The 71,336-nt window shown below is 44.9% G+C and overlaps 4 protein-coding genes across 4 annotated transcripts; all 4 read left to right on the plus strand.

The window, feature by feature from the left end:
* The first annotated feature begins 594 nt into the window (after positions 1-594).
* On the plus strand, positions 595-4,877 carry LOC120840185. The gene is made up of 4 exons (XM_042290790.1): positions 595-653; positions 2,714-2,778; positions 3,020-3,112; positions 4,592-4,877. Exons 1-4 carry the CDS (start codon positions 623-625, stop codon positions 4,766-4,768), a joined length of 366 nt encoding a protein of 121 aa, XP_042146724.1. The 5' UTR covers positions 595-622; the 3' UTR covers positions 4,769-4,877.
* A 21,637-nt stretch (positions 4,878-26,514) lies between these two features.
* On the plus strand, positions 26,515-31,102 carry LOC120840184. The gene is made up of 4 exons (XM_042290787.1): positions 26,515-26,545; positions 28,836-28,945; positions 29,185-29,277; positions 30,880-31,102. The coding sequence occupies exons 1-4, from the start codon at positions 26,515-26,517 to the stop codon at positions 31,054-31,056; spliced, it is 411 nt and encodes a 136-aa protein (XP_042146721.1). The 3' UTR covers positions 31,057-31,102.
* Positions 31,103-37,700: 6,598 nt separating this feature from the next.
* On the plus strand, positions 37,701-42,051 carry LOC121836086. The gene is made up of 4 exons (XM_042290792.1): positions 37,701-37,762; positions 39,829-39,893; positions 40,133-40,225; positions 41,810-42,051. Exons 1-4 carry the CDS (start codon positions 37,732-37,734, stop codon positions 42,002-42,004), a joined length of 384 nt encoding a protein of 127 aa, XP_042146726.1. The 5' UTR covers positions 37,701-37,731; the 3' UTR covers positions 42,005-42,051.
* Positions 42,052-56,923: 14,872 nt separating this feature from the next.
* LOC120840183 lies at positions 56,924-61,284 on the plus strand. The gene is made up of 4 exons (XM_040210583.2): positions 56,924-56,985; positions 59,061-59,125; positions 59,365-59,457; positions 61,043-61,284. Exons 1-4 carry the CDS (start codon positions 56,955-56,957, stop codon positions 61,235-61,237), a joined length of 384 nt encoding a protein of 127 aa, XP_040066517.2. The 5' UTR covers positions 56,924-56,954; the 3' UTR covers positions 61,238-61,284.
* The last annotated feature ends 10,052 nt before the right edge of the window (positions 61,285-71,336 follow it).

The raw sequence follows: 71,336 nt of genomic DNA on the forward strand, positions 1-71,336 counted from the left end.
AAAACAGTTTCTCGGTACCACCGCTGGGGCTTTTTTTCGGCCTCTGTATGGCGAAATCGGTCCTCACATAGCTGAATTACGTTTGTATAAATAACATACCAGACAAGTTGGTATATTTTCTTTTTTTTCATGAAACGCAATCCTTTCAAAGCAGTAAATTTTATGTATTCGGATGCCATACAGACTTGTGTTTTGTTTATTTCGGATGAACTGTAATCAATAGATACGCTGATCAGATTTTCATGAAGATATAGCAAGAAGACGATTTTCATCAGTCCCATGGCAGACTTAAAGTTGCAGCGCAAGCTTAAAAGGTCGGAGCATTTTCCCCAGAGAGCGTTGACGTCCGTTCTGACGGTGTATTTAACATGTAGATGCGTCATCGTGGAAATGTCGTTCCAGACTCTTGACAGGTATATGTCAAACTGCGTGTGCTAAGAACAAAGAAACAGCTACGCAATCCAGCATGAGAAAGCTATTTATTTGGTAGAACAGTCTTAGCTCCAAGTGGAAAAAAGTTAAACAATTAAAAAAGTAAAGGCCGCTACTTTTGCGACTATATAAAATTCGACTCTAGTCGCCATAGGCATTCACATCGTCGTTGAGAACTTGTACGCCGAATATGGGGTTGACCGGAACCACGCTGGTGTTGGGTGAGGTTTTACATTTTTGGAGGATCTGATGACATATTCTAATAAGGCATATGGTTCTATATATAAAGCTCAAAATATTTTCTATAAATATTTTCGAACTAAGCAATGCACTAGTGATTCTGTTCAGTGAAGTATCTATTTTTATTATTTTTCATAAGTAACAACATCACTGACTTTGTTACGTACATTCGAGGAAATAGGTTTAGAAAATTGATTTGTGGTAAATGAAAGTTCAGAATGCATAACTCTCAGATATAATAATGTATTTTTTGGACACCGCTACCTTTTCCCCAGCTGTCGGTGTCGTTCAGAATCTACAACATGTGACCCCTGCCCTCTTATGGAGATAACATTCAGGCTGTAAACAAAAACGCGCCAAAAAATACCTACCGCGAAAACTATTCCTTTCCTAATTATTTATGCTATACGTTTGCTAAAAATTAATGATATATTTTTAAATAGGCTGAAGGGATTATTTCTGTTATTTTTTTTTTAACACGGATAGGCCTGGCTTGAATAGAATGTGTTCCGATCAAAGAGACTTCCTTCCGCATTTCACCTAGCATTTCAAGACACTAGCGATCTTATATCTTTTTTTTTTTGTTTATCCTGACGCCATAAAAATGTTAATCGCGCAGTATATTTTGAAAATACATTTCGTGAAACTCCTTCGGGGATAGCAACCAGCCCATAGGTTTCTTTTATTTACCTGCGAGATCTTAACATAGACTCCGTGTGATGTTAGCTAAACTTACGAATTGTGTCTTTTGACATGTGTAGACATTTTCTCGTGCAAATCTTTATACCAATAGATACCGAGTTCAGGAATGGTGTTCTTCCCTCAACTTGGTCATAATTTAAGGCTTTATTCCATATTAAATTTAAACAACCGTATTCTTAATACAAACTATGTTTAAGATGTCATCTTTATAACATGAGACGTGGATCTGGTAACTAAGAACATCCAACAGCTTCGCAGTGGCGGTAATCGGTTACTGCGTTTTCCCATCGACCGTATCCCTGCTCCTAAATGTTACACTCTACGTTGTTTGTTTTTTCTTATAAAAAAACGTTTCCATATTATGTGTGGGTTTCCCGACGCACAAAAATAACCAAATATTTCATCAACGTCTTTTGTTTATTTATTATTACATTAATATATGACTTACGTTCGTTGAGCTGAAATACAGGTTAAAACAAACTGTTAAGGGTGACTTCACATGTATTGATTTCTGTGGGCATTATTTCCTGCAGTGTCTCTTGCGCTCTTCGGAAGCGCTGGTGCCCACAATCTTTTTTTTTTCAAGGACAAGTTGTTTTTTGTTTTTTTTTAGGGATAGACTCGGTGTGCACAAAATGTTTTCCGAGAAAAAGGTTTCCCCCCGAATTTCAACCAGCCTTTAAAAACGACACCGATCTTTTTTTTTTCTACTCTTTCCCAAGCACTAGAAAATCAATCGCACCGTAGATTTTGCATATACATTTTGTGAAACTGCTCGAAGACACCAGACAGCACTGGGGTCCTCCTTAGTCCCTTCGAGATCGGCTTAGCATCGGGTGAGTGTGCTGGGTTAAAGAGACACGTGCACAACTTTGAGGATTAACTTACGAATTGTACCTTTTGACAAGCGCAGACATTTTCTTTTCCATATCTTCATGTCAGTAAATACCGAGTTGAGGAAAGATGTTCTTGCCACCACTTGATCATAATTTAAGTTGTTGCACCAGATAAAAGTTATACACTTTATAACACCCGTGGATGCAGGAACTAAGAACATGCAACAGTTTCGCAGTGGTAGAAATCGGTTAATGCGCTAGCCCAATGACTGCATTACTCCCCCTTGATATGAAACTGTATGGTTATTTCTAAAAAAAACACGCTTCTTCTACTGCATAGGCATCTCGACGCGCACATCAATGAGCGAATAATTTATGAATGCCTTTTTTTATTTCATTTTTACACTAATAGATACAAAACAAACGCTGAAGGCAAACGGTTAAATAAACCTTTTAAGCTTGGCTTCAGTTGAATTGAATTTTGTGTGCTTCATTGCCTGCAGTGTGTGTGGCCTTCTTCGGCAGCGCTGCAGCCCACAATTGCCAGAACGGAACGAGACCCGCATCGGTAAACGTTCTTTCATTACACGTTTGGAAGCATTTTGAGGGGTTATTTATAAATGAAAGCAACGATTATGTGAGGTCCACTTTTGCTTTTGTAAATTTTTATGAAGCATTAAAATGAACGGAAATTCGTCCACGAATTAATACTTAATTTTGTAAATTAATAACACGCTATTCACACTGTGTAAGCAAGTTCCTGCGAATATTTGTTCCACTTTTTCTTACACTGCTTGTGATTTCTACAGGAGGTAAACCGAGAAGGCTGCGACTATTACTGCTGGAACTCTGGCACCAACTCATGGGACCAATTTTTCTTTGGGGACGGAGAAAAGTGCTTTGTGAGTAGCAAGCCTAATCTAGTTAGCACACTCACGTGCTGCCGCACCTGCAGGTCATAGGTTTTTCGTGTATGCCTTTCCGGTAAATAGTATAATTCCTTTCAATTTGCAAACATTTTCACTAAAGCGGTTTTAGGAAATTGCAAATGAGGAGGCACGTACGTGCTGCTCTCTTTCTTTAGTTTGTTTACTGCCAAGTTTAGGCCGAAATTTCAAATTTTTTGTATGATTTCCCGACCATAATAAACCTAAAGATGATATGGCAGTATTATATATATTGTTGCCCTGTGTGCCCTCTCCTGCCTTGGCTGCCAAATGGCAGCCGGCAGTATGTCTAAATAATATATAGGTTTAACACTTAATCTGAGGGTGGTGACTTTTCAATAACAAGAGACGCAAAGAAGTTACACATGACGAAAGTCTTATCTTCATCCACTAAGCCGAAACAAATTCATGGTAACTAGTCGTGTCCTAGAAATTAATTGAGATCACAGGCGGTGCGCTGCACGCCCCGCTGCGGAGGGTCGGTGCACAATCACTATGCAGCGAAACTAATCAATCCAGAAAGGTTCAGATATCACGCGGCAAAGTAATACTGTCAAGAAACGTGGAACTATGACATCCCATGTCTGATCTCACATAAACAAGTAACGCCATTAGGCGTCGTAGTGTTACGTGTTTTTACGTGATCTCAGAGTATCCCGCCCTCTGTAGCGGTTAAGGCTTCCCCCAAAATCTAGCAGGGAACCGTTTTATGTGACGCCGAAGCATAAGGTGAGGTTAGTTTCTCCGGTATATATATCAGCAAACATTCTGAGATAGCAGGAGAACGCTTTACACGACAGACCTGACGTCAAATGGCGACGCTAGTTTTCGTCGCTTAATTTAAGTGACTCAGTGTGTTTACGTAAAAGTATCACGTGACGTCACAGTGCCATATGATACCGTCATTTCCCGTGAAATCTTGCCAAGAGCGCTTACTGCTCTAATTTTCCGGGTAACGTCCCTCCATTAGTTTATTCATAAAAAACACAAGAGGGATCCGCTTCAAAACTTCGCGAATTAGGGATGTAACCGTAAAAAGACATGTTTCGAAAGGAGACGGACAACATTCTCGTGTCTCTTTTTGGAAATATCTTATTTTCTTAATCAACACCGCATAATCCTTTTCAACTACGCTTACATTGTGTTTTATTTATTTTTATGAATGACGTATGCCACCTAAATGATTTTGATAAAATTGGCAGGAAAAATCCAACACCATATGAAGTCGCATTAAAATCATGTCTCGTGGAGCGTTTTTACTACTAACTCTAATGCGTTATTTGTACCGTTAAGCGTAGCGGTTAATTTTGGGGTACATTCGGTTGAACAGTCTTAAAATAATGTGCTCTCATACTTTAAACTGTTCCGTTACCGAAAATTACTTCTCATGAATATTTTAAACTAATATGCACTTTTTTACTTTGTCATTTTCAGTACAACACTGGCGAAAAGGGAATTTGTCAAAACGGAGAATGTCATTTGACAAATAATTCAGGTGGGCCCAACGAGACTGATGACAATACTCCTGCGCCCACTGAAAAGCCCAAGCAAAAAAAGAAGAAAACTAAGAAGACTAAGAAACCTAAGCGCAAGTCAAGGAAAGATCAGTAGGAGAAATTCTCACTAGAAGGACTAAACCTAAACCAGGCTAAATAAAGTTGAGCACACTGACTTTTCGTACTGTGTACACTAGTGGTGCAAATAAATCAGTAGTTCCATGGATGCTATCCATTCTTGAAGCCGAACCAACTATCGATAGTGAGAAAATTACCGATAGTGATATCTATATATTTATCTATCGTATGTTGATTGCAGATAAGATCAACCGAAGGGTGGCTGGTCGAGATTTTATAAATAACTTATGTTGTTATATACTATTGCCTAGTGTCTTGTATAGACAAACCCACACTTAGTTTTGACCAGAAAAAAAGTTTCGGAGAGGAAAAACCGGAAAGCATGAAGAGGTGGACAGTTGCATTAACGCGCACTGATGGAGGGGGCACGTTTAAAGAAAAATAACTAAAACGATAAAATTAGAAGAGTTGTAATACTTTTTAAAAACACACTTTGGGTACAGCTTGCTTGTAGTATATGGAAGAATATTTATTTAAATTATATTCATTTTTCTAAGAGTTGCCAAACATGCCTGCTCGAAGGACAAATGGCAAAATTTGGAGACCTGTATCTCATGAAATAATTTAATCGTAATCATATACTCTTCAGATTGTATTTTACTTTGTGGACGCTATAGGGGCGCCACTGTGTGTAAAGAGCGCGGGGGGCGTTACCCCCTGTGAAAGAAAGCATAAAAGCAGCAGCGGGGACGCCGACCAAAGGAGAGAGAAGCGGGGCCTGGAGCGAAAGGTACACGCTGCGGCGGTGTCGACCAACGACCTTGTTAATACTAACTTCATGTTTACAATTTACTAATAAATGTAGCTTCACGTTTTCCGAAATCCTGGCTCCGTGTTGTTCCGCCGGGTTGGGCACGCAGCAAGGCAACTTTCCCACATGGCGCCCAACGTGTTTTGCTGCCCTCCTGTCAAAATGACGCGGGTCTGGGGTTTCATCGCTAGGTAAGATTTTTCAACCGTGGCGTTTCTCTTCGAAGTAGTGCACCGTGTCGGCGTTGCGTGTATTCACGACAGCGCGATTGCCCGTTGAATTGGAGCCGCAAAGCATTGCTTAATCACGCCAGCGACGCTTTGGGGGCGTGTTAATCTTGCGTTAGTCGAGTTACCGTCTGTTGCCGCACACCCTTTTTCTTGTCTGCTTTGCGTTTGTTTTTTTCCGCCATGTCTCCCACAGTACGGTCCGAGACGAAGGATGGCGAAAAGCCCGAAGCAAGCGGGAATCCCGGAACGAGCTCGGCGGATGCGCAAGCCGAACTGCTTTTGAAGGTGGCAGCCATGTGTGATGTGGTCACACAGCGCCTCGCCGTCCAGCATTCACGTGAGCCGGAGCTACACCCCCAGCTGACGGTGCCGGTCTACACTGGCTACGGCGACACCAAGTCAGTCGCTGACTTCTTGGGTGAGTTGGACACCTACAAAGCCGCCTCGGGCGCCTCGCAATCTCTCATTATTAAGAGAATACTTCCGCTTGCGCTACAGTCAAGTGCTGCGTGTTGGTTAAGGCTGCAAACCACATTCACGAGCATAGCGGAGTTTGAGCGGAGATTCCGAGATGAGTTCCTGCCCCCTGGTTACGAGTATCAAATTCTGAGAGAACTCGAGTCCCGAACGCAACATCCGAACGAAAACCTGGTTCAATATGTTCGCGCAATACAGGAACTCACAAGAAGGGCGAAACCTGATGCCCTCGAGTCGGAGAGTATAGCTCGGGTCATAAGGCAATGTCACCCAAAATACCACGCCTACTTACACGGCCGCACCTTTGGGACCCTTGAAGAGCTGGCCCGGCATGCCCGCGGCACAGAGGAGATCTTCCTCGCTAAGCAGAATTATCTGCCCCCGCCACTGCCAGAAAACTCTCTTGAACCCGCATGTGCTTGGACAGGCGCCGAGGCATACCCGACACAAAGACCTCCACGGGACGGGCATAAAATGGCCCATGAAAGCAGCCGGAGGCACTCCAGTACTGGTTCAATGCGGGGCCACTGGAGGATGTCCGAAGAGCGCCCTGGTGCAGGTGGCTCAGACAGGTATTCGGACCGCTGCCACAATTGTGGACAGCGCGGTCACTTCCAAAGAGAGTGCCCAAATGCATCGTCAATGCAGAATCAAACAAATGGCGGAAGGGCTGGAAGTGGCGAGAGGGATTATCAAGTCCCGGCCAACCCTCGAGAAGTAAGAGGCCGTGAAAATCCGGGCAGTAACAGAGAAACTCAGTCGGGAAACTATTACGGCCGGCGTCGCTGAATCCCAGATTACAGCCGACGACGGCAAATACGACAGCTTGGAACACACAAAGGGTTACGCTTGCTCCATCCGTATGTCGATTGCAGCCTATCGCAAAAATAATCGAACCGCGCATGACGATTACCTTGCTTGGTTTTTCTTTTGCCGCGCTTTTGGATACGGGGGCCGCTATCTCGCTTATTGGTGACGACGCACATGAGCTATGCAAATCTAAAAAAATAACGCTCCGTCCATCTGACACTCTTTTGCAGCTAGCTTCTGGTTTCGCAAAACCAGCGGGTGGAGCCGTTAGGCTCAAAATTTCGTTCCACGAAAAGACACGGCGTCAGCGCTTTCTTTATCTACCGGGGCTCGCCGTACCCGTAATCTTGGGCCGAGATTTTATTGCAGGCGAGAACATGACGCTTGATTTCCCTGGTGGAGGCTACCGACTAGGAAGCCAGACGGAGCTCACTCCGTTTACCAGGCGAGAGGACTGCATTACCGGCCCAACCCTCCCGACCCACTTCACAGCGACCCCAGCTTTCCTGCCTGCAGGCATTAACGCTGCACTACAGAAGTGCCCGGCCAATAACCTTCAAAAGATTAAGCTGGAGGACGTCCTGCGGCCGTTCTCTCCGATGTTCACGGAGCGCCCAGCAAAGACAGACATCCTGCTGCATCGGATTTAAACCGGTGACGCTCCGCCCTGGAGGTGCAATCCGCGCCCCATCAGCGTGCACAAAAGGGAACTCCTGGACACGGCACTCGAGGAGATGATTGACACCGGTGCAGTACGTGAGTCAAAGAGCCCTTGGGCGTTTCCTGTGGTCCTTGCTCCAAAAAAGGATGGAACCGCCAGGCTTTGTGTAGACTACAGACGCCTTAACGACGTGTCTGTACGGGACAGTTACCCTTTCCCTAGTATTTCCTCTGTAATGTACGCGCTCGGTAACGCGACTGTGTTTACAACGCTCGATTGCAGCCGCGGGTTCCTTCAGATCCAGATTCACCCGTTGGACGTGCAGAAAACGGCGTTCATCTGCCACAGAGGATTATTCGAGTTCACCCGTTTGCCGTTCGGTTTGTCAAACTCGCCAGCGAGTTTTCAACGTTTGATGGACGTTGTACTTGGCGACGCAAAGTACAACTTTGCAATGGCATACATGGATGACGTAGTTGTCTTCTCGCGCACGTTCGAAGAACACGTCGAGCACTTGAGAATAATACTCGAGCGAATGCGTAGCGCGGGTCTCACAATTCACCCGGGAAAGGTGCAGTTGGCCGCGCCAAAGATTAATCTCTCACGATCTTTCTCGAACGTGGACGAAGGGGCCGAAGCACCCGCCGAGGAGAGACGACACGCAGCCTGGTTGAGGGTGGACGATGACTGACCGGAGCAGTGTGTGCTCGACGGCGTTTATTGGGGAGGTGAACAATGTTGCCCGCCGAGGCTGGCGGCCACAGGCGGGCAGACCGGAGGGGGGCGCTACATACTTGTCACATCCCTCCCCCCCAGTTTGTTTCTCAAAAAACAAAATAACTAAATACACGACGCGCACGGCCGACACCAACTCGGCGTCTGGTCGTGCAAAGTCCTGGCCGGTCAATGATGAAGATCACCCAGGCGAGTAGCGGTCAGGTGGTCTCCGCTGCCGCGTACTCCGCCTGGGCACGGGAGTTGACGGGCCAGGTGTGGCAACGCCGGGCGCTGCCTGTCCCGGTCGCGCTCCACCCGGTGGAGCTGCAGGGACCGGATTGGGAGCGGCACCGGTCCAACTGGTGCCACAGGAGTGGCGACGCTTGTCGCCTCCGGGGTGGGTGGCGCTCCGCTGGCCACGACTGGTGCTGTTGGGCCCCCTGCAGGCTGGTCCTCTGAAGCGACGACCGAGGGTGGAAGCCAGGTCCCGAGGCGAGGCCTGACATGGTCGGCGTGCCGGTGCCAGGTGGTCCCGTCGGGCATGCGGACGAGCAGCGACGAGGCACTCGCTGGTGAAACCACACGCCCGGCAGACCAGGGTGGGCCAGGACGGAAGTTCCTGGCGTACACCGACGCTCCCGGCTCCGGCAAAGGCCCGGGACGGCACCCTCGGTCAGCAGCCAGCTTCTGCTTCTGCTTCAGCTGCTTCAGGAGCGCCGTGGACCGGAGGTCTGGATGCAAGACGTCCAGGGGGGTCTTGACCATCCGGCCCAGCAGAAGCTCGCAGGGGGCACGGCCAGTGACCTCATGCGGTGTGGTCCGGTACTGGAACAGTACCCGGGCCACCTGCGTCCGGAAATCCCCGGGCTGGCTCCTCTTGAGCTTGTTCTTGAGGGTCTGTACCACCCGCTCTGCTGCACCATTTGAAGCGGGGTGGTACGGCGGAACCAGCATCCGGCGGATCCCATTCCTCTGCAGCCAGTCGAGGTACTCGGCGCTAGCGAAAGCGGGACCATTGTCGGACACAATGATGTCCGGCAATCCCTGCGCCGCGAAGACCTGCCGCAGAGCCGCAATGGTCGCGCTTGCCGAGGGACTGGTGACTGGCAGTGCCTCCACCCACTTGGAGAAGGCGTCCACTACCACCAGGAAGTAGTGGCCCTTGAAGGGTCCCGCATAGTCCACATGCAAGCGGGACCACGGCCTCTGTGGGAACGGCCAGGGGGTGATTTCCACGTGGCGCGAGGCTCGCTGGTTCTCCTGGCAGACCTGGCAGCCTTGCACCTGGTGCACGATGTCCCGGTCCAAGCCAGGCCACCAAACGTGCGACCGTGCCACCATTTTTGTCTTTTCAATGCCAGGATGCCCCGCGTGCAGCAGCTGCAGCACCTTGGCCCGCAGACTTTGTGGAATCATCACCCTGGAACCCTACAGGAGGCAGCCTTGCTCCAAGCTCAGCTCGGCGGTCTTGTGGCTGAACGCCTGGTGACGCAGCTCCTCCCCTCGGGCAACCGCCTTGACCACCTGGGACAGCACCGGGTCCCGGCTGGTCGCCTGCGCCACCGCAGTCCTGGTGAGCACCCCCGGGTAGGCCCGCTCCAGCAGGAAAACGTCAGCTGGCTCAGGAACGGCAGCAGGCACCTCCGGCAGGGGCAGGCGGCTCAGGGCGTCGGCAGGTCCCAGGTCCTTCCCAGGGCGGTAGACCAGCTTGTACCTGTTGGCTGCCAGCGTCAAGGCCCAGCGTACCACACGAGGCGAGGCTTGCACTGGGACCGCCTTGTCAGGTCCCAGCAGCCCCAGCAGCGGCTTGTGGTCCGTGACTGCCTCGAACTGCCGGCCCCACAGGTACTGATGGAAGCGCTGGACCCCGAAGAGGAGGGCCAAGCCTTCCTTGTCGAGCTGGCTGTAGCGTTGCTCCGCCGCATGTAGTCGACGAGAAGCAAACGCCACAGGGCGTTCCTGACCATCCTGACCCCGGTGCGACAGGACGGCTCCTACCCCGTACGGCGACGCATCCACGGTGAGGACTACAGGCTTGGCCGGGTCGAAGTGCACCAGCACTGGAGCCTTAACGACCAGCTCCTTGCTGCGCTGGAAGGCCAAGTCCTGCTCCTTCTTCCTGGCCCACTGCTGCCCATCACGAAGCAGGCGATGCAGCGGCTCCAGATGCGTCGACAGGTTGGGCAGGAACCTCCTGTAGAAGTTGATGAGGCCGAGGTAGCTCTGAAGCTCCTTCTTGCTCTTGGGCTTCGGCGCCTTAAGCACGGCCTCAATCTTGCGGGGTGCCGGGGCCAGGCCAGCCTGGGAGATGATGTGTCCCAGATACTCCACGCTGGGGGTCAGGAACACGCACTTGTCCAGCCTCAGCTTGAGACCGGCGTCCTGCAATCGTGCTAGGACCTTGCGCAGGTTCTGCAGGTGGTCCCCGTCGTCGGTACCGGTAACCAGGATGTCGTCCAAGTACACCGCCACGTGCCTCATGCCCCTGAAGAGGTTGTCCATCTCTCTCTGGAAGATGGCTGGGGCTGAGGCCACGCCGAACGGTAGGCGCGTGTACTGGAAGAGTCCCATAGTAGTCGAAATGGTGACATACTTCCGGGCGGCATCCTGGAGCACCAGCTGCTGGTAGGCATCTCGGAGGTCGAGCTTGGTGAACTTCTGTCCCCCGGACAGAGCTGACCAGAGATCTTCTACCCGTGGCAGCGGGTACTTTTCGACGGTAGCGACGGGGTTGATGGTGACCTTGAAGTCCCCGCAGATCCTGACGCGGCCGTCTCGCTTGAGGACTGGAACAATCGGTGCAGCCCACTCGGAAGACTTGACGGGCACCAGGATTCCCTCTCGCTGCAGCCGTTGCAGCTCCTGGGTGACCCCGTCCTTCAGGGCGAACGGCAGCGGACGCGGCTTGAAGAACCGAGGCCGGGCTCCCTCGGGAACATGGATGCCGACCGTCGTGCCGGCGAAGGTGCCCACCCCTGGCTGGAACAGGGACTGGAAGTCGGTCAGGAGGCTTGGGACGTCTTGCACCACGTGCAGCGCAGCTTCTTGGTACTCCGGCAGCCGAACACCCAGCGAGTGAATCCAGTTCCGGCCCAGCAGCGTCGGCGACGACCCCTTGGTTAAGTAAAGGGGAAGGATTGCCTCCCTGTCGCCAAGGCGAACGCTGACTTGGGCCCGACCCTGGACCTGGGAAAGCTGCCCGGAGTAGCTGCGCAGCATGACGTCCGACGCCTCTATGGACACGCCGGGGAAGGTCCGCTTGAACAGCTTCCCGGGCATGACCGACACGCTGGCCCCCGTGTCCAGCTCCATGGTGATGGGGTGACCGCAGATTTCGACGGACACCAAGTATGGTGGCACAGATGATGGAAGTCTGTTGGTGTGCCACACGTCGAAAATCTGCGGGTCCTCGGCCACTACGTGGACCCTGGCTGACGACGAACCCGGGCCTGGTGCCGCTCGTCCCCGCCGCGTTTTCTTGCGACGGCCACCCTGGCCGCGGGCTTGGCTGGAACCCGGGCTTGAACCAGGCTGCTGCTGCTGCTGCTGGCCGCCGCTCGTCCTCCCCCCTCGGCAGACACGTGCGAGGTGCCCAGTTCTCCCGCACGTGAAGCATTGTGCTTGGACGAACTGGCACTGTGAGGGGGAGTGGGCAGCACCGCAGCGGCTGCAGGCACCGCTCCTCGCCGCCATCTTGTTCACCGCCGCTTCCGTCGACGGTGAGCCGGCCGCACGCGCTATCTCGCTGGCGTCTTTCGCTGCTGCCTCCATCGCCAGCGCTGCCTTCACCGCGTCGTCCAGCGAGGGGTCGGGGAGCTCCAGGAGTCTCGTCTGCATGGCGGAGTTGTTGATGCCGCAGACGAACCGGTCCCGGAGTAGCGAGTCCAACTGGTCGCCGAAGTCGCAGGTACTCGCTAACCCTCGTAGCGCAGCGACGAACTGCCCGAGGGTCTCCCCGTCCTGGCGGCTCCGGTTGTTGAAGCGGAACCGCTCCATCAGCGTGGACGGCGCCGGGCTGAAGTGCGAGCGCAGCGTGGCGAGCAGCTCACCCAGCGTTTTGACGTGCGGCGTGGCCGGCTTGAGGAGGTCGAGCAGGAGGCTGAAGACGCGGGTCCCGCAGCTGGCCAGGAAGATGTCCCGTTGTTTCCCCTCGGGCGTGTCGTTCGCCCGGAAGAACACGTGGACCTGTTCTTCGTAGACCGGCCAGGCGGACCCATCTCCCTCGAACGGCTCGAGCCTCCCGTACAGCGGCATGGCGACAGGAGCGGGGCGCGGTGTTCCGACTCTCTCGGCGGCGTGGGCCGAACCGTGCACGTTGTTAGCCTCCAGTGCCACGGTTCCTCGTCGCCAGTCTCACGATCTTTCTCGAACGTGGACGAAGGGGCCGAAGCACCCGCCGAGGAGAGACGACACGCAGCCTGGTTGAGGGTGGACGATGACTGATCGGAGCAGTGTGTGCTCGACGGCGTTTATTGGGGAGGTGAACAATGTTGCCCGCCGAGGCTGGCGGCCACAGGCGGGCAGACCGGAGGGGGGCGCTACATACTTGTCACATAATCTTCTTGGTTTCGTGGTTGACAATGGCACACTCCGTCCTAACGAGGAGAAGGTTCGCGCGCTAACGGAGTATCCGTGCCCACATGACGTGAAAAGCCTGCAGAGGTATCTTGGTATGATTGCATTTTACAGGGATTTTATTCCCTACTGTTCCGAGATATCTCAGCCACTCAATCACCTCCTTCGAAAGGGCATCAAGTGGCACTGGAACGTTGAACAACAGAGTGCATTCATTGCCCTCTCGGGGGCAGTGACTGAAAATGCTTGTCTGCATCTTCCTGATTTAAACCAACCTTTCGTTTTGCAGACAGATGCAAGCGATATCGGCGTGGGTGCTGTTCTGCTGCAGGAGCATGACTGTGTGCTTCGGCCAGTTGCCTTCGCAAGTCAGACACTTACTCCCGCCCAGCGGAACTACAGTGTGGCGGAAAGGGAATGTTTGGCCATAGTATATGCGTTAAAGCGGTTTGACATGTACTTAGACGGCGCAACATTCCAAATTCAGTGTGATCACTTAGCACTTTCATGGCTGAAAAGGCTTCAGAACCCTGCCGGTCGGCTTGCTCGTTGGGCGCTTATGCTACAGCGATACGACTACACTATCGTGTACAGACCCGGTGCAACAAACAAAATTGCTGATGCTCTTTCCCGCGCCCCCCTCCCTGAGGAGCACACGCAGGAAGGTCCGGGCCTGGTTGCTGTCGCCATCACAACGCAGGAATCACCTGAATCACGGTGGGGAGCACTGATCACAAGAGAGGAACTTCTCAAGGCTCAGCAGGACGACGGGCTGTGTCAGCGGGTGACCGCCTGGCTGGCAATAACGAGCACGGTTAATGCAGCGAGTGACGAGCAATTCGACTCGTACTTGCTGAGCAGCGACGGGCTCCTGTTGCGCTACATCCCTCAAGCTGATGACGACCCGAGCAGCTCGGCGTTCCGTTCTGTGATACCTAGAAAGTTACGTAAGTCTTTCATCACATACATGCACAACTAAGCACTAGCCGGACACAGTAGTGGGAGCAAAACGTATGATAAGTTGTCCCAAATTGTGACCTGGCCCGGCATGCGGCAAGATGTACTGAGGTATGCGCGTAGTTGCCCGTCATGCCAGAAAGCGAAGCCACGTGGTGGTCAACCCCCAGGCCTCATGCAACCGATCGTAAGCCAGAGCTCTTGGCAGATCTGTTGTTGTGACGTCATGGGCCCATTCCCGCGCAGTCCTCGCGGAAATCAGTACTTGTTCGTCGTAACGGATCATTTCACGAAATGGGTTGAGCTGTTCCCTTTGCGCAAACTGGACTCGCAGAAAATCTGGGATTGTCTGCTGCAAACATTCGCGCGCTTCGGATTCCCGACGAGTTTGATTTCAGACAACGCTTCTTATTTCACTAGCAAGGTGTTCGTGGATGCGTGTGCGGTGCTGGGAATTGAGCATAAACGTACATCACCGTATCACCCGCAAGCTAACATCACTGAAAGGGTGAACCGGAACCTTAAGATGATGCTCGTTGCGCATACCGATCGCCACAAGGACTGGGACGCGAAGCTCCCAGAAATGGCCTTCGCCACTCACACCACGGTTAACCGGTCGACCGGTCTCAGCCCTGCCCAGCTAAATTTTGGCAAAGAACTTGCCTTCCCGCTTTCGAACGCTCTTCGCTCAACAGAACCCACGTCGCAATACCGCAGCTACTCGAAGTTTGCAGACGACCTTCGCAAGCGCTTCTCGGACAACCTCAGAGAAGCTCGGGAGAGCCTCGACGTCGCCAGACTGCAGCAGTCCGAGCAGTACAACCAGGGACGCCGAAACCTGCAGTTTGAGGTGGGAGACCTCGTGCTCAGGCGCACTCATCCCCTGAGTGATGCAACAAGGGGATTCACGGCCTCACTGGCAAACAGGTGGGAGGGTCCATTCCGTGTTGGCAAAAAGCTGTCCCCGCTCACATACACACTTATTTGCTGCTCCAGTGGTCAATCCACAGGACCCATTCATGTTACCGACCTAAAGTTATTCCACAGCCAAGAAGATTTCTCGCAGGATCCAGCAGATGGCAGCAGCAGTCGGGTCCCTGATTCCCCCTCCCCGCCACCCCGGCGGTCCAATCTGCGACGTCGGTAACAGCTAACAGGGAGATCACGAAGCGACTAACAAAAACATTTGTTTTTCACCCTTAAAATGTTGAACGTTCTCCAGTTCATACCCCATCAATATGTTCTCCTTTTGAATTGGGGGGGGGGGGGGGGGCAGTATATCCCACCTGAGAGCACTTATCGACTTTTATTTTCAGGGGCCACGCGCGGCACGCCTAATGTTGCGCTCATCGGGCTGTTTCTTATTTTTATGAAGATGGAGAGAGGGTGGCGATCTCATCACCGCGGCCGTCGCAGCCATATCAGCCACCACGGCCACCAGGGCCGGGGGACCCATTCGAGGTGGCGACCACGGTCACCCAGGCCACAAGGACAGGGGCCGGGGCCATCACGACGAGATCAGGGCAACGCGGACTTCCACATCCTCTGCCGCCGCTGCCGGCGACGGCCACAAGCCACCGTGACAACATGGATGGTGCAGACCGACGGTGGACCGGTCGGCTGGGCATCCCGGCAAGCCTGGGAAGAACAACCACGCCCAGAACGCGGGGAGGCGCACGTCATCGTCCCCGAGCCTTTCAGGGGACTGACACTGGAGGACCGCCACCCCAACGATCCAGCGGCGCAATACACCGCAGAGGAACGGAGGCTCCTCTGTCCGCTGTGCGGAGTCCCGGAGCTCGCTCGAGAAACACACCGAGCGGGGCTCCTACACGTGACCCGGGAAGCTGCCGACCGCGCTGCGAGGCTCCAGAGCCACGACGAGCTGCAGAGGGCCATCGACGTCGTACGAAGGCAACGTCCTCAACTTCTGAGGTCAAACGACCAGGACGAGCACGTCATCGACATGCCTGACTTTTGAGGGGGGGATTTTGTGGACGCTATAGGGGCGCCACTGTGTGTAAAGAGCGCGGGGGGCGTTACCCCCTGTGAAAGAAAGCATAAAAGCAGCAGCGGGGACGCCGACCAAAGGAGAGAGAAGCGGGGCCTGGAGCGAAAGGTACACGCTGCGGCGGTGTCGACCAACGACCTTGTTAATACTAACTTCATGTTTACAATTTACTAATAAATGTAGCTTCACGTTTTCCGAAATCCTGGCTCCGTGTTGTTCCGCCGGGTTGGGCACGCAGCAAGGCAACTTTCCCACAACTTATATATGCCTATTATTTTTAAAAAATTTATAAGGTATCTGAGTTATACGATAGTTGGTATATATTTAGGCAAACATGGCTTAAAACTCAAACAACGAAAACTTCCGATGAGAATAATAAAAACAAAAAAAGCACCAGCTTTGATTATTTTAGAGTTTAGGTACCCCTTCTTGGTTTCTTTGGGCAGTCGTTTCTGCCTTACCCTAAGCAGTGCCCTATACGAGAAGTGAGTCTGAGTTCCAGTTTCATGAACTAACACACATATTTTAGATATTTTTATTGAGATGAGGCCACTGATAACTATAGCGATCGTTCACACAGTAAAAGTGAGGAGAAACTGCTGTGTACAAAGAGGTGTCATAATACGAACTAGTGACCCGAGAAAAGATCCTGCAGCCATCGGCCATTGGGAACATTGTTTATTTGCGTTTTTTACGACACTATATGCTCCTCTCTCTTCCCCCCTACCTCCATCTCTTTCTCTCTCTTATGTATCCCTGACTTAAATCTAAAATAGAAACATATTTAAGTATTTCCTTTCTGTGTGATAGTGTTTTGTAGCTAGCAAGAATCATCTCCTCGCGAAGATTACGATTATGGCGCAATAGTTGACGAAAGAAGCAGGCGACACTCGTCACTACCTCTGGAAAAACAGCCGATACAACCTTTTTTCGCATTTCCGCGCTTTCTGTCAAGGATGAGGGGGTTCGCTTTAACCAGCAAAATATGGCCGGCAATGCCGGTTTACTGAGCAGTCGTATTTGTCGCCATCCCACTCGCGGCTGTCGCAGGCGATAATGTCAGGCGCAAACAAGCACACCGACACAGAGCAGAGCCCCAAAATACTCGAACCCCACCTAAATACAATAGAGCGTAAACACTGTCGCCATGTTAACCTAGAAAGGGTTAATATGGCGACAGTGCTTACGCTCTAGGTAAGGAAAAGCATGGCGTGTGGTATGAGCCGGATACTCAGACGGGGTGCAAGGTGAGCCCTGAGAACGTGTCTGCTGCCCTAGAGTACTTCACGAAAGGCGAGCTAGAATGTTCGCGCCAAGGTGCCAATAAGGACGACGTGAATAAAATATATAACGCCATCTGAATAAGATATACGAAAGGTGTGTCTCAGTTTGCTGAAACTGAAACTTTACTTCTCGTGTAGGGCATTGCTAAGTGGAGGCTATGAAAAAGGACCCTAATTTGGAGTCTTGTGTTTTCTTTCTCAATCAAATAATGCAACCTGATTTTAATAGAAATGAATGCCGAAATAGAGTACTATGACAGTAAACCAAAAATTAAAACAAAAAATCAGTTTGTTTGTTTTTTGCATTGAAAGTTTTTGCGGGTTGATTTTTGGCCCAATATTGCTTAAATTTATTCCGACTGATATACCTTATATTTTATCTAATAGCCATATATAAGTAAAACACTATCTGAAAATTATATGATGGTGATTAACTTATTTCATGAGATACAGGCCTCCAACTTTTTGCCATTTTTCGTTCCAGCAAGCCAGTATGGCAATTTTTACAAAGAAATATAACTTAAATAAATCTTATTACTATATACAACAAGCAAGCTGTCCCCAAAGTTCGTTTTTTAAAAAGTATTAGAATTCTTCAATGTTTATCGTTTTGGTTATTCACTCTCAAACGTGCCCCCTCCATCAGTGCGCGTTAATGCAACTCTCCACCTCTTCATGCCTTACGATTTCTCCAGCCCGGAATTTGTTTTCTGGTAAAAAAGATAAGCGTGGATTTATTTATTCCAGACACTAGACAATAGCATATAAAACATATATGTTTATTTAAAAATATCGACCAGAAACCCTTTGCTCGATCCTATCTGAAATCACCTACCGAATGCATTTTTCGACGGTCACGTATCGTGAAACTATCGATTTTATACTAAAGATTGACAACCGCAAAGTGATCTATAGTATTTCATTATGTGAAGAAGAACCTCAAAAGTACATCCTGGAAATGTTGCCAAGCTCGGAAAAAAACGCAACAGCATGCACTTGTGTACTTCGTCATACTTATCGAGGAACAATCTAAAGCCGATAGTACAGCGATAGAAACTCTCCTTTAAAACAGTTGGCAATAAAAGTCTGCAAACTTGTCCAATAGAGAAACGTTTTGAAAAACTGCCGTTGAAAAACTACGAAACAAATGTATTGATAGTGAAATATCGTTACTTTTCTTACTATGTCGTTGAAGCTTTTTTTGTTTTTCTTAGATTGTCTCTTGTGAATTTCCTACTCATATATTTATAGCCAGAGTTCAATTAGGAAATTGAAAATATTTTGTCGACTTTGGTAAGTAAACTACGCGTCGCAGAAATCCGAAACCCTATTTATATATGTTGCTATGCAAGGCGATAAAATGCGAAATTATGAAGAAATAACATTACTTGGACAAAAATATGTGTGGTGTTTCTGTCGTCTGAACAGATTTCGAGAATGTGCACAATAGTAGCTTCAAGATTTACAGACCCTTTTCGCTCATATATTTTTTCATTGCCAAAAATACCTTTACTCAAATAAAAGGAAAGTTTATTTTCTATATTTTATTTTTGATATACGGCATACTCTCCCTCCTCCGACCCTCCCCCCCCCCCCCCCCCCCCCCCCGAAAAAAGGATAAATAAATAAATAAATATATATACAGTGTTTCTTTACCGACAAAATAAGCTACGCATTGCTGTCCGAACCAGATGCCGAAGTTTCGAAACTAACCGTTGTCTTTTCATACGAAATAAGTGATTTTTGGAAATTTTCAATGGCAAAATATCGGCCGACGAAACCTTGTTCATAAGATCACACCTACATGTGTACGAGGTTCTAAAGTATTTTTTTTTGTTAAGTAAACATTTGGTCGGTCGCTTTACTTATGAAGTTTAAAAAAATTGTTCACCATGCTCGGTCTCATTTCGACAGTCACTTCGGTTATTTATTGTTTATAATTAGATAACCAGTGCCATCCACTTAATTTATTTTAACACAAAGGTTGGAACTCGCCGCGTAAGAAATTGCCATAGACACCTAACAGTAGAAAGTTTTAAACTAGGGTGCACAATCAAATAACGTCGTTTCTACTTGCAAATCTAACACGCGGTTTGAGTTGTGTGCATGTGCAGTGAGTGCGACGTTTTTTTTTTCTTTTTTAAGTACTTTGTTTTAATTTTTGACAGTATCTGAAAACCGCAATATTTGACGGCGAAAAAAAAAAGCCGTCTGTATATAGATTACCTTAGTCGATGGGATTGCCGATGGCAAATACCTTTGGTGGCTGATGACGCCGAGATACACGAAGCGAATCGGTGTAAACTAATAAATATTTGTTCACACAGGTCCGTGATACGGTGTCTAGCCCTTGAATTGAGCCAAACTTTTCAATGTATTTCTCCTCCTGTGCCCTTTAATTTTATTTAGCCAATTTTATGGAAGACATATGCACTATTTTCCTAGAGCGAATATCGCGAAATGCTGTTTATAAGTACTCCAGCAGGGTTGATAATTTAGAAAATGTTTTCCTCGGCCTGTCAAAGCATGCTCGAGTATTGAATTATTAAAACGAGGCCGGTACGGTATTACTTGCATATAAATTATCTGCGTCATTACACGATATGTTTTCAGTCTGCGAAGTTCAGTAAACGTTGGGTGGCCATGAAAACCAAACAGTGAGTAGTAAACTCGCAAGTTGACCTGTTCTCGCCAATTCAGCACAGTGCGAATCAAGCTGTCGATATGCTTCTTTACAATCACGTGTTAGTCTCTTCATTAGTCTGTTTTTCTGGAAGGTGGTGTCATTGGGTACGGTCGTAAACGATGGTAATCAATCCTGTACATCAAACAGGCGTTTTGCAACCGACCATAATCAGATACATCAACGGAGTTGGTAAAAAAAGCCTGCCATTTAGGCTAAAATACACCTCGTAGTACTCAAAGTGGCTCAATACCATTGTTTCATTGGTTGTCTGCTACAAGAAAAATAATCGTATCACAAAAATTAAGCAAAAGCAACGTAAAACAGCAACATACCGCATTGACGTTAAAACCGAAAGCAACCAAATAGGAGCAAGCTAATGGCACACCGAGTGCGTCAAGCGCCCTCCATCCGCCGCTGAGGCAACTACTAATATGAAAAGGTTTATACGTCCAGAAACCAGACAGAACGTGGATGCAAACAGAGACGATGCGCATAGAAAAGGCTATGTAACCAACCAGGACTATGAAAAATTTAAAATCCAACTGAACTCTTGAACCATGCTCCAATCCTGTCTTGTGAACTTGAATGCACTTGAATGCAAAAATTGAAACACTTGAATGCAAAATAAAAATCTTATGTTGCAACCGATCAACTTATTGTTTATTATACACATACCTCTTCAAATATTGATTTTAAAAAATGCGAATGTCAGGATTTTTTTTTTAAACCGCTTTCTTCCCGATTACAAACTTGGTATAAAGCGCCGATCCCCCCCCCCCCCCTCCGCGCCCCCCGATTTTGTTTTAAATATAAAACGTGAGAACAAAGAACCCTAGATATATAGATATTTACGGTTGCACCTCTTGAAAGCGATATTTATTACACGCATCATTCATGTTGTTTACATTATTTAAACTTATCTCTCGTTTTTCTTTACTGATGTTTGTGGTAACGGCAATTGTATTGTTTTAACGAGCAGTTGGATTAAACGTCTGGACTGCAGGTTGCCGTTTTGGGTGAAATTGGCGCGTTATAATATTGCACGCGAGCTGCCCTTCTAACATGGGCTCTTGAGAATCAACAACCCAAGAAGTCATTTCAGTTTTAATACATCATATAATTAATGCTAGAAAGTATAATTACCTCCGTGGAGTAGATTTATGTTTGTTTTTCTAAATATAACTTAGATGTCACGCCGGTGGGTTAAATTGCTTTGCAATAATGTCTTTTAGGAGGAGCTCTATAATTTGATATGGTTTAAATATGTGTAAGCATATAATATGTGGTATCTATTATAAAGTACATCTATTAACTTTTTTATCAAAAATGCGTTGTCAGTGGTTTTTAGAATAAATATTGGTAGACATCTCTTCAGGCAAATACAAACATGATAAAGCCGGAAATGTGGAAGAAACTAAATCCCGCAAAAAGGTTCGTCCTTGCCAAGGAAAACAACAAGCACTGGAAAGGACAAGCACTATATAAATAAAGGATAAACGCTAGAGATTTTTTTCTAAACCCCAGTTGCGCTGCGACCAGCGTAAAAGGGGTAATGCCACAGAATTGGTTTTCATCATAAAAAGGGCCATCGCGATTTGCCAAAGTCCGTAATCACGCTCCATTTTTGATGTGTTGTTTTCGAAATAACCTTAATTTGCCACATTGGTAACAGGTGATATATACAAGATTCTTCAATAGGGTTATAACTATTATGGCATCTAATCCAGTAGGCATATTAATATCATAAAGTAGGTCCTCGAATACTGTGAACGATTAATTGCCCAAGTTGTCATATACTGTTTTCCAGCATTGATTATACTTCACCAGCGATGGTCACCTATTCTAAGTACGCATGGAGAACATTTGGTCGATAAAATTCAAATATGAATAAACAAGTGTAATACGTCTTAAAAATAGAAAAAAAACAATGTGTTTTAATTTATTCGGACATACTATTTTAATCAAGCTTAAATTACAGCTTATTTTTTATGCCGGCTCAAATTAACGCCATAAACAAATTAATTATATTTTTCAGTGGACATTATCATTGAGAAAGCTGCACAAGAACATCAATTCTATTTAAAATAATTTTTTCCTCCAAAAGCTTAAAACATATTTCAACACTATTAATGGCAAATGATACCCCCCCCCCCCCCAATTTCTTAAGACTAGGGTGGCCATCTTTTAGTACCTAATGTAATATTTATCTTCAAATAGTTGGAACAGGCTTAGCTTGACCGATAACACTCAAGGTTGGAGTCAACTGAGATAGACATTCATTCTGATATTATGCCAGCTATAGTGGGGTCCAAGAAAGGCCAATGCGCGATTCACGTCAGTCGAACCAATATTAACAATATTCATGCAAACGCCGAATGGTAGAAAGCACCGAACTAGTAAAGTAACGATGCCACCAAGAAAGCTGGGCGATGTTTTGAACTTTTTGATGACGTTGGAAATAAGGTTCCAGCGTCACTATCAGCGTCCTTTCGTCAGCTCTTTACCTGTAGTATAAAAGTTATATCTCTCAATGACAGTGAAAGTAACTACAAAAAAGAAACTCAACATGCCGAGTTGTTTTTACCGCGAATTTGGCAGCTTTGTTCTTTTCACACCGACAAAAAACGTTCTCCTCGAATATATTCTTTGGTCAATGTTAAAAACAAGAGCTTTCATTGGAAGTTGTTTATCATGTAGACATCAAGGATTAGTACTGATTATATCCGTTATCGTTATTTTAGTAAGGTCTTATTTAAATTATGCAAGTATTATCCCTGTGATGTAATTTATTGTGATATATTTCACTCTGCACTGCAAAATGTATTGTTTAATCTTAGCTAATATTCACCATGCCGCACTAGTGGCCGCATTTACCGTAACTTCTTCATTGACTTGTTTTCTCAACTGATGTTATGTAAAGGCGAAAGGGATACAGTTTTTTATTAGCCCTTACAGACGACACACACCAAAATTTTGACTGCTTTAAATTTTGCTCTTTCGTAAGTCAGAAATGGACACAAATTGTGGAAGTCGGCACCTTACACCTAATTTCAACCGAGAAAAAAGTATACACAATATTTTCAATATTTCTTCTAGGTATCTACATATGCTATTGCAGCCTTATGTTTTGGAAATATTTTTTGCTTCGGAAATAACCGTGCCCAAGACATAAGTTGCTTCGACAGTAGCCCATTTCAATATTTCCAATACAACAAAAATTTGGGCCAGTCGCTCCATGATCACATAAAAACGCAAAAACACACACAAACAAGGGCAACAGGAGGCCTAATCTAGAGGGCGGACTAACAACTAAGATTTCTTGATAAACAAATCACCAGTCACTTTCCCACCCACAACTTTTGCGGGTGTAACACCCGTTTCAAGAAAGCGTCCTCCTTGGACGATAAGGACGTTCAAATCTCAGTAAGACATTGCCTGCTTTTTTCTTTAACTTGATACGTCTCCCGCATATCTCAAGGTATTATATCGAGATACCTTAAAAGAAACCTTATCGCCGCTTAACGACGGGGCACGTGGGAAACACCTACAATGGTTGGCGAGACGTCTCAACGTGGATTTCTTTGCAGCCCAACGTAAACGTTCGCTATCCTTAAAATCTGCTTATCTGGTCGATGTATTACGCTGCTCGCAAGATCGGTAGTTGCGCATTCTTTGAACTTTCTTTGGTGCACCGTTATGCAGGGATCTGGTGTATCCCGCGAATTGCTTATTCGGTGGCACAAGCCACACCTCAAGGGGCACTCTCTCGTTTATCAACGGTGTCTTTAAAGTTCTTTAGACAGGATTGCCTTCATGAGCATCCAAGCGTCTTTGAAGAAATCGCGCAGGCACAGCGCTCAAAAGAGCTTTCCGAAAGAGGTGGCACAGTCCCAAAAAGCCGGGTACCCTCAGAGCGCTGCAAAGGTAGTGGTGGAGATCGCAGAAAATTGTCAAAGGCACGCAGAAGCAACCATAGACAAAAACATATCGATGCCGTTTATCATACCGTTCATGAGCTTAATAACCCAACATCACAAAAAAGCTGCTGATCGCTATAGTATACATGTGGCTTTCTTCTCCACCCAACAGGTTCTCGAGCTTGTACCGCGTTAAAAGTAATTTCTAAAATACAGCCGATCTCTGCAAAAATACGCACTGCAACATGTTAAAAGAATGAGTCACGTGAGTGCTATATTAAATACCCATTTCATTCCGATCGTGATACATCGACGAGTCATGCGTTTGTTTCACCTAAAGGTCCTAATGAGGGGTTCCAACAAGTAACGGCATTCTTTGAAGCGCCGACTCCGTGTCAGTACAGATTTTAGGAAGGAAATGGCGGCGCACAGAAGAAGACCGACCTGAATGACTCTAATTTTTTCCTATAAAATCTGCTGCGTCATTCGTTTAGCTGCTATTTGTAAAAAAAAAAATTATGGACATAATATTTGTCGATCACGCATGATAACATTCTGCGGCTACCGGGACAACTGCGTTAGGACATTTCTGTACATATTGTAGTCGCTGCCCATGTGCCTAGTCAGTAACAAAATATTTGGAGAGGTTCATGAGGCGTTTAAATTCCAAGCAAAAGGTACGCAATGTATTTGTAACACTTCAAATGTCTTGTCGTCTAAAGGGTACGCTTTCTTGAAATGGGGGTTCACAGACCATAGTGATGACTGTGCCGCTTTGCAAGGTATATGTGATTTTTTAGAGCGCAGCTCTTAGGGGCCCGTTTCCAGCCTGAGCGGCGTCGGCGTCGGCGTCGGCGTCGGCGTCGGCGTAACCACGCCCCTCCCCCTCCTCCTCCCCTCCTCCCCTCATTATCTAGTATGGTCCGAGGGGGTCACGTGACCTTGAGGGGGGTCACATGACCCGCTTCCAGCCTGTGCGGTGTCGGCGTAACCGCGCCCCTCCCCTCCCCCCTTCCTCCTCCTCCCCTCCTCCTCCTCCTCCCCTCTTCCCCTCATTATCTAGTATGGTCCGAGGGGGTCACGTGACCTCGGGGGAGGGGGTCACATGACCCGCTTCCAGCCTGTGCGCCGTCGGCGTAACCGCGCCCCTCCCTCTCCTCCTCTCCCTCCTCGTCCTCTCCCTCTCTCCTCCTCCTCTCCCTCCTTCTCCTCCTCCTCCCCTTATTGTCTAGTATGGTCGGGGGGGGCCACGTGACCTCGGGGGGAGGGGTCACATGACCTTGGGGGCGAGGAGGAGGAGGGGGAGGAGGAGGGGGAGGCGGAGGCGAGGGGAGGAGAGGAGCTTGAAGGACGAGGAGGCGGCGAAGGAGAGGGAGGGGGTGGAGGAGGAGGAGGGGAGGAGGACTAGCAGGCATGATCACGAGGGAGGAGGAGGAATATACCCTCCCCTCAGTACCCTTCCCTCCTCCTCCTCAAGAGCTGCGCTCCAATTCGGCGTTACAGGAAGTTGTAAACGGCTTTCACTTTTTTTTTCAAAAATTTAAGAAACTTAAGTCTGGTTATGCGTATGAATGCGAAATCATTCGTTTAAGCAGCGTTGTTGTGCTTGCGGTCAATGGTAATAATTAATTGCCATTTTGAGTGTGCCCTGAATCGTCCAATTTCCTGCATGCACGCATGTTTTTTTTTCATATTTTTTGCATTTTTATGTAATTGTGTGTACAAAATTATTTATACTCCACGCAGTAGCCAAAACTGTGAGATTAAAAAAAATCGACAACATAACGCTTTGCATAAGTTACGAACGTCACCTGAAAATATAGAAAAAGTTTTATTTTTATAGCGTGTTTGATTTTTCTTCGAACACATCTTTAAAGAAAAGGATGATAGTCACGTGGGCACCGTCTCGAAACTTTTTTTTTATCAGTATTGGCTGAGAAGATATACGAAGTAAGTGTTTAATAATTAGAAAGCTAATTAACAAAGCATTTGTCTTCAAATAATGCCATAATAGGATTTAAAATCGCACCAAGATGCCCGTTTTTTCCATTAAATCACTTTGTTTTAAGACAGCACCATGTATCGGTCCTCACAGAGCTAAATTACGTTTGTATAATTAACATACTAGGCAACTTGATCCATTTCATTTTTATCATGAAACGGAATCCTTTAAAAGTAGCATCTTATATGTATTTGGATGCCATACAGAAATGTGTTTTGTTTATTGAGGACGAACTGTAATCATTACATACGCTGATCATATTTTCATGAAGATATAGCAAGAAGCCAATTTTTAATCAGTCTCATCGCAGACTTGAAATTGCAGCTCAAAGTTGAAGGGTCGGAGCATTTTCCGCAGAGAGCGTTGACGTCCGTTCTGACGGTGAATTTGACATGTTGATGCGTCATCGCGGAAAGGTTGTTTCAGCTGCATGACATGTATATGTCAAACTGCGTATGCTATGAACAAACAAACAGCTACGTAATTCAGCATGAAAAAACTGTGCATTTGGTAGAACAGTTCTAGCTGCAAGTGGAGAAAAGTTAAACATTTAATAAAGTAACTGCCTTTACTTTTGCGACTATATAAGGTCCGACTGTAGTGGCCATAGGCGTTCACGTGCTCGTAGAGAACCAGTAGACCAACTATGGGGTTGACCGGAACCACGCTGGTGTTGGGTGAGGTTCTACATTTTTTTAAAGGATCTGATGACATATTCAATTAAGGGCTATGGTTATGTATATAACACTCAAATTGTTTTATATAAATAATTTGAAGCTGACTGCAATTCAAGTGACACTGTTCAGTGAAGTATATATTTTTACTAATCTTCATACATGAGAACATCACTAATTTCTGTTACGTACATGCCAGGCAAAAGCTTTAGAAAATTGATTTGTCGTAAATGAAAGTACCGAATGCATAATACTCAGCCATCATAATGCCTTTTTCAGACACCGCTTGTTTTTTTTCCCAGTTGTCAGTGTTCTTCAGAAACTATATGTCCCCTGCCATCTTTTGGAGATGAAAAGCTCTGAACAAATATGAGCCCAAAAAATAGCCACCGCGAAAACTATTCCTGTCCTAATTATTTAGGTTATACGTTTGCTAAAAACGAAATACATATTTTTGAATAGGTTGATAGAAATAACTTTCTTTTTTCACACTCATAGACCTGGCTTGCATCAAAGGTTTTCCGGTGAAAGAGACTTCCCTCCGCATTTCACCTCGCATTTCAAAACACTAGTGATGTTATTTCTTGTTTTTTTTTGTTTTTTTTCTCACCCACTCGAAAATATTAATCGCGCAGTAGATTTTGAAAATGCATTTCGCGAAACTCCTTCAACAACAGCAGCCAGCACGTAGGGTTCGCCTTATTAGCTGCGAGATAAGCTTTACATCGATTGCGTGTGATGTTAACTGAACTTGCGAATTGTGCCTTTTCACAGGTGTAGACATTTCCTCGTACAAATCTTTATACCAATAGACACCGAGTTGAGGAATGGGGTTCTTTCCTCAACTTGATCATAATTGAAGGCCTTATCACATATTAAATTTAAACAACCGTATTCTTAATACAAACTATGTTTAAGATGTCATCTTTATAACATGAGACATAGATTTGGTAACTAAGAACATGCAAGAGCTTCGCAATGGCGGTAATCGGTTATCGCGTTTGCCCATCGACCGTATCCCTGCTCCTTAAGATTACACCGTATGCTTCTAACGGATACCTCGGTTAAGAACAAACATCCATATCTTATGAGAATAATACCTAATAGTGCTTCACGTTGCAGTTTCAAATACGATTCAAAAAGGTATCTTTGTCATGTTCAGATTAAAATTGAACGTCAATGAACAGGTCTATTTTAGCTACTGTGTAAAATATGACGTGTAATTTTCATCCTTGTGGAGGTGATGGTACCAATAATATTTCACTGCTGTTTCTTGCCGATGTTTTGTTTTTGCCGATGATTTGTTCTTTTTTCCCATTGACTGCTGATGCAGTCTACTGAGGGGACTGGGCCTCGTCCGGAAGAGCTTATCTGCATTTTGTCCTTTCTCCTTGTGACTCTGTGTCCGAAATAAAAGAAGAAAAAAAACGCTTCCATATACTGTGTGGGTTTCCCGATGCAAAAAATAAGCGAATATTTCGTCAATTTCTTTTGTTTATTTATTATTACGTTAATATAAAGCTTACGTTCGTTGAGCCCAAATACAAGTTAAAACAAACTACTAACGGTGACTTTACATGAATTGATTTTTATGAGCTTTATTTCCTGCAGTGTCTCTTGCGCTCTTCTAAAGCGCTGGTGCACACAATCTATTTTTTTTTTCAAGGTCAAAATATATTTTCCTAAGGATAGACCTGGCGTACATAAAATGTTTTCCGAGAAAGAGGTTTCCCTCCACATTTCAAGTAGCCTTAAAAAACGACAGCGATCTTTTTTTTTTTTTTCTACTCGTTCCCACTCGAGAAAATGAATCGCACAGTAGATTTTGCATAAACATTTTGTGAAACTGGTTCGAAGACACCAGGCAGCACCTAGGGTCCTCTTTTGTCCCTTCGAGATCGGTTTAACATCGGTTAAGTGTGCTGGGTTAAACAGACGTGTGTAAAACTTTCCGGATTAAATTCCAAATTGTAGTTTTTTTCAAGTGCAGACATTTTCTCCCGCATATCGTCATGTCAATAAATACCGAGTTGAGGAAAGATGTTCTTGCCACCACTTGATCATAATTTAATTTATTGCGCCAGATTAAAGTTATACACTTTATAACAGCCGTGGATGCAGGAACTAAGACCATGCAACAGTTTCGCAGTGGCGGAAATCGGTTAATGCGCTTGCCCAATGCCCGAAGTACTGCCCCTCGATATTGAGCTGTAAGGTTATTTCTAAAGAAACGTTTACAATAATAGGCACAAAACATACGTGAAAGCAAATAGGGTTAAATAAAACTTTTAAGCGTGGCTTCAGTTGAATTGGTGTTTGTGTGCTTCATTGCCTGCAGTGTCTCTGGCCTTCTTCGGGAGCACTGCAGCCCACAATTGCCAGAACGGAACGAGACCCGCATCGGTAAAATTTCTTTAATTACACGTTTGGAAACTTTTCGAGGTTTGATTTATAAAGGAAAGCAACGATTATGTGCAGTTCACTTTTTTTGTATATCTTTTCTCACGCATTAAAATGAACGTCACTTCGTGCACGAAATAATACCTATTTTTAGAAATTACTAGCACGCGATTCACATTGCGTAAACAAGTTCTTGCGAATATTAGTTTCAATTTTGTTCATGCTGTTTATACTTCCTACAGGAGCAAAATAGAGAAGGCTGCGACTTTTACTGCTGGAATACTGGCACCAATTCATGGGACAAATTTTTCTTTGGGAACGGAGAAAAATGCTTTGTGAGTAGCAAGCCTAATCTAGTTAACACACGTACGGGCTCCCGCGCCCTGCGTGTTATCAGCTTTTGTTATGTAGGTCTTTGAAGTAAATAGTATAATTCCTTTAAATTTTTAAACAATTTTACTAAAGCGGTTTTAGAATATTGCACATCAGGAGAAGCGTACCTCTCTTTCTTTAGGTCATTCACTGCCATATTTAGTCCGACATTTCAAATTTTTTTATCCTTTCCCCACCATAAGAAACCTTAATATGATATGGCGGTATTATATTTATATGGGTTTAGCTCTTAATATGGAGGCGATGATTTTTCAATAAGAAGAGACGCAAAGAAGGTACACAAGTCGAAAGCCTTGCCTTCATCCACTAAGCCGAAGCAAATTTATGGTGACTAGTCGTGTCCTAGAAATTAATTGAGAAGACAGGCGAGGCGCTGCACGCCCCGCTGTGGAGGGTCGGTGCACACTCACTATGCACTAAAACTAATAAATTCGGAAAGGTTTAGAAATTACGTGGCAAAGTAATACTGCGAAGAAACGTGGAACTATGACATCCCATGTCTGATCTCACATAATCAAGTGACGCCATCAGGCGTCGTAGTGTTAGTGTCGTCACGCGATCTCGGAGTATCCCGCTCTATGTAGCGGGTAAAGCTTCCCTCCAAAATTTAGCAGGGAACCGTTTCACGTGACGCCGAAGCATAAGGTGAGGTTAGTTTCTCCGCTATATATAACAGCAAGCATTCTGAGATAAACAAAGCAGGAAAACGCTTTACACGACTTCACGTGTCCTGACGTCATATGACGATGCAAGTTCTCGTCGCTTAATTTAGCTGCCTCAGCGGGATGACATCAAAGTGTCCCGTGACGTCACAGTGTCATATGATAGCGTCATTTTCGGTTAAATCTCGCCAAAATCGCTAGCCGCTCTAATTTACCGGGTCACGCCTCTCCACAAGATTCTGCACACAAAAAAAAAAGAAAAAAAAAACAAACACGAGAGGGATCCGCTGCGAAACTTCGCGAATTACGAATGTAGCCGTAGAAAGACTAGTTTCGAAATGAGACGGACTTGGTTTTCGAAGATTTTCGAGGTTACTAAATTCCCGCAATATAAACCGCCGGAATATTGGTTGACTGCTTTGTATGAGTGCTCTGCATCTGTCTCACAACAGTATTTTTTAAATGAATTTGAGCACAAGTAGTTGGAACTTAAACCTTTTATAATGAGGCAACATTCTCGTTTATCTTTTTGGAAATATATTTTTTCTAATCGACACAGCATAATAACTTTCAGCTACGCTTATATTGCATTTTAATTATTATTATGAATGACGTGTCACCTAAATGATTTTGATAAAATTAGCAAGGAAAATCGAACACCATATGACGTCGCGCAAAATCATGTCTCGTGGAGAGTTTTCACTACTAACTCTAGTGCGTGATTTGTACCGTACGTTAAGCGTAGCGGGTGCATTTTACGGTACATTAAATGGAAAGGTTTTAAAATATTGGGATCTCATACCTTGAATTGTTCCGTTACAGAAAATTACTTATCAGGCATATCTGAAATTTGTATGAATTTTTTTACTTTCTTATTTCCAGTACAACAGTGGTGATCGGGGAACATGTCAAAACGGAGAATGTCATTTGACAACTAGTTCAGGTGGGCCCACCGACACTGATGACAATACTCCTGCGCCCACTGAAAAGCCCAAGCAAAAAAAGAAGAAACCTAAGAAGACTAAGAAACCTAAGCGCAAGTCAAAGAAAGATCAGTAGGAGAACTTCTCACTAGAAGAAATAAACCTAAACCAGGCTAAATAAAGTTGAGCACACTGACTCTTCGTACTGTGCACACTAGTGGTGCAAATTCATTGGTAGTCCTATCAATGATATCGATAGTTGAAGCCGGACTAACTATCGATAGTGAGAAATCTACCGACAGAGATATCGATATATTTCACTATAGTAAATTTATTGATATATACTACCGATTGTATTCTTTCGACAGTCACCTATCGTGAAACTATCGACTTTACATTACCGATGGACAATAGCAATGCGATCCATAGTATTTCATTATGTGGAGAAGAACCTAAAAACGTACATTCAGGGAATGTTCTCAAACTCGGAGAAAAACGCGACAGCAATTTGGTACTTCGGCATAATTATCGAGGAACAAATTATAACCGACAGTAGACTGGTAGAAATTCTCCTTGGAAACAGTTGACAATAAAATGTTGCAAACCTGCCAAATAGAGAAACGGTAGGAAAACTGCTGTTGAAAAACTACGAATAAAAAGTATTGATAGGGAAATGTCGTTACTTTTCTTGATATGTCGTTGAAGCTTTTTTGTTTTTCTTAGATTGTCTTTTGTGAGTTTCGTTTTTGCATATTTATAGCCAGAGTTCCATTAGGAAATTGAAAATATTTTGTCGACTTTGGTAAGTAAACTACGTGTCGCAGAAATCCAAAACTCTATTTGAATATGTTGCTATGCAGGGTGCTAAAATGCGAACTTATGGAGAGATGGCATTACTTGGACAAAAATATAAAAGTAGCGTTTCTCTCGTCCGAACAGATAGCGAGAAAGTTCACAATGTTGCCTTTAAGATTCACAGCCCTTTTTCACTAATATAATTTCTCATTGCCAATATACCGCGGGGTGGGAGTGGGAGGATGCCCTTCTCCCCTCCCCCCCCCCCCAAACCAAAGAACAAAAAAAAATAAATATATACAGTGTTTCTTTAATGACAAAATAAACTACGCTTTGCTGTCCGAACCAGATACCGAAGTTTCGGAACTAACCGTTATCTTTTCATACAAAATAAGTGATCTTTTTTTTTTTAATTTTCAATAGCAAAATATCGGCCGACGAACCTTTCAAGTTCAGGGAGCTGAATGGCGTCTGTTCACGGACACAAAAAATGCGGGTCCCACTTTCCCAATGAAATTTTCAGAAAATAACTTTTAGGCAGGCCATATGTACTTTCCGTTTTTAATAAAAAAAAAACACCGATAAACATCGGCCTCTTGGGAAAATAAAAAAAAAATCTGTTTTAAATGAAATATACCTGTTCCTGGAAATTTTCGTAAAAGCGGCAGTTCTTTTCACCAAAAAAAATTCAATGTAGAGGTTAGTAAGACTCGTTCTTTCATTTATTTTTTTATGTTCGTGGCTTTACACGTACCCAAGTCTTTTAGTAATCAAGATCTGTTTTTACAGCGAAGCTGTATACCTCTGCAAGCCAAAGAAATTTTCGTGTCGTTCGCATTGGAAGCGAAAAACTCCCGGCGAACAATTGAAGGCACAACAGCATATCTCCTTTGAAATCAGGCATACAGCATGCAGCTCAGTATCTGTTCCAATAAAGAAACCACAAAAAAAGCATCAAAACCACATGAGGAATGATAAGAAGCGTGTGAACAATAGGAATACTCTCCTACGCGTTCCGTTAAAGATTAGGATTGCAGTTGCTTCGAAAAGGGTTGACGTCATTCGAAGCCCTCGTGTGAAGTGCAAACCGCATAATGGATGAAAACGGCGCCTGCGAACAACGCGAAGCGCGTTCCTTCTCCCAGCGTGTGTTTTCGTGCCGTGGTTCTCGCGGTAAAAAAAATACTTCAGAAGGTTGAAGCGAAAAGTAGAAACAACACGCTAGGCACGTAGCCAGGATTTTGTTTCGGGAGAAGGGGGGGGGGGGGGAGGGGGCGCCCATAACAAAATGCTGTATGAGGGGGAGGGGGGAGAGGAGGTCCCAGCAAATTGGAAGATTTCGGGGGAGGTCCGGGCCCCATGGGCCTCCCCCCTGGCTACGTGTCTGCACCACGCGTACAACATACAGCACAGCTTTCGTTTCAATAAAGAATAAGCAAATAACGAGCATTTTAACCATATTGTGATTGATAAGGAGCTCCTCAAAACAATGCGAAGCACTTATTGCTCACCGCATATGTTCCCGGTAGAGACTACTGTTGCCCAAGCTGCCGTAGTGGCGGCAGCTTGCGACGTGGGGAGTAACGTCACTTTCCGCCTACACCCCGTTTCACCTGACGTCCGGACGCAGCGGATGCTACGAGCTACCTTAGCCGATCCCGTTCTGTGGACGTTGCTCGTGATACGCTTTCCGCGCGCCGCTGTGCCCCCTCTCTTAAGGTCACGTGACGCTCAAATGGTTTCCGATTGGCTCCGATGGCTCGTAACATCCGTTGCGCTTAAACGTAAGATGAAACGGGGTATAGCAACTGATTTCATTGTTGCTGCACCAACGCGACGAATAGGCCACGCTTAGTTAAGACTCCTTAAGAGCAGCGTGAATACTAGGAGAAGGCAAAGGGAAAAGAAACGGCAATAGGAGCAGCGGCGGCGTGATGCGACCCGTGGCGTCATTTCGTATAGTGCAGTAGGAAATCATTGCAGGTGATACCAATAATTCGCTGACCAACCACCTTCACAGCATGAATTGGAGCCCCAACTTTTTTTTTCTTCTGTTACTGCTGGTTACTCTGTCCTTCACTTTATGTCCTCAAATATTTGTCCTGATTGTGCTCTTTTCTAGATTGCCTCATTGAAGGTTGCCCTCCTTTTTTGTGAACCCTAGTTGAGTGGTTTGAAGTGTGTTTCATAGTATTTCGGTGGAAGCTTGTCCGAAATTTGCATTCACCAGACTGGCCAGTATTCTCCAAAGCGTATTTGAACACTTGAGACTTCCCCATCCTAACGCAAATGTAGAGCGGGCGTTCTCGAAACTTCGCGTCGTCAACAGGAAGGAGCTGGCGGGTATGACATATGCGAGCCTTGGAATGCATTCATGTATATATTACAATTATGACGTGTGTATATCACTGTGTATCAATGTAAATAAAAGTTGAACCATTTCCCGTCTTGATTTCTTCGTTTCTATTTCCAACTTTTTTTTCTTTTTTTTTTTTTTTCACGTCGATAAAAGCCGTTTTAAGCATTTGGACGAGAAAATTCACCGCAGTGCGCAGGTACATTGGAAATTATTAAGAAATACAGCCGCCTTTTTTTTTAAAATAAATAAACACCGGAAAGTATACGGTCTACCTATAGTTCTTGGTTAGGTCAAATTTTAGTTCTAAAACTTCGGCATCTGGATCGGACCTTTAGCTCTCCATTTGGGCGGAGAAATATTACTTTCGTTTCTCGGGAACCCTACAAAATGACAAAGGGAGGATTAAGAGGCAGTGGCTTTTCTTGTATTCCTTTCCCCGAGAACACTCAAAAATCCCACGAAGGGTGCCTTTTCTCTCTCTGCCGCCTGTGGAGACTAATGTGCGTTTTTTTCTTTTTCCGCTCACCTTCTCGTCTCCGGCGCGCTGGCTGTACCTCTACCTACTCCACACGATTCCGAACACATTCCCCCAAATCCGGCCTGAGGAAGTTATATATATATATATAAAAAACAAAAAAAAAAACAAGTTACGTTCTGGATTTTTCCGGGCGACGTTTCGCGGGCTGGTTTGGACCGCCTGCAATACTCCATAGTTTTGTGAAAGTTGCCTTTTGAGAGTATCAATAGTCAGGCTAGTGCGCTATCGATGGCATGGTGGTGCTGTATACTCTAGGAAGTCATATATTCATTCTTTTTTTGTGTGTGTATATCCTCCAAACTAGGGGGAAGAGAGGCAGAGAAAAAAAAAGTTCCCATTCCAGCGTGACGAGGTTTTGCACAAGAGGAGGAGGGGGCGGGGGGGGGGGGGGGGGTCGGGAGAGGGGCCTATCCTACCCCCCGTGCCCTCCGCACCTTCTCCTCGAGAGCTGCGCTCTAATTCGGCATTACAGAGATGGTAAATGCCTTTCTTTTTTTTAATACTTTTTATTCCGAAGGGAATTTTTTCACGTGTTACTCGTCAATACATATAGGGTCGTTCGTCTTCACGTAAAACCCAAAATGTCTCGATATTCGCACCCCAAATATGATAGAAATAGGACTAAACCCGACTTTCCCTTGTATTCGAAAATTTAATGTCATCGTTTCCTAAATTGATTTGTTTCAGAATTGGTTTGCTGGAAAAAAAAACTTTTGGTAGGAACACGTGCCTCAGCTCCAGGGTTGAAAACGAACCTTGATTCTATTGGCTTCACTGAACTGGAATGATATAGATCGAGACCACGAAATGTCGCTTTTCTATTTAGCTTGAAGTACCTTTAGCCCTTCATCAATTATTGTTTCAACCAGCGCAACAAAAAAATAGATGAGAAGCTATACTCTCAATATTTTTTTTTTCAGGAGCAGCAGATATATTTCTTTCTTTCTAACTGAATTTATATTGTTCTTAATTGTAAATCTACGCGTCAGCACTGAATCGTGATGTTGAGAGAACCTCATCTGAATTCATATGCGTCCTGAAACCGGACAGAACGTGGATGGAGACAAAGACGATGCGCATACAAAATGTTATGTAACCTATCAGGACTATGAAAAATTTAAAATCCAACTGACCTCTTGAACCATGTTCTAATCCTGCCTTGTGTACTTCAAACACTTGAATGCCAAAAAAAAATCCTTATGTTGTAATTAGTGGTTTTCAAATGGGGGTCCGGGGAACCTTTAGGGTCCGCGAAGGCACTCTAGGGGTCTACGAAGCCCAGCCTTCAGTAGAAACGTTCAAATTTTCGGGTGAGTTTTCTCGTGTATATGTCAATAAGAGAAGCGTGCCTCCTATTAGCTTTTAGTTTTTTTTTTCATTAAATAAATCAATATCATTATAACCTATACTTTTCCTTCCCTTCACCACAAACGGGGTCCTTCATCATCTCCGCCGATCCACAAGGGGACGATGAAATATCAATGCTTAAGAACCACTGTTGTAACCCGTCAACTTAGTGTTTATTATGAAATCAATGCCTGAGAACCACTGCTGTAACCCGTCAACCTAGTGTTTATTATACACATACCTTTTCAAATATGAATTTAAAAAACAAACACCCGAATGCCAGAGTTTTTTTTTTAAACCGCTTTCGTCCCGATTACAAACTTGAAACAAAGCGCCGACTCCCCCCCCACTCCAATCAGTAACTAGCACTAAGTTCTTGGCAAGGTATCTCGAAAGATTATTTGGAGAGCTTCATGAGGCGTTTAAATTCAAAGCGAAAGGCACGCCGATGTATTAGTGACACTTCAAATTTCTTATCGTCTAAAACGTACGATTCCTTGAAACGGGAGCTTTAGAGACAATAGTGATGACTGTGGCGCTTTGCAAGGCTATATGTGATTGTTTTCTTAAAAATTAAAGACACTTAGAACTGCTTACGTGTAGGAATGCGAAAGCATTCGTACACGCAGCGTTGCTGTTCTTTCGGTCAATGGTGATTTCAGTGCCGTTTTGCTGCTAAATGTGGTTAAAAAAGCACCGGCTTCACCACATGGAACAGTTAATGCTATTGCATTAAAATGGTCGTTTTGAGCGCGCCCTGAATCGTCCAATTTCCTGCGTACACGCGTGTTTTTTTTATTTTTCATTTGTTTGAATTTTTATGTGATTATGTGAACGAAACTACTTAGATTCCAGGGAGTAACCAGAACTGGGAGATAATAAAAACTTTCGTCAACATAATCAACGCTTTGCATAAGTTACGAAAGTAACCTCAAAAACAGACAAAAAGTTACATTTGTATCGTGTGTTTCATTTTTCTTCCAACACAGCTTTTAAGAAAAAGATGAGAGTCACGTGGGAACCGTCTCGAAGCTTTTTTTATTTTTCAGGATCGGCTGACAAGAGATGTGAAGTAAGTTTTAATGATCAGAAAGCTACTTAACTAAGCATTTGGCTTCAAATAATGGCAAATTGAGATTTAAAATATCGCCAAGAAGCCCGTTTTTTTCTTATTAAATCACTTAGTTTTAAGATAGCACCATGTATCGGTTCTCATGGAGCTAAATTACGTTTGTATAAATAACATACTAGACAACTTGATCTATTTCCTTTTATCACGAAACGGAATCCATTAAAAGTAGCACCTTATATGTATTCGAATGCCATACAAAAATGTGCTTTGTTTATTGTGAACGAATTGTAATCAATACATACGCTGATCAGACTTTCATGAAGATATAGCAAAAAAACAATTTTTCATTATTCCCATGGCAGACTTATGTTGCAGCGCGAAATTGAAAGGTTGGAGCATATTCCCCAGAGAGCGTTGACGTCTGTTCTGACGGTGTATTTAACATGTTGGTGCGTCACCGTGGAAAGGTCATTTCAGCTTCTTGACATGTATATGTCAAAATGCGTATGCTAAAAACAAAGGAACAGCTACGTAATCCAGCATGAAAAAAAACTGTGCATTTGGTAGAAGAGCCTTAGCTCCAAGTGGAGAAATGTTAAACAATTAAAAAAAGTAACAGCCGGTACTTTTGCGACTATATAAGATCCAACTCTAGTGGCCATAGGCACTCACACCCTCGTTGAGAACCAGTACACCAACAATGGGGTTGACCGGAACCACGCTGGTGTTGGGTGAGGTTTTACAGTTTTTAGAGAATCTGATGACATATTCTTTTGAGGTTATGGTTATGTATATAACGCTCAAACTATTTTATATAAATATTTTCAAACTAAGTGCAGTTCAAGTGATCCTGTTCAGTGTAATATATATTTTTATTGTTATTCATTAATAAGGACATCACTGATTTATGTTACCTACATTCCAGGCAATAGCTCTAGAAAACTGATGTGTGGTAAATGCATAACACTCAGTCATAATAATGTATTCTTTAGACACAGCTTGTTTTTTCCCTGTTTCCAGTGTCCTTCAGAAACTACAATATATGTCACCTGCTTTCTTTTGGAGATTAAAAACTCTAAACAAAAACAGGCCAAAAAGTAGCTACCGCGAATTCTATTCCTATCCCAATTATTTATGTTATAAGTTTGCTAAAATAAAACATATAAGGGTAGATGAAGAAAGAATAAATCAAATCTGGGACAACACAATATAGTTTTGTATAAGTTGAAAGAAATAACCTTTTTTTTTCACGCGGATTGACCTGGCTTGCATCGAATGTTTCCGGTGAAAGAGACTTTTCTCCGCGTTTCACCTTGCATTTCAAAACAATAGCGATGTTATTTAATGTTTTTGTTAATTCTGGTCCTCTCGAAAATATCAATCCCGCAGTAGATTTCGAAACTACATTTCGTGAAACTCCTTCAAAAATAGCAGCCAGCGCATAGGGTTCTCCTTATTAGCTACTAGATCAGCTTAACATCGATTGTGTCTAATGTTAACTGAACTTTATGCCAATCTTTATTCCAATATATACAGAATTCAGGAATGGTGTTCTTTCCACAACTTGATAATAATTTAAGGCCTTATCGCATATTAAATTTAAACAACCGTATTCTTAATACAAGCTATGCTTAAGGTGTCATCTTTATAATATGAGACGTGGATTTGGTAACTAAGAAAATGCACCAGCTTCTCAGCGGTGGTAATCGGTTACTGCGTTTGCCCGGCGACCGTATCCCAGCTGCTTAATATTACACTGTACGTTTCTTCCTAAAGGACCGCTTCCATATACTGAGTGGGTTTCCCAACGCACAAAAATAACCGAATATTTTGTCAACATCTTTGTTTATTTTTTTTACTTTAATATATAACTTACATTCGTTGAGCTCAAATACAGGTTACAATAAACTATTAAGGGTGACTTTACATTTACAACTGAAAACGTTGTATGTGACTTTACATGACTTGATTTTTGGGAGCATTATTTCCTGCAGTGTCTCTTGCGCTCTTCGGAAGCGCTGGTGCTCACACTATTTTTTTCAAGGACAGAATATATTTTTTTCAAGGATAGACCTGGTGTGCATAAAATGTTTTCCGAGAAAAAGGTTTCCTTCCGAATTTCAACAAGCCTTTAAAAACAACAGCGATCTTTTTTTATTTTTTTATTTTTCTACTCGTTCCCACTCAAGAAAATCAGTCGCGCATGCTGCATCAACATTTTTTTTGAAACTGGTTCGAAGACACCAGACAGCAATAGGGTCCTCCTTTGTCCTTCCGAGATCGCTTTAACATCGGTTGAGTGTGCTGGGTTAAACAGAGACGTGCACAACTTTGAGGATTAACTTACGAATTGTACCTTTTGACAAGCGTAGAAGTTTTCTCCTGCATATCTTCATGTCAATAAATACCCAATCGAGGAAAAATGTTCTTGCCACTACTTGATCATGATTTAAGTTCTTACGCCAGATTAAAGTTAGACACTTTATAACACCCTTGGATGCAGGAACTAAGAACATGCAACAGTTTTGCACTGGCGGAAATTCGTTATTGCGCTTGCGCATTGCCCGCATTACTGCGAGTAAATAATAAACTGTAAGGTTTTATCTGAAGAAACGCTTCCGTATACTGCTTAGGTATCTCTACCGACATCAATAAGCCAATAAATCATGAATGCCTTTTGTTAATTTTATTTCCACAATAACTCAAACAAAACATACCCTAAAGGCAAATAGGGTTAAATAAAACTTTTAAGCTTGGCTTCAGTTGAATTGAATTATGTGTGCTTCATTGCCTGCAGTGTCTCTGGCCTTTTTCGGAAGCGCTGCAGCCCACAATTGCCAGAACGGAACGAGACCCGAATCGGTAAACGTTCTTTCATTACACGTTTGGAAACATTTCGAGGTTTGATTTATAAATGAAAGCAACGATTATGTGCAGTGTACTTTTTTTTGTAAATTTTTCTGAAGCATTAAAGTGCACGTAAATTCGTCCACGAATTAATTCTTAATTTTATAAATTACTAACACGCGATTCACATTTAGTAATCAAGTTCTTGTGAAAATTAGTTTCAATTTTGTTCATCCTGTCTATACTTCCTACAGGAGAAAAATCGAGAAGGCTGCGACTATTACTGCTGGAACGCTGAGACCAAATTATGGGACCAATTTTTCTTTGGGAACGGAGAAACATGCTTTGTGAGTAGCAAGACTAATAGAGTTAACGCACGTACGGGCTGCCGCACTTGCAGGTCACAGGTTTTTCATGCGTGCCTTTCCGGTAAATAGTGTAATTCCTTTTATTTTCCAGCATTTTCACTGGAGCGGTTTTAAAATATTGCACATCATGAGGCGCGTACGTGCCGCTCTTTTTCTTTAGTTTGTTTACCGCCAAGTTTAGGCCGACATTTCAAATTTTTTTGTATTATTCCCCCGCCATAAAAAAACAAAAGATGATATGGCAGTATTATATTTATATGGGTTTAACTCTTAATCTGAAGGCTGTGACTTTTCAATAACAAGAGACGCAAAGAAGTATACAAGACGTAAGCCTTGTCTTCATCCACTAAGCCGAAACACATTTATGGTAACTTGTCGTGTCCTTCAAATGAAGTGAGATGACGGCGACGTGCTGCAAGCCCCAATTCGCAGCGTCGGTGTACACTCACTATGCACCGAAACTAATAAATTCGCAAATGCTTGGAAATTACGTAGGAAAGTAATACTGCGAAGAAACGTGGAACTATGACATCCCATGTCTGATCTCAAATGGTCAAGTAACGCCATTAGGCGTCATAGTGTTAGTGTCGTCACGTGATCTCAAAGTCTCCCGCTCTATGTAGCGGGTAAAGTCCCCCCCCCCCCCCCCCCTAAATCTAGCAGGGAAACGTTTCGGCTAATTCCGAAGCATAAGGTGAGGTAAGTTTCTCCACTACATATAACGGCAAGCATTCTGATATATACATAGCGGGAAAACGCTTTACACGACTTCACGTGACCTGACGTCAAATGACGATGCAAGTTCTCGTCGCTTAATTTAGATGACTCAGAGGGATTACGCCAAAGTGTCCCGTGACGTCACAGTGTCATACGATAGCGTCATTTCCCGTTAAGTCTTGCCCAAAGCGCTTGTCGCTCTAATTTTCCGGGTCACACCCCTCCACTGATTCTTCATAAGAAACACAACTGGGATCCCTTTCAAAACTTCGCGAATTAGAGTTGTAGCCGCAAAAAGACTAGTTTTGAAAGGAGACGGACTTGCTTTTCTAAGATTTTCGAGGTTACTGAATTCCCGTAATAAAAAGCGCCAGAATATTGGATGACTACTTTGTATGAGTGCTCTGCAAGTATCGCACAACATAATTTTTTTAATGAATTTGAGCACAACTAGTTGGAATTTTAACATTTTACAATAAGGCAACATTCTCGTTTCTCTTTAAAAAAAAATTTCTAGTCGGCACAGCATAATCATTTTCAGCTAGACTCATATTTTATTTTAATTATTTTATGTATGACGTATGTCACCTTAATAATTTTGATAATATTGCCAGGAATAATCCAACGCCATATAACGTCGTGTAAAACCATGTCTCGTGGAGTGTTTCTACTACCGTCTCAAGTGTGTGATTTGTTCCGTTAAGCGTAGCGGGTGCATTTTATGGTACATTCAGTGAAAAAGTTTTAAAATAATGGGATCTCATACTCTGAATTCTTCCGTTACAGAAAATTACTTCTCAAGGATATCTGAAATTTGTATGCACTTCTTTACTTTCTTATTTGCAGTACAACAGTGGTGATCGGGGAACATGTCAAAACGGAGAATGTCATTTGAACACTAGTTCAGGTGGGCCCAACGAGACTGATGACAATACTCCTGCGCCCACTGCAAAGCCGAAGCAAAAAAAGAAGAAAACTAAGAAGACTAAGAAAACGAAGAAGACTAAGAAACCAAAGAAAGATCAGGAGGGGAACTTCTGATTAAAATCCCTAAAACTAAACCAGGCTAAATAAATCTGAGACACTGACTGTTCGTACTGTGTACACTAGTGGTGCAAATAAATCGGTAGTCCTTTTGATGCTATCGATAGTTGAAGCCAAACCAACTATCGATAGTCAGAAATCTACAGATAGTGATATCGACATATTTCACTATAGTAAAGCTAGTGGTATATACTACCGATTGTATTTTTTCCACAGTCACCTATCGTGGAACTATCGATTTTATATTACCGATCGACAACCGCAAAGCAATCCATAGTATTTTATTACTTGAAGAAGAACCTCAAAAATACATCCAGACAATGTTGCCAAGCTCGGAGAAAAACGCAACAGCAATTTGGTACTTCCGCATAATTATTGTGGAACAAATTAAAATCGAGAGTAAAGCCGTAGAAATTTCCCTTGGAAACAGTTGACAATAAAAATGTTGCAAATCTGTCGAAGATAGAAACGGTAAAAAAAACTGCTGTTGAAAAACTATGAGTAAAAAGTATTGATAGTGAGGTAGTGTTACTTTTCTAGATGTGTCGTTGAAGCTTTATTTTTTTCTTCTTAGAATGTCTCTCGTGAGATTCCTATTTGTATATTTATAGCCAGAGTTCAACTAGGAAATTGATAATATTTTATCGACCTTAATAAGTAAGCTACGCACCGCAGAAATCCGAAACCCTATTTGCATATGTTGCTATGAAAGTTTATAAAATGCGGAACAAAGGAGAGATGATATTACTCGGACAAAAATGTAAGTGTGGTGTTTCTGTCGACTGAACAGATTGCGAGAAAGTGCACAATATTGCCTTTAGCATTCACAGACTTTTTTCACTCATATAATTTCTCACTGCCAAAACTACTTGTACTCGGATAAAATTATATTTTATTTTATTTATTTTGTTTTGATAAGCAGGATGCCCCCCCCCCCCCCCCCCCCTAAAAAAATATAATATATCTACAGTGGTTTTTTTTGACGACAAAATAAACTACGCATTGCTGTCCGAACCAGATACCGAAGTTTCGGAGCTAACCGTTCTCGTTTCAAACCAAATAAGTATTTTTTTTTTATATTTTCAATGGCAAGATAGCGACCGATGTAGCTCTCTGATTCAGGAAGCTCAATGGCGCGTGTTCACGAGAACGGAAGATGCGGATCCCATATATTCCCATTGAAATTTTGAGAAAATAACTTATAGTTCCTGATTGGAATAAAGTTTAGTTCTAAAACTTCGGCATCTTGTTCGCACCTCTAGCTCTACCTTTTGGCGGAGAATGAGCGTTCGACGATGCACAGTTTTATTTTTGCGGTGAAAAAAAGACAATGTAAATGTTTCTTTGTTGTTTTTCTGGAAAACGCTGTAGCCGTTACGTTCCTAAAGGTATTGTATCTAAAAAAAAGTTGGAAATAAAATCGTCCCTAAACAATCATATTGCCTTGGTTTAGGTTTTATCGGGTTATGTTGAATTTGAAGTGTACACACTAAAATCTCAGTTGCCTTTACTGAGTCAAAATTATTATTTCTACATCCTGACTGCTCCTGTGTTTCAATGTTTTATTTTATACAAACAGTCATATAATTTACCAGCAACCGTCACTAAAATTAGAAAATTGATGTGTAGAACCGGATCGGCTCGGGCACATATGCGCATGACATCCTCTACGAAGCTGGTCACGCTTTCGTTGGGGCCCTGCACCCTTGTTTGGAGAAGGTCCTCCGCTCGCTGCCGACGGTGGTGGTTGAGGAACGTTCGCTTCAACTCCGCGGCGCAGGACTCCCACGTAGTGAAGGACGCTTCGTGGTTTTCAAACCAATGCCTCGCAGTTCCTTCAAGCGCGAAGTAGAGATTGTGGAGGCATTGTTCAGTTGTCCATCCGTTGTGGCGGGCTACACGTTCGTAGTGTTGCAGCCAGTCTTCAACGTCCTCGTGGACGTCTCCGTGGAAAGGCGTTGGAGTCCTGGGTGCGATCGGCAGGTACACAACGGCAGAAGCGGCCGGGGTCTGCGCCTGGTTGGCCATCGTCGTCTTCGGCTTGGTCGTGGGTGGCAGAAGTCCGTGTTCCGGGGGTAGACCTCGGATGCGGCGACTTGACCGGGTCTCGACCTGGTCTTCGTCGGGTCCTCCGGAGCTGGGGTTTGGACTTGTACTGCGGGAACTCGGAGGGCTGCGCTGCACGGACATGCGGTACCCCCGCACCTCCACCAAAATGTCACGGGTGGTGACCAGAATAACAATAAATAAACAGGAAGAACTAAACGTTTAATGTGGCGAACTTGTGCCAAAACAAAAAGAGAATAGAAAATAATAACAAAGCGTCGCGAGCGTCGAGGTCGGCGAGACAGCAGAGTCGAGCGCTGGGGCGAAACTGCCTCGACAAGGTCGCGGACGGCCTCTTATCTAGAGTGCGTGGCTATCTCGAAGATTCGGCGAAAGCGGCTCGAGCGTCGCGTGATCGGGCGAGAATGAACACGCACTTTCTAGAAAACAAAAGCAGGAATAAATGATAGAAGTTACATGCGGTACATGAATAAACGAGAACTTTCTGGAGGTCCGTCACCGAGCGTTGCTTTCTCAACCCTGGGCGCGGCATTATCCCCCCCTTTAAAAGTGCATCGTCCCGATGCAGCACAAAAACGGAAAACAAAAAACAAAAGGACAGCAGAATTGCTAGCCGGAGTTCACAGTCCACAGTTCACTCGTCGACGAGAGTGGAGAGTCCTATCGTTCGTAATACGGCTTCAGCCGGACGACATGCACCACCTCGGGTCGCGGCTGACGTCTTGCAGATGGGCGCGTTCCGTCGGGTAGAACTTCGTAGTTCAGATCGCCGAGGCGTCGGATGATCTTGTAGGGCCCAAAGTAGCGCTTCAGGAGTTTTTCGCTGAGACCGCGACGACGAATCGGCGTCCACACCCAAACTCTGTCTCCGGGCTGGAAGTGGACGTCGCGGCGGCGAAGATTATACCGGCGAGCGTCGACATGTTGCTGGTCTTGAATTCGTAGTCTGACTAGCTGGCGGACCTCTTCTGCCCGTTGAGCAACCACCTGGGCGTCATCGCTCCCGTCGTTGACTGACTCGTGCGGCAACATAGAGTCTAGCATAGTCGTCACCGCCCGGCCATACACCAGCTGGAAGGGCGTCACTCCTGTGGTCTCTTGCACTGCTGTGTTGTAGGCGAACGTGACGTAGGGCAGCACTTCGTCCCAGGTCTTGTGCTCCACGTCGACGTACATAGAGACCATGTCGGCGATTGTTTTGTTGAGCCGCTCCGTCAACCCGTTGGTCTGCGGATGGTATGCCGTTGTTCGACGGTGTTCCGTGTGGCTTAGACGCAGGATCTCTTGGGTCAACTGTGCCATAAACGATGACCCTCGGTCTGTGATCAGTACTTCGGGGGCGCCATGGCGGAGGACGATGGACTCGATGAAGAACTTGGCGACTTCGACAGCAGTCCCCGAAGGAAGGGCTTTCGTCTCGGCGTAACGAGTAAGATAATCGGTGGCGACGATTATCCAGCGGTTCCCCATCGTCGACGGTGGAAAAGGACCCAGCAAATCCATTCCAATTTGCTGGAAGGGCTTGGTTGGCGGGGTAATCGGCTGAAGGAGACCTGCTGGCTTTGACGGTGGTTTTTTGCGTCGCTGGCACTCATGGCACGATCGTGTGTAGAGATGGACGGTCTTCGGAAGCTTTGGCCAGTAGTACTTGTCACGAATCCGGGCAAGGGTCCTGCTGTAGCCGAGATGTCCGGCCGTTGGGTCGTCGTGGCACGCTTGAAAAATTTCTTCTCGGAGGCTGGCGGGGACAACCAGTAGCCAGGGGGTTTCGCTGGTTCCGAAATTCTTTCTGAAGAGCACGCCTCGCCGCAGGACAAAGCTCGGTAGGTCCCGAGAAAAGACCCGTGGGACAGAGCCTCCTCGACCTTCGAGGCTGTCGATCACGGAGCTAAGTTCTGCGTCGTCGCGTTGCAGTGCCCTTATGTCGGTAGCGTCAACTGCGCCTAGAAAACGGGCGTCGTCATCGTCGTCCGCGCCGGAGATTGGAGGTTCGACTGGAGCCCTAGACAAACAGTCAGCGTCATTATGTTTGCGGCCGGACTTATGCACAATGGTTACGTCGAATTCCTGCAGTCGAAGGCTCCAGCGGGCGAGGCGTCCGGACGGATCCTTGAGGTTTGCGAGCCAGCAGAGGGCGTGGTGGTCTGTGACCACGCGAAACGGGATCCCGTACAAGTACGGGCGGAACTTGGTTATCGCCCAGACGACAGCAAGACATTCTTTGTCGGTCGTTGAATAATTTTGTTCTGCCTTAGACAGCGCCGGCTTGCGTAAGCGATTACTCTCTCTGCCCCTTCTTGTCGCTGAACGAGTACCGCACCGAGACCGGTATTGCTGGCGTCCGTGTGGATTTCAGTCTCCGCCGACTGGTCAAAATGTCCGAGGATAGGGGGCGACTGGAGCCTTCGCTTGAGTTCGTCGAACGCTTGCTCTTGCTCCTCTCCCCACTGGAACTGCACGTCGTCTTTCGTCAGATGCGTCAGTGGTGCAGAAATCTGCGCAAAATCACGAACGAAACGTCTGTAATAGGCGCACAGCCCAAGGAATCTTCGAACGGTCTTCTTGTCCGATGGCTTCGGGAACTCGGCGACAGCGGACGGCGGGATCAGGGCTTACACCCTGAGCACTCACGACGTGGCCCAAGAATTTGAGCTCACCATAGGCGAACCGACACTTGGAAGGCTTGAGGGTCAGCCCAGCAGCTTTGAAGGCCTGTAGAACGGCTCGCAGTCGTCTCAGGTGCTCGTCAAATTCGCTTGCGAAGACCACAACATCGTCGAGGTAGACGAGACAGCTTTTCCATTTCAAGCCGGCAAGGACGGTGTCCATAACGCGCTGGAAGGTTGCCGGCGCTGTGCACAGCCCGAATGGCATTACTTTAAACTCATACAGTCCGTCCGGCGTGACGAAGGCCGTCTTCTCACGATCTCGTTCGTCGACCTCAATCTGCCAGTACCCGCTCTTCAAGTCCATCGACGAAAAGTATCGGGCGTGGCGTAGTCGGTCCAGGGTGTCGTCGATGCGTGGCAGTGGGTAGACGTCCTTTTTTGTTACGGCGTTCAGTCGGCGATAGTCCACGCAGAACCGAAGAGTCCCGTCTTTCTTTTTCACCAGGACTACCGGTGAAGCCCACGGACTGCTTGAGGGCTGGATAATGTCGTCGTCAAGCATTTCTTGTACCTGCTGCTGGATGGCTTCCCTTTCTTTCACGGAGACCCTGTACGGCGGCCGATGCACAGGGAGTGCGTCGTCATCAGTAATTATCCGATGTTTCGCAACCGTCGTTTGGCGCACTTTCGACGACGTGGAGAAGCACTCACTGAACTCGGCGAGAAGGTCACGAAGTTGTCGTCGTTGTGGGGCTGGGAGGGATGGGTCGATGTCGAGCTCTGAGGACGTGATTGTCTTGTTCTGCGTCGGAGAGGCGTCTTCTGAGATCACGGCGATCGCGGCAGAGTCTTCAATTTCCTCGACGTAGCCCACAGTTGTACCCTTTGTAAGGTGCTGCGACTCTTGCCGGAAATTGGTGACAAGGGCTACTGTACGCCCGTCCTGGAGCTCGGTTACGGCTCTTGCAATGCCAATCCCTCGTCCGAGGAGAAGTTGGACGCTTCCTTCCAGCAGTGCTACACCGCAGGTGGCTCCTTCGGTCCCGACGGGCACAAAGACACTCGACAGCGGCGGCAGGTTTACGTGGCTGGCGAGGACTCGCACTGCAGCTAACGTCGGTTTGGTATTTTCCATCGATGGGGCAGGGTTCCGAAGCGTCAGCTTGTTCTCCGCAAGGTCGATGATGGCGCCGTATTCACACAGGAAGTCCATTCCGAGAATGACGTCCCTCGAACAGTCTTGCAGAACGACGAACTTCACAGGGCATGTTTCGCCGTGAATCTCGACGCGAGCGGTGCATCTCCCGACTGGTGTAATGAGGTGTCCTCCGGCGGTTCTTATTTGTGGTCCATCCCACGGCGTCATGACTTTTCGAAGGCGGCGGGAGAGCCTCCCACTCAAGACTGAGTAGTCTGCTCCGGTGTCCACGAGTGCGGATGCGTCGTGGCCGTCGATGACGACGTTTAGGGTATTGGACACCACTGCAGCGGCGTCGTTTTGGTCTCTGGTGGCGTTCGAGTGGGGGCCCCCCGACGTTCGTGGAGGATCTTGGCGTCGGTCGTCTTCGGCAACTCCACCTCCAGGGGTTGCCGCGCCTAGTTTCCCCGGCGAGGAGCGAGGGGGGACAGGCTTTCACGTCGCGGTCGGTGCATCGTCGAAGCTGGACGTCGCGGTGACGGCGACCGGAACTCTCGGCGGGACGCAGGCTCGGGGGACTGAGGTCGTCGCAGGTACTCGTCGATCTCGATAGGGCGTTCACCATGACGGGGGCGCGGGTCGTTCGGGTGGAACCCGCGTAGCCCGAGTCGTCGGTATGGGCATCGGCGGTAGGTGTGGTCCGCTTCCCCGCAATGGAAGCACAGAGGGCGTCGGTCGGGCGTTCGCCACACGTCGGTCTTGCGGGGTGCGCGAGGCTCCGGGCAGGCGTACTGGACCTGGTCGTCGTGGCGTCGGTCGTGCTACGGCGCAGGAGACTGACGTCGGGGCGGCGTGACATAGGTGCGACGAGGAGGCGGTGGCCGTCGGGCCACTGCGGCGTAACTCAGGGCGGGCTCTTCGGGTGGTGCTACGCAGGCAGGAGCCTCCGGTTGAATTGCCCGCTGGACTTCTTCGCGCACCACTTCTGCGATCGACAGCTCAGCCGGCTGGTTGGCAGCAGGCAGCAGTTTGCGGAGCTCCTCCCGGACGATGTCCCGGACGATTTCCCGAAGGCCGTCGACACCGGTGGCGTTCAGGTCTAGTCGGCAAGATGCGGCGGTTCGAGGAGCAGGCACGCCGGCGAGTCGATGGTAATGGCTTGCTCGGGCCGACAGCGCTCGCTCGATGTTAGTGGCTTCAGCCACAAAACCGTCGACGGTTGTCGGGGGATGGCGGACAAGGCCCCCAAAAATTTCAGCCTTCACGCCACGCATGAGGACGCGGAGCTTCTTCTCATCGGCTGCCTCCGGATCGGCTCGGGCACATAGGCGCATGACATCCTCTACGAAGCTGGTCACGCTTTCGTTGGGGCCCTGCACCCTTGTTTGGAAAAGGTCCTCCGCTCGCTGCCGACGGTGGTGGTTGAGGAACGTTCGCTTCAACTCCGCGGCGCAGGACTCCCACGTAGTGAAGGACGCTTCGTGGTTTTCAAACCAATGCCTCGCAGTTCCTTCAAGCGCGAAGTAGAGATTGTGGAGGCATTGTTCAGTTGTCCATCCGTTGTGGCGGGCTACACGTTCGTAGTGTTGCAGCCAGTCTTCAACGTCCTCGTGGACGTCTCCGTGGAAAGGCGTTGGAGTCCTGGGTGCGATCGGCAGGTACACAACGGCAGAAGCGGCCGGGGTCTGCGCCTGGTTGGCCATCGTCGTCTTCGGCTTGGTCGTGGGTGGCAGAAGTCCGTGTTCCGGGGGTAGACCTCGGATGCGGCGACTTGACCGGGTCTCGATCTGGTCTTCGTCGGGTCCTCCGGAGCTGGGGTTTGGACTTGTACTGCGGGAACTCGGAGGGCTGCGCTGCATGGACATGCGGTACCCCGCACCTCCACCAAAATGTCACGGGTGGTGACCAGAATAACAATAAATAAACAGGAAGAACTAAACGTTTAATGTGGCGAACTTGTGCCAAAACAAAAAGAGAATAGAAAATAATAACAAAGCGTCGCGAGCGTCGAGGTCGGCGAGACAGCAGAGTCGAGCGCTGGGGCGAAACTGCCTCGACAAGGTCGCGGGCGGCCTCTTATCTAGAGTGCGTCGCTATCTCGAAGATTCGGCGAAAGCGGCTCGAGCGTCGCGTGATCGGGCGAGAATGAACACGCACTTTCTAGAAAACAAAAGCAGGAATAAATGATAGAAGTTACATGCGGTACATGAATAAACGAGAACTTTCTGGAGGTCCGTGACCGAGCGTTGCTTTCTCAACCCTGGGCGCGGCAATATGTCAATAAGAGAAGTGTGCTTCGCCCTAGCTCTTAGTTTTTTTTTCTTATTTATGAACTCAGCATCATAATTAACCTATACTTTTCCTTACCTTAACCACAAACGGGGTCCTCCACCATCTCCGCCGATCCACAAGGGTCCGCGAAATATCAATGCCTAAGAACCACTCTTGTAACCCACCAACTTAGTGTTCATTATACACATACCTCTTCAAATATGAATTTAAAGAACAAACATCCGAATGCCAGAGATTGTTTTTTAAACCGCTTTCGTCCCGATTACAAACTTGAAATAGAGCGCCGATTTCCCCACTCCCCATCTCCCACCCCCTCGCCCGCCGATATTTCGAAAAATGTAAAACCTGAAAACCAAGGACCCTAGATATTTGTATGTTTACAGTTGCACCCTTTTAAACGCGATATTTCTTCCACGCACCATTTATGTTGTTTAAATTATTTAAAGTTATCTCTCGTTTTTTTCATTGATGTTCGTGGTAACAGCAATTGTATCGTTTTAACGAGCAGTTAGAATAAACGTCTGGACTGCAGGTTGCTGTTTTGGGTGAAATTGGTGCGTCATTACAGTAGCACGCGAGCGGCCCTTCTAACATCGGCTCTTGAGAATCAATAACTCAAGAAGTCATTTCAGTTTTAATGCATCATAATAATTAATAGAAAAGGGTTATAATTACCCTCGTATAGTAAATTTATGTTTTGTTTTTCTGAATGAAATCAAGATGCCACGCCGGTGAGTTATGTTGTGTTGCATTAATGTCTTAGGAAGAGCTTTATAATTTCATAAATTTAAATATGTGTGACAGCAGATAATATGTGAGTCTCTATTATGATGTGCATATATTAACTTTATTTTATAAACAAATGCGTTGTCAGCGGCTTTTAAAATATTGGTAGACATCTCTTGAGGCCAATATGAACGTAAAAACGCCGGAAATGGGAAAGAAACAAAATCCCGCGAAACAATTAGCCCATGCCAATAAAAACAATAAGCACCGGAAAGGACAAACACTGTATAAATAAAGCAAAAAAGCTAGTTTTTTTTTTACTCTAAATTCCAATTGCGCTGCGACCACCCTGAAAGAGGTATGACAGAGAATTTGTTTTTATTAAAAAAAAAATGTCTACCGCGATTTGCCAAGGTCTGTCATCACACTCCATTTTTGATGTGTTGTTATCGAGATAACCTTAATTTGCCATATTGGTAACAGGGGGTATATACCGGGTTCTTCAATAGTGTTATCTAATATTAAAGTATGTTTCGCTGTAGGTATATTCTAACGTAAAGTAAGTCTTCGAATATTATGAACCAGTAATAATCCGATTTTTCCAATACTGCTTTCCAGCATTGATTATACTTCACCAGGGGTAGTCACGTTTTCTGAGTACGTATGAAGAACATTTGGTCGATAACATTCATATGCGGGTAAACAAATATTATACTTGTTAAAAAATTTAAAAAAAAAATATTTTGTTTCATTCGGACATATACTATTTTAATCAAGCTTAAATTACTGCTTATGTCCTAAGTCGGCGGAACTTAACGCCATACTCAAATTAATTGCATTCATAAGTGGACATTATCGTTGAGAAAGTTGCACAGGAAAATCAATTTTATTTAAATTTTTTTTTGCCTCCAAAAGCATAAAATTCATTTCAACACTATTAATGGCAAATAATACATTCCTTGATTTCTTAAGACTAGGGCGGCCATCTTTGAGTACCTAACGTAATATTTATCTTGAAATAGTTGGAACAGGGTTAACGTGACCTATAACGTTAAAGGTTGGAGCCACCTGAGATGAATATTCAATCTGATATCATGCCAGCTAGTGGAGTCCAAGAAAGGCCAATGCGCGATTCACATCATTCAAACCAACATTTACCACGATCATGCGAACGCCGCATGGTAGAGAGCACCGAATTAGTAAAGTGACGAAGCCACCGAGAAAGCTGGGCAATGTTTTCAACCGTTGATGACGCTGGAAATAAGGTTCTAGGGAGGATCACGATGACCTTCCTTTCGTCAGCTCTTTGCCTGTAGCATAAAAGTTATATCTCTCAATGGCAGTGAAGATAACAACAAAAGAAGCTCAACATCACGGGTTGTTTTACCGCAAATTTGGCAGCTTTCTTATTTTAACTCTTTGATCAGTGTCCAAAACAAGAGCTTTCATTAGAAGTAGTGAATGAGTAGACATCAAGAATTAGTACTGATTATATCCGTGATCGTTTTTAGTAAGATCTTATTTAAATTATGCAAGTATTATCCATGCGATGTAATTTATTTTCATATATTTCACTTCACACTGCTAAATGTCTTGTCTAATCTTAGCTAATATGCACCATGCCGCACTTGTGGCCGCATTTACTGTAACTTCTTCATTGACTTGTTTTCTCAACTGATGTTATGTAAATGCAAAAGGGATATAGTTTTTTATTAGCCCTAACACACGACACACACCAAAATGTTAAGTGCTTTACATTTTACTCTTTCTTAAGTCAAAAATGGACACAAATTGTGGAAATCGGCACCTTACGCCTAATTTCAACCGAGGACAAAAAATGTATACTTTTTTTCCATATTTATTTCAGGTATCTACGTTTGCTATTGTAGCCTTATGTTTAGAAATATTTCTGCTTTGGAATTTACCGTACCCAAGACATGAGTTGCTTCGGCAATGTAGCCAATTTCAATATTTCCATTAAACAACAATTTGGGCCAGTCGCTTCATGATCACATATAAAAAACACAAAAAACACAGACAAACAAGGAGGACATGAGGTAGAATATAAAGGGCGGACTAACGACTAACATTTCTTGAAAAACGAATAACCTGTCATTTGCACATTAACAACTTTTGCAGGTGCAACCCCCATTTCAAGAAAGGATCCTTCTTGGACGATAAGGACGTTCCAATTTAGGTAAGGCATTCCCTGCCTTTTTATTTATTTCGAACGTTTCCCGCATATCTCAAGGTATTATATCGGGATACCCTAAAAAAACTTATTGCCGCTTAAGGGGTATTCACACGAGAGAGAAATCCCGGAGATTTCTCCCCGGCACGCACATCCCGCGACGAAAGCGTCAAGCTTTGTGGTGTACAGAAGCCTGGCGTTTTCATCTCGTGATGCGTGCGTGCCGGGCAGGAATCCCCGGGATTTCTCCTTCGTGTGAATACCCCTTAAACGACGGGGCACATGGGAAACATCTAGAAGGGCTGGCGAGACGTCTCGACGGGGATTTCTTTGCAGCCCAATGTAAACGTTCGCAATCCTTATAAATCTGCTTGTCTAGCCGATGTACCACGCTCCGCGCAAAATGCATATTTCATATACCACTCCCACAGCGCATTCTTATAACTTTCTTAGGTGCACGGTTTTGCAGGGATTTGGAGTATCCCCCGAATTGTTTATTCGGTGGCACAAGCCACACCTCAAGGGGCACTCTCTCGTTTATCTATGGTCTCTCTAAAGTGATTTAAGCTCGATTCCCTTTATGAGCATCCAAATGTCTTTGAAGAAATCGTGCAGGCACAGCGCTCAAAAGAGCTCTACGAAAGAGGTGGCGCAGTTCCAAAAAGCAGGGTACCCTCAGAGCGCTGCATTATAGAGGTGGCGGAGATCACAAAAAAATATCAAAAGGACGCAGAGGCAATTATAGATAAAAACATAGCGATGCCCCTTATCGTACCGTTCATGAGCTGAGTAACCCATCATCACAAGAAAGTTGCTGATCGCTATATTATACATGTGGCTTTCTTCTCCACCCAACAGGTTCTCGCGGTTGTACAGCCTAATAAAAAATTCCCAAAATGCACCTGATCTCTGCACAAATATGCACAGCAACATGTTCACAGAATGCGCCACTGGAGTGGTTTAATAAGCACTCATTTCATTGTGATCGTGATACATCGACGAGTGAAACATTTGTTTCACCTAAAGGTACTAATGAGGGGTTCCTGCAAGTAACGGCATTCTTTGAAGCGCCGACTCCGTGTCGGTACAGATTTTAGGAAGGAAATGGCGGCGCTCACACGAAGACCGGACTGAATGACGCTAATTTTTTCCTACGAAATGAGTTGCGTCACTCGTTTAGTTGCTGCTTGTAAAAAAAAAAAAGAACTTAGACACATAAATTTCCACGATCATGCAAGTGAACATTCTGCGGCTACCAGGACAACTGGGTTTGGACATCCCTGTACATATTGTAGCCGCTGCCCATGTGCCCATTCAGTAACTAGCACTAAATTCTTGGCAAGGTATCTCGAAAGAATATTTGGAGAGCTTCATGAGGCGTTTAAATTCAAAGTAAAAGGTACGCCGATATATTAGTGACACTTCAGATTTCTTATCGTCTAAAACGTACGCTTCCTTGAAACGGGAGCTACACAGACAATACCCTATTGAAAATTCCATCAAGCTACGTAATTTGGGACACTGACTGCCAGTCAGCAGCCTTGGTGGAACGTGATGGACCATCAGACGTCATCTGATGGTCCATCAGATGACGTCTGACTGCCACTGCCAAGGGAATTTCATCCACAAAAGGGCTTCATTTATATAAGAGTAAAGGTATACGCACTCATAAATATCGCCAAATGCCTCGATAAAACAAAATGTTCGAGAACAAAAAGAAAAAAAAAGCAGGACCACCGCGGTTCGAACCCGCGACCACTCGCGTACAAATCGGACACCGTAACCGCTATGCTACGCAGTTTCTTAGAGAACTCGATTTCACCATCCGTTTTATACGAGATGCTTCGGTTGCAAATGCAGTTAAGCCGTCAGCATGTTATGCAAAGCACTCGTACATCACTCGCCGTACTTCAGTTCTACTCACCTGCCATGTAGAGTACTTTCGCGTCGTAGAACGATCCTTTTGTTCGCGCGTCACCGGCCCAGTAGACCTGGTACACCTTGTCGTCTTCAACTACATCGCTAAAGTCCCTTACATCGTCGGAACTCACAACAGGCTGGGTCTTGTCGAGTAGAATTCTACTAAAACATAAGACATTCTAGAGCCCGGGCAGGATCGACAGGTTGGAGCAAGCGGGCAAACAAAACGAGTCGAGAGCGATCGTTCATGAAAGCTAGGCGAAGCCTCTATGGGCGAAGCAAAGTGCGAAGTGTCGTGTTCGGCGCTTCGGCGGGCTTCTGATCAAGGTTGTCGGTCGGTTGCGCGTCATATCTCTAACGTCAGCGGTTTTATGGGCTCACGTCCCGAAATCGTTTTCTCGTGCACAGATTACTTTTCGTATTCATTGATTTGACGAAATAGTGGTATCCGAACGAACTTTACGTCATTTGACCATACGTCTGTCTGCACGTCAAAGCTTTCTGACGTACAGTCAGAGACAATCGATGTACAGTCAGAATCACCACCAAGACATCCTGATGGCATTTCGCGGCGGCCAACTGCCACCAGAAAACCATCAGAAAGCCGACAAGCGGGGTCTGACTGGAGTTTGACAGTCGGTCAGAGTAAGTTGTTGGCCAATCAGACATGCTTGACGTACAGTCAGGCACAGTCAGCGGTCCACTAGAAAACATTGACTGCCAAACAGCGTTACATTGATGGATTTTTCCTTCGGGTAGTGATGTCTTTGGCACTTTGCAAGGCTATATGTGATTGTTTTCTTGAAAATTAAAGACACTTAGGACTGCTTACGTGTAGGAATGCGAAAGAATTCGTACACGCAGCGTTGCTGTGCTTTCGGTTAATGGTGATTTAAGTGCCGTTTTGCTGCTAAATGTGGTTAAAAAGCACCGGCTTCACTCCATGGGACAATTAATGCTATTGCATTAAAATGGTAGTTTTGAGTGCGCCCTGAATCGCCCAATTTCCTGCGTACACGCGTGTTTTTTTATTTTTCATATTTTTGCATTTGTATATGATTATGTGAACGAAACTACTTATATTCCAGGCAGTAACCAAAACTGGTAGATTAAAAAAAAATTCGGCAACATAATCAACGCTTTGCGTAAGTTACGAAAGTAACCTGAAAATAGACAAAAAGTTACATTTGTATAGTGTTTGATTTTTCTTCGAACACAGCTTTTAAGAAAAGGATGGGAGTCAAGTGGGAACCGTCTCGAAACCTTTTCTTTTTTTATCAGGATCGGCTGACAAGAGATGTGAAGTAAGTGTTTAATGATCAGTAAGCTAATTAACTTAGCATTTGGCTTCAAATAATGGCAAAATGAGATTTAAAATATCGCCAAGAAGCCCTTTCTTTCTCATTAAATAACTTTGTTTTAAGATAGCACCATGCATCGGTTCTCATAGAGCTAAATTACGTTTGTATAAATAACATATTAGACAACTTGGTCTATTTCCTTTTATCACGAAACGGAATCCCTTAAAAGTAGCACCTTAGATGTATTTGAATGCCATACAGAAATTTGTTTTGTTTATTGTGGACGAATTAAAATCAATGCATACGCTGATCAGAATTTCATGAAAATATACCAAAATGCCAATTTTTCATCATTTCCATGGCAGACTTAAATTGCAGCGCAAAATTGAAAGGTCGGAGCATTTTCCCCAGAGAGCGCTGACGTCCGTTCTGACGGTGTATTTAACATGTTGGTGCGTCACCGTGGAAAGGTCATTTCAGCTTCTTCACATGTATATGTCAAAATGCGTATGCTAAAAACAAAGGAACAGCTACGTAATCCAGCATGAAAAAAAACTGTTCATTTGGTAGAAGAGCCTTAGCTCCAAGTGGAGAAATGTTAAACAATTAAAAAAAGTAACAGCCGGTACTTTTGCGACTATATAAGATCCAACTCTAGTGGCCATAGGCACTCACACCCTCGTTGAGAACCAGTACACCAACAATGGGGTTGACCGGAACCACGCTGGTGTTGGGTGAGGTTTTACAGTTTTCAGAGTATATGATGACACATTCTATTAAGGGGTCTGGCTATGTTTATAACGCTCAAACTATTTTATATAAATATTTTCAAGCTAAGTGCAGTTCAAGTGATTCTGTTCAGTGTGATATATATTTTTATTGTTGTTCATTAATAAGCACATCACTGATTTCTGTTACCTACATTCCAGGCAATAGCTCTAGAAAACTGATATGTGGTAAATGTATAACACTCAGTCATAATAATGTATTTTTTAGACACCGCTTGTTTTTCCCCTGTTTCCAGTGTCCTTCAGAAACTACAATATATGTCACCTGCCTTCTTTTGGAGATCAAAAACTCTAAACAAAAACACGCCAAAAAGTGGCTACCGCGAATTCTATTCATATCCCAATTATTTATGTTATAAGTTTGCTAAAAATAAACATATCAGGATAAGTGAAGAAAGAATAAAACTATACTGGGACAACACAATATAGTTTTGTATAAGTTGAAAGAAATACATTTTTTTTTCTTTTCACACGGATTGACCTGGCTTGCATCGATTGTTTTCCGGTGAAAGAGACTTCCCTCCGCATTTCACCTAGCATATCAAAACAATAGCGAATGTTCTTTCTTTTTTTTATTATTATTCTGGCCCCTTCGAAAATATCAATCCCGCAGTAGATTTCGAAACTACATTTCGTGAAACTCCTTCAAAAATAGCAGCCAGCGCATAGGGTTCTCCTTATTAGCTACTAGATCAGCTTAACATCGATTGTGTCTAATGTTAACTGAACTTTATGCCAATCTTTATTCCAATATATACAGAATTCAGGAATGGTGTTCTTTCCACAACTTGATAATAATTTAAGGCCTTATCGCATATTAAATTTAAACAACCGTATTCTTAATACAAGCTATGCTTAAGGTGTCATCTTTATAATATGAGACGTGGATTTGGTAACTAAGAAAATGCACCAGCTTCTCAGCGGTGGTAATCGGTTACTGCGTTTGCCCGGCGACCGTATCCCAGCTGCTTAATATTACACTGTACGTTTCTTCCTAAAGGACCGCTTCCATATACTGAGTGGGTTTCCCAACGCACAAAAATAACCGAATATTTTGTCAACATCTTTGTTTATTTTTTTTACTTTAATATATAACTTACATTCGTTGAGCTCAAATACAGGTTACAATAAACTATTAAGGGTGACTTTACATTTACAACTGAAAACGTTGTATGTGACTTTACATGACTTGATTTTTGGGAGCATTATTTCCTGCAGTGTCTCTTGCGCTCTTCGGAAGCGCTGGTGCTCACACTATTTTTTTCAAGGACAGAATATATTTTTTTCAAGGATAGACCTGGTGTGCATAAAATGTTTTCCGAGAAAAAGGTTTCCTTCCGAATTTCAACAAGCCTTTAAAAACAACAGCGATCTTTTTTTATTTTTTTATTTTTCTACTCGTTCCCACTCAAGAAAATCAGTCGCGCATGCTGCATCAACATTTTTTTTGAAACTGGTTCGAAGACACCAGACAGCAATAGGGTCCTCCTTTGTCCTTCCGAGATCGCTTTAACATCGGTTGAGTGTGCTGGGTTAAACAGAGACGTGCACAACTTTGAGGATTAACTTACGAATTGTACCTTTTGACAAGCGTAGAAGTTTTCTCCTGCATATCTTCATGTCAATAAATACCCAATCGAGGAAAAATGTTCTTGCCACTACTTGATCATGATTTAAGTTCTTACGCCAGATTAAAGTTAGACACTTTATAACACCCTTGGATGCAGGAACTAAGAACATGCAACAGTTTTGCACTGGCGGAAATTCGTTATTGCGCTTGCGCATTGCCCGCATTACTGCGAGTAAATAATAAACTGTAAGGTTTTATCTGAAGAAACGCTTCCGTATACTGCTTAGGTATCTCTACCGACATCAATAAGCCAATAAATCATGAATGCCTTTTGTTAATTTTATTTCCACAATAACTCAAACAAAACATACCCTAAAGGCAAATAGGGTTAAATAAAACTTTTAAGCTTGGCTTCAGTTGAATTGAATTATGTGTGCTTCATTGCCTGCAGTGTCTCTGGCCTTTTTCGGAAGCGCTGCAGCCCACAATTGCCAGAACGGAACGAGACCCGAATCGGTAAACGTTCTTTCATTACACGTTTGGAAACATTTCGAGGTTTGATTTATAAATGAAAGCAACGATTATGTGCAGTGTACTTTTTTTTGTAAATTTTTCTGAAGCATTAAAGTGCACGTAAATTCGTCCACGAATTAATTCTTAATTTTATAAATTACTAACACGCGATTCACATTTAGTAATCAAGTTCTTGTGAAAATTAGTTTCAATTTTGTTCATCCTGTCTATACTTCCTACAGGAGAAAAATCGAGAAGGCTGCGACTATTACTGCTGGAACGCTGAGACCAAATTATGGGACCAATTTTTCTTTGGGAACGGAGAAACATGCTTTGTGAGTAGCAAGACTAATAGAGTTAACGCACGTACGGGCTGCCGCACTTGCAGGTCACAGGTTTTTCATGCGTGCCTTTCCGGTAAATAGTGTAATTCCTTTTATTTTCCAGCATTTTCACTGGAGCGGTTTTAAAATATTGCACATCATGAGGCGCGTACGTGCCGCTCTTTTTCTTTAGTTTGTTTACCGCCAAGTTTAGGCCGACATTTCAAATTTTTTTGTATTATTCCCCCGCCATAAAAAAACAAAAGATGATATGGCAGTATTATATTTATATGGGTTTAACTCTTAATCTGAAGGCTGTGACTTTTCAATAACAAGAGACGCAAAGAAGTATACAAGACGTAAGCCTTGTCTTCATCCACTAAGCCGAAACACATTTATGGTAACTTGTCGTGTCCTTCAAATGAAGTGAGATGACGGCGACGTGCTGCAAGCCCCAATTCGCAGCGTCGGTGTACACTCACTATGCACCGAAACTAATAAATTCGCAAATGCTTGGAAATTACGTAGGAAAGTAATACTGCGAAGAAACGTGGAACTATGACATCCCATGTCTGATCTCAAATGGTCAAGTAACGCCATTAGGCGTCATAGTGTTAGTGTCGTCACGTGATCTCAAAGTCTCCCGCTCTATGTAGCGGGTAAAGTCCCCCCCCCCCCCCCCCCCTAAATCTAGCAGGGAAACGTTTCGGCTAATTCCGAAGCATAAGGTGAGGTAAGTTTCTCCACTACATATAACGGCAAGCATTCTGATATATACATAGCGGGAAAACGCTTTACACGACTTCACGTGACCTGACGTCAAATGACGATGCAAGTTCTCGTCGCTTAATTTAGATGACTCAGAGGGATTACGCCAAAGTGTCCCGTGACGTCACAGTGTCATACGATAGCGTCATTTCCCGTTAAGTCTTGCCCAAAGCGCTTGTCGCTCTAATTTTCCGGGTCACACCCCTCCACTGATTCTTCATAAGAAACACAACTGGGATCCCTTTCAAAACTTCGCGAATTAGAGTTGTAGCCGCAAAAAGACTAGTTTTGAAAGGAGACGGACTTGCTTTTCTAAGATTTTCGAGGTTACTGAATTCCCGTAATAAAAAGCGCCAGAATATTGGATGACTACTTTGTATGAGTGCTCTGCAAGTATCGCACAACATAATTTTTTTAATGAATTTGAGCACAACTAGTTGGAATTTTAACATTTTACAATAAGGCAACATTCTCGTTTCTCTTTAAAAAAAAATTTCTAGTCGGCACAGCATAATCATTTTCAGCTAGACTCATATTTTATTTTAATTATTTTATGTATGACGTATGTCACCTTAATAATTTTGATAATATTGCCAGGAATAATCCAACGCCATATAACGTCGTGTAAAACCATGTCTCGTGGAGTGTTTCTACTACCGTCTCAAGTGTGTGATTTGTTCCGTTAAGCGTAGCGGGTGCATTTTATGGTACATTCAGTGAAAAAGTTTTAAAATAATGGGATCTCATACTCTGAATTCTTCCGTTACAGAAAATTACTTCTCAAGGATATCTGAAATTTGTATGCACTTCTTTACTTTCTTATTTGCAGTACAACAGTGGTGATCGGGGAACATGTCAAAACGGAGAATGTCATTTGAACACTAGTTCAGGTGGGCCCAACGAGACTGATGACAATACTCCTGCGCCCACTGCAAAGCCGAAGCAAAAAAAGAAGAAAACTAAGAAGACTAAGAAAACGAAGAAGACTAAGAAACCAAAGAAAGATCAGGAGGGGAACTTCTGATTAAAATCCCTAAAACTAAACCAGGCTAAATAAATCTGAGACACTGACTGTTCGTACTGTGTACACTAGTGGTGCAAATAAATCGGTAGTCCTTTTGATGCTATCGATAGTTGAAGCCAAACCAACTATCGATAGTCAGAAATCTACAGATAGTGATATCGACATATTTCACTATAGTAAAGCTAGTGGTATATACTACCGATTGTATTTTTTCCACAGTCACCTATCGTGGAACTATCGATTTTATATTACCGATCGACAACCGCAAAGCAATCCATAGTATTTTATTACTTGAAGAAGAACCTCAAAAATACATCCAGACAATGTTGCCAAGCTCGGAGAAAAACGCAACAGCAATTTGGTACTTCCGCATAATTATTGTGGAACAAATTAAAATCGAGAGTAAAGCCGTAGAAATTTCCCTTGGAAACAGTTGACAATAAAAATGTTGCAAATCTGTCGAAGATAGAAACGGTAAAAAAAACTGCTGTTGAAAAACTATGAGTAAAAAGTATTGATAGTGAGGTAGTGTTACTTTTCTAGATGTGTCGTTGAAGCTTTATTTTTTTCTTCTTAGAATGTCTCTCGTGAGATTCCTATTTGTATATTTATAGCCAGAGTTCAACTAGGAAATTGATAATATTTTATCGACCTTAATAAGTAAGCTACGCACCGCAGAAATCCGAAACCCTATTTGCATATGTTGCTATGAAAGTTTATAAAATGCGGAACAAAGGAGAGATGATATTACTCGGACAAAAATGTAAGTGTGGTGTTTCTGTCGACTGAACAGATTGCGAGAAAGTGCACAATATTGCCTTTAGCATTCACAGACTTTTTTCACTCATATAATTTCTCACTGCCAAAACTACTTGTACTCGGATAAAATTATATTTTATTTTATTTATTTTGTTTTGATAAGCAGGATGCCCCCCCCCCCCCCCCTAAAAAAATATAATATATCTACAGTGGTTTTTTTTGACGACAAAATAAACTACGCATTGCTGTCCGAACCAGATACCGAAGTTTCGGAGCTAACCGTTCTCGTTTCAAACCAAATAAGTATTTTTTTTTTTATATTTTCAATGGCAAGATAGCGACCGATGTAGCTCTCTGATTCAGGAAGCTCAATGGCGCGTGTTCACGAGAACGGAAGATGCGGATCCCATATATTCCCATTGAAATTTTGAGAAAATAACTTATAGTTCCTGATTGGAATAAAGTTTAGTTCTAAAACTTCGGCATCTTGTTCGCACCTCTAGCTCTACCTTTTGGCGGAGAATGAGCGTTCGACGATGCACAGTTTTATTTTTGCGGTGAAAAAAAGACAATCTAAATGTTTCTTTGTTGTTTTTCTGGAAAACGCTGTAGCCGTTACGTTCCTAAAGGTATTGTATCTAAAAAAAAGTTGGAAATAAAATCGTCCCTAAACAATCATATTGCCTTGGTTTAGGTTTTATCGGGTTATGTTGAATTTGAAGTGTACACACTAAAATCTCAGTTGCCTTTACTGAGTCAAAATTATTATTTCTACATCCTGACTGCTCCTGTGTTTCAATGTTTTATTTTATACAAACTGTCATATAATTTACCAGCAACCGTCACTAAAATTAGAAAATTGATGTGTAGAAATAGTGCCAACATTATGTCACGGAAGTCAAGCCTATATGCTTTCGTCAACGGCTACTTCACGATTTCCGATATTTCGCTAAGTTTGATCATCATGAGTGAAATATGTATGATACACAGCAAAGTTTCTATACGTAGCAGTTGCATAATTGCTATATAATATTTGGTTTCTCGGGGACCCCACAAAATGGCAAAGGGAAGATAAAGAAGCAGTTGCTTTTCTTGTATTCCTTTCCCCGAGACCACTCGAAAATCCCACGAAGGGTGCCTTTTCTCCCTCTGCCGCCTGTGGAGACAAATGCGCGTTGTCCCTTTTCCGCTCACCTTTTCATCTCCGGCGCGCTGGCGGTCCCTCTACATGCTCTACACGATTTCGAACACATTCCCCCAAATCCGGCCTGAGGAAGTTATATCTATATATAAAAAAGGGGGTTACGTTCTCTGGATTTATCGGGGCGACGTTTTCCGGGCTGGTTCGGACCGCCTTTGATACTCCATAGTTACCTGAAAGTTGACTCTTGAGAGTATTGATAGTCAAGCTAGAGCGCTATCGATAGCACTATCAGCAGTGATACTGAGGTATAGTAACGAAAATCATTTACGATTTTTTGAAAAATTATATTTACTCCTAACAAGGAAAAAAAAAGCTCCCATTTGAGCTTGTCGAGGCCTGTTCCTCCCCTTAAAGGGGCCCTCCAATGACTTTTTTACTAATTTTTAATTTGCACCAAAGCCGAGCGCACTGAACGTAGTAACTTAGTGAAACTTTTCTTTTCTCGAAATCCTCTTTATTTTAGAAGTTATAGGAAAATTAAAATTACAAAAACAAGCAAAAAATAACCTCCCTCATAACGTCCTTGGTTGCTTGAGAGTGGCCGTGAACTAGAGGAGAAGTAGTGAGCTCATCGAGCGCTCACGGCTGCAGCACTCCGTGTCGACGGCGCGAGAGGGCGCCATTAAAGCGTGTTCTGGATAGGCTGTGTGTAGCGGGCAGCCAGAGCTGCTCTCATTGTATTTACTGTGCGATTAAATACTAATTCGGCATGACACTTCATTGGCCACAAACGACAGCAAGCACGGGGTAAAGATAAGTTCAAAATGGGGGCTATACTTTGCGCTGCCATACCGCGAAACGGCCAAACCGCAAAACAAAGCTTCTCGCAAAAGGCCTTCGGAACGCTCGGAGCCGGTCGGATCCTCCTGCCCATACGACCGCAGCACCACCGCGTACATCCGGGACCCTTCCGTGTCGGCGCCTGATCCCACTACTCCTTTCTAGTATGCGCCGCCTTTTCCACCGCTTGTTGGCGGGTATGTCGACGGGTCATTTCTTGTTTCCGTACTTTATGAACTGCATTCGTTTCTTTTTTTATCTAAAATATTGAACAAAAACTACTTTTATAAATAACTGAAACGGTTCGCGCCACTTATATTTTGTATTTAGACTAAAAAGAAGCTTTTAGCGGCTCTGACCAGTAGTAAGCCTAGGACCAAAGACGTCACATTTTGCGCGCTTTCGGTACCGCGGGTCGCCCTCGTCGGTGGAGGAGGTTTCCGCGTCGTCCGGTTAAAATATGACGCACTGATATTTAGTTACTCTCTCCGTGCCCGCTGGCTTGCCCGAACCCCAAGAGACCTGGAAACCGCAAAAAAGGTAGACGCTTAAATATGATTGCAGGGCCCTTTTAAGGCGCGTTCTCACTGGCGAGTCACAGCTGTCGCACGAGAATTTCTGTCGCAAAAGCGACAGCGCAACTCACAAAAAGCGACCGAGTGGAGCAGTTGCTTCCAATCCGAATTTGGAGGCCGGTCGCCGAGTCGCCCGGCGGCTGAACAAATCGGCGGTGCCTCAGAACTGAAATTATATAAGCAACTGTGCCTCGCATTTGTTTACATCCGACACGCCTAACTTTTGTGGTAGAAGCAGCAACCAGGATTTCTGGTCAACGCGTCGGTTAGCGGTAGCGGCCTTGAATACAGATTCAAGGAGGTCTCTGCGGCGACTCTGGTGAGCGCTATTAAAGAACACATGTTACTGTATAAGCGGGGTAACCCGATTTCAACGAGCGCCCGATAAATAACTCGGCCTGGCAGCAAATCCGTGCCACTTCTTGAGAGGTATGAACTGCGACACGGTCACCCGAGCGAGTGCACGCCGATGTAGCGATTGTGCTTCTTTTAACGGTTTCCAAGGACCCAGGTGAACATAACAAGTATTTTTTCATATGGCGACGACGACGGATGTGTAGCTGTGAGACAACGAAAACGGAAAAGCAGCGAAATTAGAACCCGAGCTGTGTCGGGGTGCACTGAATCGACGGTGATCCACGGAGCTCCCGAAAGGCTACTCGCCAGGAGCGAAAATGCATAGAGAGGCATAGAGGTCTCTGTCGCGGCTCTGGTTAGAGAACTGATTTATATATAACAAATATTACGCCTGCTCCAACGACCGCCCAAAAATAGAACTCTACCTGGCATCACAATCCGTGGCTTTTGGCTTGACAGGTATGCGGAAGCCCAAATGAATGCACGTCAGTTTAGCGATTTTCCGTTCATTGTACTGTTCCGAAGGTTTCAATGTACTTCAAGTCTTTCTTTTGTGGCGAAAACGACGCGCCTAAAAACCAAAAAAGGGATCCAGCGAAACGCGAATCCGAGCCGTAGCGGGAAGGACGGAATCGAGTCGGCTGCAGAGTTTCCGAGAAAGGACTCGCCGGTAGCGGCTCGCCGATCGCCTGCAGTGCGAACGCCGGCTGTCGCTTGTCCCATGTCGCTGGTCGCTCGCGCGACTGGCGCTAGTCTCAAGTGTCAACTAGCGTTTACAGTGCAGTGGAATACAGGACCTCTGAAATATGCGCATGCAGAACCAATCAAATTGAGAGGAAATACTTATGCCATATTGAACGCGATTGAAAATAATAGGAACGTTTTGTAAGCCGCGTTTCACCGTCCACTAAACCCTCCGCAGCGAAAAAGTCGCTACTGCGCCTGCGCGCCGATGGCCTTGACTGTAGATTTTTTGGGTATCGTAGCGGATTGCGGAGTGCGTTATGGGTCAGCGGAAACGATCTACGAAAATCCCCCAATACTGGTTACGTCTGAAATGACTTTATGCTGATGACCGTCGGCTAGAAGATTAGCCCTAACCCACGTTGAAAAAAAGTAGAGACAATTTTCTGCCAAGTGTCAAGTGCCTTTGTTTTTTATATAATGTTTGGGGTTCGGTGTATGTGGTCCTGGTGTATTGTTTCTGGTTCGCTGATCATCCGTTGTGGTGGTGGCGACTTTTGAGGGAGGGGTATATAAGGCGTAGAGGAAATAAAATTTTTAGCTGAATTTGAGTCGTTGTCTGTCCCTTTTTTCTCCTCCTTCACAAGTTTCCGTTTTTCAAATCACAGTCGCAGGTTTCGATCATCATGTATAACTTTCTGCATTTTATTTTTGCATTCCACGAGGGGGAATGGATTGTCATGACAAATTTTCAAGATCTTTGAAACGTGATGAAATGTCCACATCAGGATTCGCTTCTTTATAAAGGCTGCTCCTGTCAGCACTGCCAGTCAAGGGCGGAAAGTGGGAGAGATTTCGTTTTCATTCATATTGCGGTAAAAGTGAATACAGTATATATTTTTACTTACTCACTGTTTAGACAAGAGAGTTAAACGGAACATAGGAAGGCGGTCACTGATATCACTGGAAAAGAACCTTTCGACACTATTGGTAGTTCTAAAAACTATGAATATTATTGTGTCTTTTTTTTCAATAATTTTGCATCACATGTGTAGCCTGCAAGTTCAAGCATTACTGAACCGTGCTTCCAATATAATCTCTGTTGAAACTATTAGGGCCTTCTTTCTGTGCTTATGGTGGTGGCTTTATTTTGCTATGAATAGCTACTAATGACCTATTATATATCTAATCTCACACATTGGTACTGTAGTGTGGCTGAAAGCAGACCGCATCAAGCAACTAATGCCCAGAGCTTCCCGAATCGGTAGAGTCCTTATGTGTCACCACATTAATATAAATATGCCACTGGCCAAAAGTTGAAGTAATAAAATTAAGTCGGAAGACGTTTCTCAGCCGTCATGATTATCTTCGTATTATCTTCATTTTAATTTGTACCTGCTGCTCGTTGAATAATCCTGTTATGGCTGCGGCAAAAATATACGCGCAGGTTGTGTCATTTTTAAATACGGAAAAATAGCATATAAAAGGCATAAAACTGTATAGCCTTATTGTTATTCCAGCTGTACATTGCTGGCGGCAATAAAATGTATCAATGTGTATGAACTGGGACGAAAGGAAACAGCTTGGACAGCGTTTGGATTCGAACTTCTCTTTATAATTCCTCGCGATGCAGCGGCATCTTCGGTTGGTCATCATGACTGCTGTCGTGGCCAGAATATGCCATGAGTCTAACGCTCCCCCCTATAGAGCCGGAGGTCCTAGAAGAGTTCATCAAACAAGCTTTGGTGCAGATGCGCACTAAGAAGATGCTGAGAAGGCACGAGAGGTTGGAATTAGAACAGCTTGGGGAGAGACTGTGGCTAAGAGGGTCGGCTTGATGCGGTCGATTACTAATATATCCTGACAGCCGTTTATCAGTATGAACGTCTTAGCTTGGCGATCAAGCACTCGAAACAGTCCGTCGTAGGCCGGGAGCAGTGGTTTACGGATGGGGTCGCGTCGCAAGGAAACATGCGAGCACAGTTTGAGGAGTTCGCGAACGAAGATGTGTCGTTGGCTCCGTTGAGGTTGAAGATAGACCAGGACGAGACAAAAGATTCGTCAAGGGCCCCCGACTTAGCCATTGTGATCTTTTGAGTCGGCAGAAGGCGAAGGAAAAAATTCTCCAAGTAGGCGCGGTGGTGCACCATAAACCAACTCGGTTGCAGAACAGCCAAGATCGCCGTTATACGCCGAACGAAGGCCTAAATTGACGAGGGGAAGGTGGTCGGCTCAACGTTCTCGGGGGTCGTAAGTCGCAAGAGCTTCCGTCAATTGGCCGTGACGCCGTTTCACCATGCCGTTGGTCGACGGATGATAGCGGTTTCGATGTGTCGTGCGCCCAAGATAATCACTGAAGTGGCAAACAAGGTGGGCTGACATTGCCGTCCCCAGGCGGTGATGCCTACAGCAAGGCAGTCGAAACGGGACACCCAGCAGACGATGTCACCGGCAGCGAGTGTATCTTATGTCATGTCAGACACCGGAAATGCATCAGGCCATTTCGCGAATCTTCCACACACGTCAGCAAATAACGGGCTGCAGGTTGTGATGGAAGTGGTCCCACGAAGTCGATATAGATGAGCGCTATCCTGCACTTCGATATTCCAGTTGAGAGGGGGGTAATTGTGGTAAGTCGCGTGACCTTGATGTCTCGGCAATGAATGCATGTTCATGCACAGCGATGGACATCCACGTTCATACTCGACCCGAAGAAACGACTAGCTATTACTTGTTTGGAAGCACGAATTACGGGATGGTTCTTTTTGTGCAGATGATTGAAAGAGCGTGACGAAACGCTGGTGGTACGAATGGTCCGAAATGGAGTAGTACGAATGGGCTGACCTTTTGCAGGTAACCATTACCGGAGAAAAGCGTAAGAGGACGAAGGAAGACTTCAGCGATCCAGCAGGGCGCGCTAACCTTGCAGCTCAAGATCTTCGCTTTGACCGGTTGCCAACTCTTCTCAGTCTACTGGGTGTGCTGAAGGAATAGCAGCGTCGAAAAACGGTGCGTCTGCAGAGGTGTTTTCATAGCCGCTGACATGGCGGAGATCCATGGTAGCCTGTGATATAAAGCTGAAGAATTCATACCACTCGGTTAGCCTTTCGCAAACCGAATGGCATCCTCACATACTAACGGAGGCGAAATGTTGTGGCGATGGCGGTCTTTGGAATGTCGGCATTGCTCCACTGGAATTTGATGATATGCTTTAACCAAGTAGATCTAAAGACTATCTGCCAACCTACCAGGTTCGTTGTGAAGTCCTGTACGTGAGGAAGTGGTTACCGGTAAGACTGTGCGTTGGGGTTGAGGGCACGGCAACCACCGCAGGGTCTCCAGTCGCGGAAATCCTTCCCGGGGAGCAGTGTTGTACGGAACGGAGTTCCAAGGAACGACGTTCTTGGAACGCGTTCCTTTTAGGAGGAACGAAGGAACACTGCCGTTTTCTTTTGCATCGGTGGAACTGGTACGGGAACTAGTTGCATTTTTACTGGAACGGAAAAAGGAACGGCGTCCCTTCATTTCGTTCAGTGGGACCATTTTTATTTTATTCCAAGAGGGAAATTCAAGAAGTATAAAAACTATAACTTTATGAAGAGCAAGATCTCGTTCACTTTTTGGTTACTTATTTTAGGGTTTATTTTGTGTGGTCCTTGCTTGGTAACAGTCGGGTGCAGCAGAGCTAGTGGACATCCATTTTTCTTTAGCGTCCGAGACTGCGGTACACAAAGCAAAACGTCTAGTCGAAGCAAAAGACGCAAAAAGAAGGACGTTTAAAACTAAGCTATTTCCTTTGCTTCCACAAATCCTTATACACCCAGAAATCTTAAACCAACTGCAGCCATCACTGAACTTTCACAAAGAGACCTACAGTTGCAACAAAAGAGCAGTTCACCACACATCGAACACATCCTTGTATCCTAAACATTTTTCACTTAAATGAGAAACAAAAAATGAAACTTTATTCCCTTCTCTCCTTCTCCCCCACCTTCAAACTGAACAACGAATCCATTCTTTATGAAGAACGACTTGTAGTTCTTAAGACTGATCTTCGAAAAGCCGAACCCACTTCTTCACTTGCTTGTATTGCAGACAGCAACATCGAGAAGCCACTGTAGTTAAGTTCGAACAAAGGAGTTTCTTATATTGAAACGTTTGAGGTTTTTGTAAAACGCTCGCGCAGTATTGGGTAACAGTATATTTAGCTTGTCAAAATCAAACGAAACCAATTCAAGGACGACGGCATGTATGATGATAATAAGTGCTGAAAGCATTATATAAAAGCCAAGAGGACTAAAACACAATGCCGGTTGAGGATTCCTTGAATCGGAGGCTATTCCGGCAAGCACAGTCGATCAACAAAAGTAGAAGCAACTCGAGTGAGATGAAAAACTCGGCCTCCGCGGCCTCTGCTCATGGTATAGCATACGTCTGACGGACACCACTGCCAACAGGCATTGGGGTGAGATTTCAAACCAGAGGTACGTCACGTGAAACCACCCTACCTAATGTTAACGCCCTCCCAAAACCGAAAACAAAAATTGGTTGATGCATATGTTTATTACATATATGCTGCATAAACTTCCGTATAAATACGCTTGGGTGGCACAAAAAAAAAACAAAAAAAAAACGGGGTGACCATACGTAGTTATCGTTTATTTGTGTACAAATGAGCGAGGTATGCACAGAGAGGCGATGCTGTAACCACTGCGACGGTGCCTGTGTAACCTGTCGGAAGGCGCGTTTGTGTTTTACCGCCGCCCTTGTCAGCAGGCAATAGTTAAACACACAACCTTTCGTCAGCTTGTATTTAGTTTCTTTAGTAATTAAACCAGGTTAAAGAATTTCGGTAGAAATTTGCGGGGCATAAACATAAACAGAGTACATTTCTTTCAAATTAGATAAGCGGTTCAGAAGTTCACTGTTTTGGAGTAGTTTCCCCGCCGCACGACTCACGCGAAGACAAACCAACGGCTTGCGAAAAAAAAGAAGAAGTAAGCAACCTGTATGTGTGATGACCTGTGAGTGTGATGAGCGTGAAGACCTGTGTGAGTGTGAGGACCGTGGAGAGCTGTGAGTGTGAGTGCCGTGAGGATCGTGATGATCTGAGTGTGAGGATCGTGAGGACCTGTGAGTGTGATGACCTGTGGGTCTGACGATTCGTGATGACCTGTGAACGTGATGACTGTGATGATCTGTGAGCGTGACGACCGTGATGATGACGGCGAGTGAGTTTGGTTTTGTGTTGAACCGTAAGGGTGAGTCCGGGTGATGACCCTATTTTGAATAAATCGTGATCGTGCGACATTTTGTTTTCGTGGATTTATTTGTATTTTAGCCGTGAGCGCGTGCTGGCGGCATTGGGTACTACAAAGGGTTGCAGCACCCTAAGCAGAAGGACATTGAGGCACCTTACATATTAGGATATCTCTGTTCAACCCTGCACGATCTTAGGGTACTTACGAGCCACGCTTGTAGCTTATGCAAGCGTGTGACCACGCGCGCTAACATATCACACACAAAAAAATAGAATCAACAAGTGTCGCCTTCTGAGCCTCATCAGGCCTTTCGCTAGGAGTCTTCTGACGACTAGTTACACTTTTTTGCAACGTTAGAAAAGTGCCGACCAACGAAGCCATCAATTGCAATTCTGTTGAGTCTATGTTTATATAGCGGCAAGTTAGTCAGCTCTGAGGGAATCTGGTGTCTTCATTGGAGATGAAAGACAGTGCAGTTT

The sequence above is a fragment of the Ixodes scapularis genome, unplaced genomic scaffold (genome assembly GCF_016920785.2).
Source record: "Ixodes scapularis isolate PalLabHiFi unplaced genomic scaffold, ASM1692078v2 PGA_scaffold1__304_contigs__length_218370807, whole genome shotgun sequence".
Taxonomy (NCBI): domain Eukaryota; kingdom Metazoa; phylum Arthropoda; class Arachnida; order Ixodida; family Ixodidae; genus Ixodes; species Ixodes scapularis.

Bases quoted from the DNA above. Each gene is read 5' to 3' on its own strand.
- LOC120840184 (XM_042290787.1), top strand. From the start codon at position 26,515: ATGGGGTTGACCGGAACCACGCTGGTGTTGG. The intron at 26,546-28,835 runs GTGAGGTTCTAC...AAAACTTTTAAG, and splicing joins CGGAACCACGCTGGTGTTGG to CGTGGCTTCAGTTGAATTGG. The intron at 28,946-29,184 runs GTAAAATTTCTT...TACTTCCTACAG, and splicing joins ACGGAACGAGACCCGCATCG to GAGCAAAATAGAGAAGGCTG.
- LOC121836086 (XM_042290792.1), top strand. From the start codon at position 37,732: ATGGGGTTGACCGGAACCACGCTGGTGTTGG. The intron at 37,763-39,828 runs GTGAGGTTTTAC...CATTGCCTGCAG, and splicing joins CGGAACCACGCTGGTGTTGG to TGTCTCTGGCCTTTTTCGGA. The intron at 40,226-41,809 runs GTGAGTAGCAAG...TCTTATTTGCAG, and splicing joins GGAACGGAGAAACATGCTTT to TACAACAGTGGTGATCGGGG.
- LOC120840183 (XM_040210583.2), top strand. From the start codon at position 56,955: ATGGGGTTGACCGGAACCACGCTGGTGTTGG. The intron at 56,986-59,060 runs GTGAGGTTTTAC...CATTGCCTGCAG, and splicing joins CGGAACCACGCTGGTGTTGG to TGTCTCTGGCCTTTTTCGGA. The intron at 59,458-61,042 runs GTGAGTAGCAAG...TCTTATTTGCAG, and splicing joins GGAACGGAGAAACATGCTTT to TACAACAGTGGTGATCGGGG.
- LOC120840185 (XM_042290790.1), top strand. From the start codon at position 623: ATGGGGTTGACCGGAACCACGCTGGTGTTGG. The intron at 654-2,713 runs GTGAGGTTTTAC...CATTGCCTGCAG, and splicing joins CGGAACCACGCTGGTGTTGG to TGTGTGTGGCCTTCTTCGGC. The intron at 2,779-3,019 runs GTAAACGTTCTT...TGATTTCTACAG, and splicing joins ACGGAACGAGACCCGCATCG to GAGGTAAACCGAGAAGGCTG.